Source organism: Mytilus galloprovincialis, chromosome 12, assembly GCF_965363235.1.
Source record: "Mytilus galloprovincialis chromosome 12, xbMytGall1.hap1.1, whole genome shotgun sequence".
Classification (NCBI taxonomy): Eukaryota; Metazoa; Mollusca; class Bivalvia; order Mytilida; family Mytilidae; genus Mytilus; species Mytilus galloprovincialis.
The window spans coordinates 8,202,000-8,273,187 of NC_134849.1; the positions used below are offsets into that span (position 1 = coordinate 8,202,000).

Here is a 71,188-nt window from a genome sequence, read left to right on the forward strand (position 1 = left end):
AATATTGTGTTGAGTGTTAAAAAGTTCACAGTGTACGATTCTTAAGTGACAAACAATTGCATTGCACAAGCTATGCATATTTGCTATACATACTGTATACATCTGGTACTGAATCTTCATTAGCAGTTTTAATTCATTTGAGTGTTTAATGTACCGGTAATCATCAGGTAAATGTAAAATTCTATATTCAGAACTTCCACTATTATTTATGAATTATAACTGACCACTTATGATATAATTAAAAGCTTTTTAATGACCCATTATGGGCATTATGTTTTCTGGTCTGTGCGTCCGTCTGTCCCGCTTCAGGTTTAAATTTTTGGTCGAAGTAGTTTTTAATGAAGTTGAAGTCCAATGAACTTGAAAATTGTTATACATGTTTCCTATGATGTGATCTTTCTAATATCATGTCAAATCAGAGATTTTCTCCCAATTTCACGGTTCACTGAACATATAAAATGATAGTGCGGGGCGGGGGGGGGGGGGGGGCATCCATGTACTGGGGACACAATCTTGCTTATTTTAATTATAAAGTTGTTAATGTTTATGCTTACTAATTATCATGTCACAATCTGATTTATATTTATGCATTTTTGTCGAATAAACCGACCAATTCCTTGATAGCTATATTTTATTTAATACTAAAATTGAGAATGAAAATGGGGAATGTGTCTAAGAGGCAACAACCCGACCATAGAGCAGACAACAACCGAAGGACACCAATGGGTCTTCAGTGCAGCGAGAGACTCCCGAAACCTGAGGCAACTTTCAGCTGGCCCCTAAACAAATATGAATACTACTTCAGTAATAATGGACGTCATACTAAACTCCGAATTATACACAATAAACTAAAATTAAAAATCATATAACACACAAAGGTCAGAGTATCCTGACTTGGGACAGGCACAAAAATGAGGAGGGGTTAACATGTTGTTTTGAGATCTCAGCCCTGTTTTGGGTAACAGCATATGATTGAATATTTACTTCATCAACATATGATAATAATGCCAAAATCCTACTTCGGTATACAAAAAAAAAAACTTATTTAACGGTTGCTAAACACTCTTTTGGTTGCAAATCATTTTATTAGCATGATATACAATTGGCTTACTTTCATTTCTTACTTTCATTTCTCACTGCTAGTTATTCTTGCCTGTATTAACCAATCTGACCTGATTTTACTCTAATTTGTACAATTAAAAATAAAAAAAAAAACTTTTTCGGCTGTTGTTAATCAACTTTTAGGTTGGTATGGTCAATATGATTTTCTTGAAAAAATAACGATGACTCAGACATCATAGATGAAAGAAAAATCATTTACGGTAGCTAAATCTTAAAAAATTGCTATATTTATACCTCATATGGCAGAAATTACAAATTTTTTAACCGTTGTTAGGCAATATTTTTGTTGCTAGGTTGTTGCTAAGCATTTTCTAAACTGAAAGTGAAGTGACTCCTCATTTGTAACCTTGTACAATTTTTAATTATGCTAATGTCGAATGAGAAAACCATGAATAAATGATAATTTGGCTATTTAATAAAACCGTTGCTAGGCAACCTTCCTTTGACCGGAACATAAAAAATCATAGTTTGGAATAGTTTCTATACTAAGGCTATCAATGATGTATAGCTAAACTTATTTGGGAAGGGAGCAAAAAACGCCTCTTATCATACCTTGTCCTTTCTTTCTCTCTTTATTTTTGCTCATCATCTAAATATCACCATGTTATCGTTAGTGTTCGCTTGATATTGGGGTAAAATGGCTTCTTATGCTTTTAGTTTGGTTAAAATTTTCTTTTCTTTTTCGAGTTATGAAAAAAAATGACTAAATTAAAAAAAAAAGATACAGTCACAATTCAAATGTGTTCCTTGTATGTCCATATACTAAAAATTGTGTCTTAATGATCCGATTAAGCATTTTAGTGTTTGTTCCGTCATTATTTCCATAAATCATTATGACATGTATATTACCCCCAACAATCTTGTATGATATGTACATTACATAAACATAAATATTAATGCAATTGTATTGACATCTTTTTTTTTGTGCTATTAAGGTTTTTTATTTAATTCTATATATCGTTGTCTTTTTATCTCTTATGATCTTATTACCTGTGAGTTTTCATTATGTTATCTTTTTAAAAGATTTTATAATTATTGAAGGCAAAAAAAATGAATTTATATAACAAATACTTATTTCGTATCTATTTTATTAACTTTTACCGTTTGTTATAAATTGATAGAGGTTTGTTTTTATTTGTAAATAACATAGATATAAACATGTTTGATTTGATTTCCTTGAAACGCTATTCGGGATTACAAATGATATATTCCAAATTTGATTAGATATACCTCTTTTATTATTATTTTCTATTTCTAATATCTCCAATTTCCGAATAACAGAACTCAAATTCTGATTGGTGTTTTCCATCTGTTTCTCAAGTCGTATGAAATCTATTATATCACTGTCATTGGTAATTGTTGCACTCATTAATTCATCAATCTCTGACTTTAAGTCTGGTGCAAGGTTTAGTATGGCCTGTCAGACAAAACAAAAGTACAGTTTATACTTTGTAAATTACAAGCACTACATAAACTAAGGCAAATACGCATGGTAATATAACAATGTGGTATTTTCCCTTAAAAAATGATTTAACATTATTTACAAATCGACGAAAACACCAACAAATGTAATATCCCATTTTTTCTTTAAATTAACGAGACTGGTAAATCATAACGGAAATGTACTGATTCTAATCTATAAGTTCGATCCCTCAATTTAATTTAATAGCATCCGTATAAGAAGAGCATAAAAGAAATGACTCTAGTATAGCATATCAACTAGGAGATGAAAATCATATTTAAGATGAAATATTGCTACACTTAATTGGTTTTATTTAAAAAGCTGAAATTTATTTCTTTTGCTGGTAAAGTTTTGTTTTCAACTAGCAATCAACGTCGATTTGAAGATGTAATTCAGGTAGCCTTTATTTTAATTGTACAATCAATGCATGGTATAAATAGTAAGTGTAGTTATAAGTTTATGGAGAATGAATGGTATAAATAGTTACAGTCGAAGTTTGGGTACCACAATTAACGGTATAAATAAATTAATGTAGAGTTTGGGAAGTTTGAAAGGTATAAAAAGTTATTATAGAGGTAGGTTTTTTCATCACTGATTGGAATACATAGTTATTGTTATTAGGTACGTTGATGATCATTGAATGGTGAAAAAAAATATTGTTGAATTAAATTAATACACTAATCTGAACAATGACAATTTATATCAGTCAGTGATCTAAAATTTACGTTAACATTATTTTACGTCATTTAGTTATATATGGTAGAGTTATATTTAGGATCATTGATAATTTATATACAATATTAGTTCAAATTCAGAAAAGTATGAGGCTGATTAAATGCGGAATGGCGAGGTTTGACATAGACTAAATACAGTTTTTATAATGCAGCTTAAATTATTATTTTCATAGCTAAAATGTATTAAATTGTTACACAAATTTAAATTTATGTTCATCCCTTAACGAACCCCTGATTGTTGGAAAAGTGTTCCATGTTGAAATTAATATTGAACACAACATATAGCTGTTTGCTATATTTAGGAAATAAGCACAACTTGTAGCAGTATAAAAATAATTATTGTAAAGGTACAAAAATGTACGTGAAGGAACATGAGTAGTATAAATAGTTATGTAGAGGTTATGGCATTGTATGGTATAATTGATATTGATTGTTTCTCTTTTTTTTAACTAATTTACTTAAAGTTAAAAATCAAACGTTCTTAACTTTCCAGTTTTATATCTTTAAATGGTAAACGTTTATCATGAAGGCTCTTTTATGTCTTCAAGCTTGTTAATCTAAAAATCTTAGTATGAACAAATATAATTTATCAGATTACCTTTACTGCACAGTTCCATATTTCTGAAAACCTGGTTTCAGTAACTTCGCCGGTCTCTGAATGAACAATGTAATTTCTGTAAAATTTAATCGTTGAAATATTTGCAGCTGCGGTATGAATCGTTTCCACTGGAAGACTATCTTGAATGTCAAGATCTGTAAAATGTCTTAGTAAAAATGTCATCAATGACACATCAAACATCTCTGATGACACTCCCGGCGACCCTGACAAAAAGATTGAAACACTTAGTAAGCTGAGTAAGGATCCTTTTGCTATAATATCTTAAACCTAGAGTGAATTAGGGAACAGTATTTGAAAGGATTATGTTTGCCAGTGATCATAACTATAAAAGTCCATTAACATGACGAAACTGCAATTCTTGGAACAGAATATTTTCGACTAGACGTTGCTGCGTATTTACAAATATTACAAACATTTACCGACAACCCCTTCGACAAGTGTTACTTTTCGGCAGAGCATCCTTATTTCTTTAGTCGACTCTTGATGTTAAAATGAAACCTAAAGTAACTATTTTTATGTTATGTTTCTTTTAGTCGATTTTTATTTATTCGCAAAGTGATTGAAATATATACAATGAAAATAGTATACTGTTATAAAACTAAATTGTGATGAAGACTAGATTTGTTTTAACGATGCCTCTATTTCGTTTTATATAAATTATCATGTAGACATATATTGTCAACACTTTACTTAACATTTCAGGATACTAGGACCATGTACTGAAATATAAATTGTTAAAAATAAACCCTCGAAACTAACCTGTAGGATATAATATGCCAAACTGTGTCTTGTTCGTAAGTTCATGGATCTTATTTCTATGTTTCCTCAGAAATAGTTGTATCTTTGTCGGATGGAATTCAGAGTCAAACGTTTTTCTGACAGCGCGTGTTGCTATTTTTAATAACAAACCAGCCAATCGTAGAAAATTGATATATTCCTGTGACAGCGATGTTGCCATTCTACAATATTAAACAGTTATTTTAGATATGGTGCAATACAAATGACTATTTAAGGTCAGTAAAGGAGCTATGTCACAGATTTTGCTAAAATGTTGCATATAGCTTGCGCCCGTTGAATAATATCTGAAAATCGGAAAAATAATTTATCTCTTTTATTTTTTTGAAATATTACTGATTGAATTCTATCAAAATAGGTTACTATTTGTATAGGAAGCACCACAGGACTTGTCTCAGAAAAAAATCCTTTTATCTTAATATAACACAATGTTCTCAACCGCATTTTTGAAAAATGTCAGTCGGCGCCAAATTTCGTTATATTTATGCCGTTTTCTCGAGTGTCAACCTAACCAAAGCTTGTGATGTCGTAAATCTTATTTGACCTATCTTTACAATGGTGTATAACACGCCTACTTTTGTTGACAGAATAATCCGTAGCAATCCTACCTAAGTATGTCAATCATAATTAATTCATCTACCGCAGCCAAATTGGAAACCGAAGTCTCGCAGTAAAAGGTATCTTCCCACCCTTTTTATATATCTCGGTTAACGATTGTGTAAATCATATTGGAAGGTATTAATGTTTCTTAGAGTTAACTGATCTTATTTCATTTCATACGTAATGTCAAAAGAGAGTCTGAATGACATTTATATATCGAAGAAATAAGTACGATTGACATATAGTAGGTAGGTCTGCTACGGATGATTCCGACAACAAAGGTAGACGTGTTATGCACCATTGTGTAGGAAATCAATTCAGATTTACGACATAATAAGTTGTAGTGGGGTTGACCACCGCAAAATTGGCATATAACGGAATTTCGCGAACGACTGAGATTTTTCAAAAATTCGAGTCAAGTACCTTTCGTTATATGCTTTTTTAAATGATTTAAAATAAGCATATGGTCACCGATTACGTTGTTGGTGTATTAACGTCAAAAATGGACTATTTAGTGTCTACAACGCGATGATGTTACGATTATTTCGATGTTTTTGTGTATTTTATCACTAAGTATACCACTTTACTTCATGTATATCATAAAAACGAAGTCGGTTTCCCTTTTATTATTTTACATCATTGAAATGAAAATTTTGTATCAACACTATATAGTTTTTCAAGAATTATCTTTAGAGTACACGTTGCATGTTTTATGATTTAAAGACAATTTTAAGACCGTTTTTCGTAGGTCGGTGATTTTATGTGCTTTCTATACAAATAGGTACCTATTTATAAAAAATTCAATCAGTAACATTTATTCATAAACAGTTCAACGAGCCAAAGGTTTATTCAAAATTTTAAGAAAATCTGTAAACATAGCCCATTTACTGTAACTTGACCTTAATGGATATACTTGGATCAACACTTTTATTTGATTTTGTAATATGGCAATAAAAGATACAGAAATTTTTTTACGCCTTATCAATAGTGAATGATGAACTCAGAAAGCAAAATGACAAAAAAGTATAGGTATCAAAAACAATGAAGGCTTATATAATTCAACCAGAATAAACAAAGAAGCAAATAACTGGTGCCAACTATAAAGAACAATAGAATGATCAAAATTTGCTCTTAATTTTCACAGAAACTGTAAAAAAAGGATTTGAATGTACATAGAAGAGAAGGATGTTGTTGCTACTCATCGCATAATATCAGACAAACCTGGACCAGAACTATTCATTATAAGACTCTTCGATAGTTAAACGAAAAGAAACATGCAACTAATTCAATAACAGAGAGGCATGAACTGTTTCGAATAAGTTCGGTTTACAACTCAAATTAAACAGATTTGGTAATATTACGACAATGTTATTATATAGAAAAGTGAAAAAAAATGCTTTGCAATTCTTCTATTTTACATGTGCAATTACAGTACACTCTTCACATATAAATTCTATGAAATATATATCTAGAATAAGCAATAGTTTTACTTCTTCTATTACAATTGACGTAATGTGTATGTTATCTCCCTTGAATAAATATTTTCAATTATTTCTGGCATTTAATATATTTATGCATTATAACTGAATGCTTAGAAATATTGATGACAAAAAACAATGCATAGATACTATTTGGTATCGATAAGACCACTCTATGATTTTGCTTGAATTAAAGTTTTACCCTATCATTAGGGGAAAAGGTTTATGGAAGATGGACTCTTTATTGTGTGATATGGAATACTAATACTTCAACTTAAGTCGCGACATATTCTTGATATTCTTAATTATTTCTGAATATGTATCGACACAATCTTGACAGTCTCAAAGATGTCTGAACATAACTTGACATAGTCTTGACAGTTATAACGATGTCTTGGTTTGTATCGACATTATCTCGACAGTATACATTTTGTCTGAATTGTGTATCAACAAAATTCCTGACATTCCAAACCATTTCTTATATAGATATAAGAAGATGTAGTATGAGTGCCAATTTGACAACTCTCAATCCAATGACAATTTTGTAAAAGTTAATCATTATAGGTAAACAGAAAAAGATCTTAAACACGGAGCTTTGGTTCACAACGATCAGCAAGTCATAAAGGACCCCAATATTTTCTAGTGTAAAACCAACAGTCTATTATCATATTCTATATGAAAAAAACAAGAAACGAGAAACACTTATTGACCGCATTTATAAATGACAACAACTGAACATCAGTTTCCGGACTCAGGATAGGTGCAAACAAATGCAGCAGGTTTATACGTGTAATTCTTACATGACGTGCTTCTTTCGCTTTGTGAACAAACCGATGCTCTAAATCCAATAAGATGTGTTTGCACATGCGTAATCTGAATACTGAAGAATAATTAATTTTATCAAATTGGCATGCATTTAATAATTTTCATTAATTTAAACACTTCAAAACTCTTAAATGATGCACATGGTGTCATTTATTATGACTGTCATGTGTTGCAATTGGAAATCGACATGTTCGACCTAAATACGACGACCGTTGATGCTGGCTGTTCAATTTCCTCCCTCTGCAAAATCACATTGCCAGTCGTTTGCTTGTTTACAAACAAAAAGGGATGTTCATGGAAAGGCCTACACAAACCCTCTTCACATATACACATCGGACATATAACTTACCTTAATTGTCCTAATCCAGATCGAAATAATTCATGCTAGCTAAACTTTATTGTAGTTTTACTATGCTCGGGCAAAAATAATCACGAATGTCTATCCATGTTAAAACTACAATAAAGTATAGCTTGCATCAATTATTTCTTCAAAAAGTATGTTGTGTTATTAGTCCAATTAATTATGACGTCTTGAGATGTTTTTCTATTTATTGTTTGGCTTCGACGCCTTACATCGACGTAATAACGCTGAAACTATTTTTGATTATTGATTAACTAATTATTACCTTTTATGTTTTTGTTTGTGTAAAATGTTTCCAGTAATCCCCTAAAGCAATGATAAAACAAATAACAATTCTTTCCGAGGCTGACGATTAACTACTGCCTTTTTAAAACGTGTATCTGATATATTTTTAGGAGAATATAAAATAAATTGCTGCACCCGACTTCTAATACGTTCAGATATTTCACATCCAATTTTTTATGGAAATGTTCTTTATACAGCACAAAAATGTCTGTACTCACCTCAGAAGCTAACAAAACCTTTAAATAAATTTATTAAGAAGGGATATAGCTACGATACTGTTGTCAGGTCATTAAAGATTGCATATTTTGGCGTTAATATTGATTCACTTACAGGGTCTTTTTATCGGAACTAAACACATTTATTTAAAAAACCAGTTGTTGGTATGGCACGGGTTATGTTCTTCTCATATATGTTATGATGGTATAATACTTTTATTTAAAAAAAAAAAGTTATTATCATGACACGGGTTATGTTCTTCTCATATATCTTATGATAGTATGATACTAAACGCATAACGGGAAGGATTGTGCCTGATATTCATATGATGAAGACATAATCTTTCAATCAGTTTATTTAAAGTCTGGAGCTGGCATGTCAGTTAACTGCTAGTAGTCTGTTGTTATTTGTGTATTATTGCCATTTTTTTTCTCTTTCTTTGGTTACATCTTCTGACATCAGACTCGAACTTTTCTTGAACTGAATTTAAATGTGCGAATTGTTATGCGTTTACTTTTCTACATTGGCTAGAGGTATAGGGGGGGTTGAGATTTCATAATTATGTTTAACCCCGCCGCTTTTTTTGCGCCTGTCTCAAGTCAGGAGCCTCTGGCCTTTGTTAGTCTTGTTTTATTTTTAATTTTAGTTTCTGGTGTACAATTTGGAGTTTAGTATGGCGTTCATTATCACTAAACTAGTATATATGTAGGACTCAAATCTATGGCGGGTTCCAAATCTATGGCAGATTCCTAATCTATGGTAAATGTGACGTTACAAAAGTCAAACGAATCAAATCTATGGCAGATTTAACACATAACGTCACAATTAAATAACACCTTATTTCATCGTCGCCGCCGCTAACGATGGCAGAACCCATAGATTTAAGCACCATTCCAGATGAAGATATGTCCCTCGAAAACAATTTGAAGAAGGTGTACAGGAAGGTGTGACCTATTATCCGGAAGAGGGACAGAATGTGCTGTACTTACCGAACCCCGCGATGAACAATGGCACCTCTTTTTCAGTACATGATATTTTTAGAAAAGAAGTTGTAGTTAACTTCTACGGCTTGCAAAGTTTAAAAAGTAAAAAAAAAATTACCTGATACCAATTTGATTAAATCGTCTTCGAATAGTAAAAAAGATGTAACAACAATGAAATTAATATTATTTGAAAACTAAAACTGTTATTTATCATTTTTGTTTTAGAAAAAACTTCCGTTTTGTTGGTTAAGGGACTTACTAGTTGGATTAATAAATAGGTTAAACAGGTACCATGCACAGATTGGAAAATGTTTATTTTTAGGGGACACACCATTTCAATCTCGAAGTCTGTATTAAGGTATATGAATTCATCTTTTACGAATTGTTCACGATTTGACCATTATGGAATGTTTATTTCACAAAGTTTATAGACATGCTCCCGTTGTCGTACTTTTTTAGGACAAATCATTAGTCGTATATGTACAGCATTGTTTCCCATTTGCACAACATCTGCCATAGATTTGGAAACATCAAAAATCCGCCATAGACTAGGAAACTACAAAACTTACCATAGATTAGGATTGTAAAAAATCTGCAATAGATTTGGGATGGCATGACGTCACATTTGCCATAGATTAAGGATCTGCAACAGATTTGGAACCTACCATAGAATTGAGTCCTTCATATATAATTTTTTAGGACGCCTCCGGGTGCGGAAATTTCTCGCTGCATTGAAGACCTGTTGGTGACTTTCTGCTGTTGTCTGTTCTATTGTCGGGTTGTTGTCTCTTTGACACACTCCCCATTTCCATTTTATTTGTACAATTTTACAGAACCAAATTTCAGGAACATTTGTTTTGTATTATCCTGAAATTCACGTCCGTCAAATTTTACCGAGTTTGGTGCAAAGATTTTTTTTACACTCCAAAGGTGATTCGTCTTAAGATGAATTAAGCTAAACGTGTCAAATAAACAGTCAAGGCCGTAACTGCCATTGAGGCAAGTGAGGTAGTTGCCTCACTTATATTTCGACTCTGACTTTTTTTTGTGTATTTGTTTATTGTAATTTAATACGAATGTAGTCATTTGTTGTTATATCTCAACCTTAAATTCTATTACTTGTCATTATTCCTTTTAAACTATTCTTCCCGAATATAACTTAGCATCTCAACGGGTGGTATTTCCATTATATTAACGTAGTAACGGTAATTATCATGGATCTGTTGTAAAACAGGTTCTTTCAAAAAAGGAAAGTGATACTGAATGTGAGGAAGGAATAATTCTAATAGTTTGTGAACATAACAGGGATAACGAAAAGTCGGTATTAAATAAAACTTCATTTGAACTAATTGAAAAAACTATCAGGGACTGACAAATTAAGTACTGGGGCATCGCACGGGAGCAGTCCTGTCTGCATATTTATTTCTCAATTTCACCAACTTTATTTAATCTCTCTACAGGTAAACAAAATACAACCCGGATGCGTAAGAAATTGATATCTGGCAGCAGAAGATCTTGAGATTAACAGCAATGTTTACAAATAAGAGATCAGTTCCTAATTCTCTCAGTTATCTCTAATATACGCACATCTGAATTTTTACCAAAACGCAAGACGTGCTTTAATTTACTCTCCTAGTGACACGCGTCTGTTGTTAATGTTCTTTTTCTGCCCTGAGACGACTGATAAGTTGAAAAAGATCATGCATGAGTGGAAGATATTGTGCAGCCTTTCTATGTCTCATGTTCGTAGCGATTGGAAAATCAGTAGACCACATATTCAGAAACAATTTAACGAAACCAGCCATAGAAAACCTTCAATTTGATAAACAATTTCTACTGAATCGACGTGTGTTCTGTGTTCTGGCGACAGCTTCAAATTGGTATCTGGTTGTTTATCTGGCAAATACATTTAAATAAAGTTTGGTGTAAAAAGTAAAATCCCAAAAATACTGAACCTAGAGGAAAATCAATTCGGAAAGTCCATAATCACATGGCAAAAACAATATGCATCAAAAACGAATGGACAAGAACTGTCGTATTCCTGACTTGGTACAGGCATTTTCAAATGTAGAAAATGGTGGATTAAACCTGGTTTTATAGCGCTAACCCTCTCACTTTAATGACAATCTCATCAAATTCCGTTATATTTACATTGATGCGTTAACTAAACAGACACAATAAATAAAATAGTCAAAATATGGGTACATCAGTCATCATGGTATAACAATTTTAAAAGGAACAATAAGTAAGTAAATGTAATTATATACCTATATGGAGTCATTTTCTTTCAGCACGATATGTCATTCTTTCGAAGAATCAACCCGGACGATACCATGTTTTAATCAAATAATGACCTGTGTGATGTCATTATTTTTCATAAAAATGCAAACTATTTATTTTCTAAATTATAATCGTCTGCTATTTTTTTTGTTACCTATTAGGGAATTATTTTTTTTAATTCAATCTTTCACATACGATAGTGACGTCCGGCAAAATTGAAGATTGAAAAAAAATTCGGCTTCACCTCAGTAGTAGTTTTTAGACGAAAAAAGTGTCCAGAGACAATATAAATAAGGGGGGTAAAGTTACAACAGGAAGGGTGATATATTCGCTTATTTCTGGTAGGGCATTTATTGAACTCTTAACTAATTTTCATAGACAAAAATGAATTGAACATAAATCACACAATTTGTATGGACTGCAGTATTTAGGAAAAGAACATCACAAATTAAATTTTAAACTGTTGCGTCGTTATGCCACACCAATTTAATTTCCTGTTCAATGATTTTTGGACTCCAAAATTTGGGGCGAGCGAGCGATTTGAAAATTTTAATAAAAAAATATTTCATTTGCAAATTTTTGAGGCGAAGCTTTGAAAGTAAAGGCGAGCGATTATACTTTTTTTTTATTAAACATAAAATAGTAGGTTTTGACAATATTAAAACTTGATTTATCACTTATACTTTGACATTTCTTTAATTTCTAAAGTATTTTTCCCTGTTCACCAAGAAATAATTAAATCTGGTCTATATATGTGTGACTGACAATGAGACAATTCTCCATCCAAGTCATAATCAGTTTGGGGGCAACCCCTTGATGTTATAAATATCCTCTTTTTTTGTAATATTTTTTGTATATGTGACGTCACCACGAGATTCAATATGGCCGAACAAAATAGGCGGAGAATGTATACAAATGGAAATAATTAGATAATAGTGTTAAGGAAATGAATATTCAAACATAAATAGGTACGTCATATCCTAGAAAAATATCTAACGAAACGAACTATATATATTGACAACTTTTGCATGGATTATAAACAATATTTTTTTGAGAAATAAGTGCGACCTGAACCTGGGTCGCAATTCCGAACGTTTTGAAATAGGAAAAATCCGTAGCTCTATGGTCCGCAAATAGTAAAAAAATAACATAAGGACCTAAGAGCTACGGTTCCGCAGCTATTGCCTTATATGAAATTTGTCCTAGACGAAATGTCGATATAGATATGAGTCATAGGATATTACACAGGGTTTCTACTGAACATAAGTTAAAAATCTTCAAACAAACATATGCATTTGTTTCCAGAGGCGGCGATCTCGTTTCTACTTATTATCACCGTGATGGCATACACCTTACTAATCAGGATACAATTCATTTAGAAACATAAACAGAGTTGTAAACATTTTAATCCGCACAAATAGTTCTCAGTCCAATAATGAAAGTAATGCACAGCAAGGTAAAAGACAAAGCATAGTAAATACATTCATTGGTATTTGCTTTAATTGTAACTTTTATGGTTAGCATTGTAAAGACTGTGACACACTTTAGGATAAAACTGATGTATTTCAATTTTTAGACAAATTATAAAATCATATAAAATCATAGTAAGTCATTACTACTTCATAACAATTTCGATATAGTTCTCAATTTATGTCCAAATTGTAATACATCAAGTGTATATGTACTCAAAAATCTATGTCTGTACCTGACAATTTAAAAAAACAAAAGTTCTAGAAAAAAATTGTCATAAATTGTCATAAATGAAAATTGTATGTGCGCTAATAGCTTTAGCTCACAACCTTAAAGCAATAGCAACACACATTATCAAAAAAATGTCTTAATCTAAAATGTAAAGGTTTCAATGCTGATGCCTTAATGTTAGACGTATTTTATCTATATTTGATGAGTTAAAAACTATAATTACTATAAACAACAAATATTTAGATTAATTTGGATTAGTTGAAACATTCTTTCAGTCAACAACACTTGACGATAGTAATTTAAAGTTTGAGTTAGCTTTTATGTATTTTCTTTTCGGTTATAAAACAATTCTGGACATTTAGGCTTTTAAACTGTAATATTCTTAAAATAAAATCTCCGTTTCCAAGGAAAAAATAGGTTGCTATGGTGATAAAACTAAAGACAATCCCACGCATTTTTCCATTTAATTTGGTAAAGTAGTATCCAAACTTCATAACTACAGTGCTAACTATTCTGTACACATTTGGACTTTTCTAATAAAAAAAAAAACACCAGAGAAAATTTGATAATTTCGCAAAAAAAAAACAATTTCAAAAAAGTTGAAAATATGCATTTTTTGGCAAAATGTTTCAAAAAATTTACAAACTCAGTTGACATGCAATCTTTACTAAAATGAAGCTTAAACCAATTTGTATCAATGTTACATATGAACATTAATGACAAATGCATGATTCTAATCATAATAGATTTAGCTGATTTTTTAATTTTACAACGCTTAACAACCAAAAAATAGAGTGTTCGTTACCATGGCAACCACTCATATTTTCCCACTCAAAATTATTCTTTGAGCAGTATTCATTTACTGCTTCTACTAGGTTAATTATAGATAAAATCTGGAAACCTTCATATATCGCACTCTGCCTGGTTCTTACAAAGAGCTGTACTTAAAACCTGATATTAACAATGAATAATGTAAAGTGCCAGGATACACAATTTTCAGAAAAGATCGCCAGAGTAAGGACGGTGTTAGTCTTTTGATTGGTTTATGTCAAAGATTCTATTGCAGTTAAAAATAGATCTAATTTATCCATAAACACATTAGAAACTTTATGGTTAGAGGTAGAATTTACAAAATCTAAACCTTTCTTCATTTGCACTTTTTATAGACCACCAAACCCCTCGGTCCTGGATAGATCTTTTTGAGAGAAATTTAATGCAGCTCTTTCAGAAAACAAAGAGATGATTTAAATGGGGGACTTTAGTTTTGACTTGATAAAAATAAAAAATAAAAAATGGATGAATTTCATAAACAATTTTATTCTTCAACAACAAATGTGCACTGCAACACATATTTGTGACAAATCTGAAACTCTAATTGATCATATTTACACTATTAATCCTGAAAATATTGCCCATTGTCATGTTCCTTCATATGCTTTAAGTGACCACAATCCTGTATGCTTAAGGTAGATGGGGTGTCTAAATTATAATCCATAGAATCTTTTAATAATTTGCCAAAATATAGTTCATATCCAGCTTGTTTAAAAACATTAATAAAAAGAATGGGTCACCGGACTTATTTTCACACTATAGGTTGTCCAAAATTGTCAAGATTTTGTATAGATTATGCATGAAAAACCCAATTTTCCGCCATAAAACGCAAACCAAACCATAGAATTTTGAGATAAAATATGAGAAGATAGCTCCAATGTTATGCTTTCAGATAAGAAAAAGAAAAAATGGGGTCACCGGACTCGTTTTCTTGCTACATGTTAAAATGGGTAAATTCCTAACACATTCTATTGTAAAAGTTACACTATCTGAATTATCTGCCCTTGCATTTGAGTTGCCTCCCCTTATTTGACAAAGTTGGGAAAAAATGAATCAAACAGAAGAATTCCTTTTTTTGTAAAATACAATCATAAATATGATCAAACATGGCATTTTCTATATTATAATGAACATTCTTACACATGAATTACCTACTATTATCAAAATTTGCACATTTCATCAAAGATCTAGACCTGGTTTTCTAGTATTTCAAAATCCAAGATGGAGGAAGACACCCTATCTACCTTAAATAGAAAAATCAATATAAAGATAAAGAAAGAAAATCACATCGAAATAAAGTATTGGTGTTTCAAAAAATTTAATGAAAACACCTTTTGTACAGACTTACTTCAAACCCTTTTTCATATTGTTGAAATGGAAGATGATATTGATATTGCTGTCGACAAATGGTATGAACTTTTTAATCAAGTTATTAACAAGCATGCACCAATGAAAACTAAAACAGTAAAGACATTTAAACAAGCCGAATGTTTCAATGAAGAAATTAAAAAATTCATTCAATACAGAAATATGTATCATTCAAAAACAGTTTGGGTAAACTTTAAAAAGTGGCGTAATAAAACAACGTCGTTAATATTTAATGCAAAAAAGGAATATTACCAAAACGCTATAACTAGTTCCAAAAATGTAAAGAACTTTGGAATCATATTAAAGAGTTAAATCCAAAAGAGGATAATATTTTTTCATCTGAAATGCAGTATGAAAATCAAACTGTATATAACAACCAAGATATTGAAATACTCTTAATGTTCATTTTTCATCCGTAGCTGAAAAACCATATTGGAAATGATAATTCAGATAAGAATTTTTCTATGCTACAAAATTTTACTAGTAACAAATTAAAGAAAACTGAAAATTTTAAATTCAAAAGCATTTCTGTTGGAGAGGTGTGTTCAAGCAAAACATCTTAATATTAATAAATCTGCAGGTTTAGATGGAATTGGTCCCAAATTTTAAAGCTAAGTGCAGACAAATACCGCCATCATTAACTTTTCTAATAAACAAAAGTATCCCTTCAAATCGTTTTCCGCAAAAAATAAAACTTGCAAGAGTAACTGCTTTACATAAAGTAGGATCAAGAGATATTCCCTCCAATTATGGTCCAACTTCTATTTTAAATACCATCTCTAAAAAAATTTCAGCGACATTTATGTACACAGTTATATGAATTCTTAAACAATAAAAAAAAACTGTTACATATCGCCTAGTCAGGTTTCAGACAAGGTCGTGCGTGTAAAACAGCGCTAACTAAACTTACTGATGAATGGTTAAAATATTTAGAAAATGAATAAATAGTTGGTACAGTGTTTTTCGATTTCAGTAAGGCTTTTGACCTGATTAATCATGCCATATTTTTAGAAAAGTTAAAATTTTATCATATCGGAGAACATATGATAGATTGGATAAAATCATATTTGTCTGAAAGACAACAAGAAGTCCAATACGCTAACATTAAATCTGATATATAGTTTGTAAAATATAGAGTGCCTCAAGGTTCTGTTATTATTAATATCTATAAATGATTTACCACTTCACGTTAATCAATTCAACATGGATTCATATGCTGATGATTGAACATTGCATTTTCATGATAAAAACATTGAAAAAATAAAACAGCATTTTTAAAATGATTGAAATGCTATACAATCTTGCTGTAACAATAACGGTATGAAAATTAATGCACAAAAAACTAAGTGTATGAAATTGGGTTCTAAACAAAAACTTACACAACTATCAGAATTATGTATTACCGTCAACGAAACATGTATTGAGAATATTCATTCTTTCAAATTACTTGCAGTTGACATTGATGAAAATTTAAGCTGAGAAGATCATGTTGATCGTATATGTAAAATTATCTCATCTAAAATATCACTTTTATATAAAATTAAAGTATATTTGCCAATACCCACAAGGCAACTATTTTATAATGTATACATTCTACCATATATAGACTATTGTAGTTCAGTTTTGGGAAATTTATTACAAAAAGTTTCAGATAGAATCATAAAACTTCAAAAAAGAATAGCAAGAATTATACTGAATCCGATATTTTTCTTCCGTCTAATTTCATGTTTTCATCTTTCAAATGGGTATCTTTTACCAAAAGAATAAAATACCAACAATCAATTCTAATGTATAAAATTGTAAATGGACTAACACCTGATTACTTAGCAATGCTAAATATTGATGGTGTGCAACACCACAACTTACGATCTGGCTCTAATAATAATCTATTTGTTCCAAGACCAAATACAAATTTAAAAAAAAACAATCATAGTATGGAATAATTTACCTCTAAAAAAAAAATGTCGTAATGTGGAAGTATTCAAAAAACATTTTTATAATCATTTTCCTGAAAATTATATGCAAGTCAAATATTTTTTTTATTTTTTTATTTTTTTGTAAAAATAAGAAAATTAAACAAAACTTTATCAAATATTGCCATTTATTGCCATTTGTATATTTGAATGATTGAAGTGTGTATGTACTAGTAATATATATTGTAATATATATTGTATTTTAATGTATGTATGCATGTTAGCTGTATGCATGTATTTTGTGTTACACTTTCATAACACTTTAAAAAACAAAAGCCACATTTAACATGTTCTTGTGTAATATTTTGGAAATCCTATTGATTCACACTGAATAGGAAATCATACTGTGAGCTTCATGTATTGGTATTCGTGTTGCATGTAAATGTATCTCGATTTCGTTCTCCCTTTCGTGTCAGTTCCGTTTCTATATCTATGTACATGATGTATACCTTTAACTCTATCAAATGATCAACTAATAAAATATTCTTATATTCTATTTAATAACATCCACGTTCCTCACGATGGGGTCAGGTTGGGGATTTATATCCTGATTTACTATTAAACAATGTATTGCTATTCAAGAGATAATCATTCTCAACATTTCATTAGATTCAATTAATTTTTTTGAAAACATCAATCACTTTCCGCGATAGAAATGTGCGAATAGAAAAAACAAGAGTGCACACGCTGAAATGTCTCGCCTTCTATACTAATCATTGATATTATGTTGATAGTCCTAAGTATAAAGCTTTATTACAACTGTCTCAAAAACTTAACATTAACCAAGATAACTAAACAAAGACCAACGAATCATGAAAATGAGGTCAAGGTCAGATGAACCATGCCAGGCAGAAATGTACAGCTAACAATGCTTCTATACAACATATATAGTTGACCTATTACTTGTAGTTTAAGAAAAATAGACCAAAACACAAAAACAACACTTTGCAATGAACCGTGAAAATGAGATCACGGTCAAAAGAAACCTGCGCTACTGACATAAAGATCATAAAATATTTCCATACACCAAATATAGTTGACCTATGGAATATAGTATAAGTTAAAAAGACCAAAACTTAAAAACTTAACTTTGACCACTGAACCATGAAAATCACGTCAAGGTCACATGACATCTGCCAGCTAAACATGTACACCTTACAATCATTCCATAGAACAAATATAGTAGACCTATTGCATATAGTATGAAAAAAAACAGACCAAAACACAAAAATTTAACTATAACCACTGAACCATGAAAATGAGGTCAAGGTCACATGACATCTGCCCGCTAGACATGTACACCTTACAATCATTCCATACAACAAATATAGTAGACCTATTGAATATAGTATGAAAAAAACAGACCAAAAGACAAAAATTTAACTATAACCACTGAACATGAAAATGAGGTCAAGGTCAGATGACACCTGCCAGTTGGACATGTACACCTTACAGTCCTTCCATACACCGAATATACTAGCCCTATTGCTTATAGTATCTGAGATATGGACTTGACCACCAAAACTTAACCTTCTTCGCTGATACATGAAATGAGGTCGAGGTCAAGTGAAAACTGTCTGACAGACATGAGGACCTTGCAAGGTACGCATATATCAAATATAGTTATCCTATTACTTATAATAAGAGAGAATTCAACATTACAAAAAATCTGAACTTTTTTTCAAGTGGTCACTGAACCATGAAAATGAGGTCAAGGACATTGGACATGTGACTGACGGAAACTTCGTAACATGAGGCATCTATATACAAAGTATGAAGCATCCAGGTCTTCCACCTTCTAAAATATAAAGCTTTTAAGAAGTTAGCTAACGCCGCCGCCGTAGCCGCCGCCGCCTGATCACTATCCCTATGTCGAGCTCTCTGCAACAAAAGTTGCAGGCTCGACAAAAACTACAAAGCACCCCCTTTCCATAAACTAAGTTGTTACAATAAATTATTTTCAAAGTGTTTTTTTCTTATTTTTCATACACCATTATCGGTTTGTAACAATTCATTTGTGTTTTAGTAGAGGTTTCTCCACAGCTTACGAACGAACGAAAATTGACTTAACTTGACGTAACTTGCCGTAACGAGAAAAGAGGGCGCATTCATTTATTAAATACTTATGGACTATCGGCTGTAATCTTTTTTCCTTTGAAATGTCTTTTATATCAAAAATATATACATTTTGGAATTTGTAAGACCTTTTTGAGTCGTAGACATATTATATTGGCTTTTTACGGTTTAATCAAAACAGTTAAAAATATAATTGATCAATGAATTATGGCGAAGAATATAAAATATTTAGACCCAGGACAGCAATCGTACAACAGATTTTGATAAACATGACATTATTTCGATTTTTTTAGTACAGATATGAAAAAGGTTAATTATAGAACTTTGGAATGGAAGAGCCGAATTTTATCAATGATCAGATCAATGGTAAGGGGTCTTTCAGAAACATGAGTTTAAACTAATCTAGGAGTGAACGCCTCTAATTTTGATTTGAAAAAGAAATTCTCGGATCCTGGGTAACTTTGATGCCCCAACTCCCAAATCCAAATGACCACTTCTTGACCTTAGATAATTATAACTGATTTGTATTCTAGCTAAACTGATAAATCCAAGAAGTTAAATAAAGGGAAACATTGAAATAAATATTTGAAAAAAAACCAGTCAACACTTTGAAAAAATGTTCTTTAATTTATTTAGTTTTTATTTTTTGGTTTGTTTTGATTTCATGGTAGTTCTTATTTTCTGTTTTAATATATACATAATTATCAAAAAAAAAATTCGTGGAGTTTTTATGGAATGCTGTACATTGTTTTTATTTTATTTTATTTATTTTTTATTTTTAATTGGGAATGGAATTTAAAGAAATTGCAACTTTTTAAAACTATGTTTTGTTGGTGCTGTAGAATTAACACTTGCAACAAGAATACACAAAACTCCATAACTCGCCTCCCCCCCCCCCAACCCCCACCCCCATCCCCCCTGGATTCTTCTATGGGATATAATAAATGAAAAATACTAAACTTGTGTCATATCAATCACTTTTCACTTCTTTTACAAACGCTTATCTCGTAGTGGAAAGCATGGGATACTTGCAACTGATCGCTAAACAACCAACAATCAATCAAATAAAATGCAAATCAGACGCGCCGATTGTTTTTAACTACATAAGGGAGATAAATTGAACGCATATATTCCACATGTGAACAATCAAAACTCAACGTAAGAATACATAACATAACATTCAGAACAACAGAAAATAAATTGGAACATCAATGTTTAACCACAAACATAAAATGCAAGGTTGCAAAAAGACTAGGGAATTGTTTACTGTTGACTTTTAACACACTGCAATATCGGTAGACATTTAACGTTTATTATAACAAAATTACTCCTCCCTAATTATACGTTCGTAAAGTTTCGTCCGTTTATAAGATGTTGAGAAACCTCTATTTCACTCAGTTACAGTAATATTTTGTATTGAGTATTGATAATAACTTCAAAAGTTATATCTTGATTAATTAGTGAGTTTAATTTAACATTCTATATGAGCCGAAGGAAGTACTAAAACCTGAACGCATTAGAAAGGAATTTCCCACTTTAGTGTGGTCGGTAAATAGGATGCTAAATTTTGCAAACCTTTATAAAAATAATATTATTTTGACGGTATATATACACAATAACAATCAAAACCAAGGAGTAAACAAAGACTCACAAAACCAAAAGACATTTACATCAACAGTTACAAATAATCATAAGCCGCCATAAGATTTTAGTACCTTTTTGTACATCATGATTGGTTGTATTCATAAAATATGCTTAATTTTAAGGAAAAGATACAAAATTTTTGTATGCGTTGACTAAAATGAGAATATTTCTTCTCATATTTGAAATAATTCAACTTCAATTGCAGTCAGTCGTTAGTAATTACTTTTGATTAGTAGTTTTGTATAAAATGTGAATATTTGAAGGATAAATATGCATAACCTTCGGTTTTTGTTAATCAAGACTGCAATGATTTCTTCATTTTAATTGAAATTATTGACATCCATTGGATTTTTGTACTTTTTATAGTTTAGGATTGGTTGTTTTTCATAGAATTAAGAGATTATGAAGGAAAATATACTAAAATGTTGGTCGCCTTGTTAAAAATTGCCAAAATTATACTTCTTTTAATAAAAAATGATACTTTTCTATTTGTGATAAGTTATTTCAGATCCTCAAATAAAGGTGTTTTTTTTTTAGATTTTAGATATAATAAGAATAAAAATACTTAAACAATTGTTTTTGTGCAATAAGAATGCAGTAATTTTCTTATTTTAATACAAATTATAAGCCACCATAAGATTTCAGTACCTTTTTGTACATCACCATTGGTTGTTTGTCATAAAATATGCTGAATTTTAAGGAACAGATACAAAATATTTGTACGCGTTGCCAAAAATGCAAATATTTCTTCTCATATTAAAATAATTCAGGATAAATTGCAATCAGTCTTTATAAATGTCTTTAGATAATTAATTTCGAATAAAATTGAAATAATTGAAGGATAAATATGCATATTTTATTGTTTTTGTTTAAACAGAATGCAGTTATAACTTTATTTGAAGGCAAATTATTGACCGCCATTAGATTTTTGTACTTTTTTTTTAGGGATTAGTTATTTTTCATTAAGGTAAAAGAATACAAGAAAAAATCATTTTAAAAAGTTGTTTGCATTGCTTAAAATTACCAAACTTTCTATTTTTTAAAAGATAATGTAGCAATTTTATTTGTAATTTGTTATTTCAATGGCCTCGATTGGGGAAAGTTTTATTTAAAGAATTTTAAGATTAAAAGGATACAAAACAAAATATTAAAAAATATAACAATAAAATTTTTAAGAACAGCTCATTTGATTTATTTTCAAGAGTATTTTTGGAAAATGACAAAACAAAATCGCGATATAAAGACTGTTTTAGAACTGCCCAGGGTTGAAAATATATAACCTAGATTAAAACGAAAATGACAATTCTTTAATGATAATGTTCAAATTAAGGTTTTATATAAATATTTCTTTTCATTTAAATTCACGAAAATTTGCATGCTGAATCTTTTAATAAAAAAAAGGTTGATCAGTTATACATGAATTTTTCGTATTTTTACATGTCGCCATCTGATTTTAATGAAACGAAACTAAGATTCCGTAATTTGTACAAATTTAACATGTGACGAAGTAGAGTTCAATCCATCAGAAAGGTCGATCGGTCCTATCCGTCCGATCCGTCCGATCAGTCAATGACTTTTCCTATAAGTCTAACGGATCGGTGACGTGAGTTTGGCGCGAACTTGACTGATCGGTGAGTGATCGATGATCGCTGATTGATCGCTAAAACAGTAAGGGCTAAGGTTGCAAGTACTCTAAGATCGTCAGGTAGGGAAAACTGAAACGAAAAATGTAGACAAAAACAAACAAATTTTAATGTGCGTATTGTTATGCGTTTACTTTCTACATTGGCTAGAGGTATAGGGGGAGGGTTGAGATCTCATAAACATGTTTAACCCCGCCGCATTTTTGCGCCTGTTCCAAGTCAGGAGCCTCTGGTTTTTGTTAGTCTTGTATTATTTTAATTTTAGTTTCTTGTGTACAATTTGGAAATTGGTATAGCGTTCATTATCACTGAACTAGTATATATTTGTTTAGGGGCCAGCTGAAGGACGCCTCTGGGTGCGGGAATTTCTCGATACATTGAAGACCTGTTGGTGACCTTCTGCTGTTGTTTTTTCTGTGGTCGAGTTGTTGTCTCTTTGACACATTCCCTATTTTCATTCTCAATTTTAAAGTTAAAATTAAACGTAAAAAATACAATGAGATATTGGTGGGACAAGCATTTCAAGCATGTGGGGTTTTATTTCAAAGCTGTCCGAGTTATCGTTTAATTGGTCCGAGTTGTTTTAGTCCGAATTTCTTTTAATCGGAGTTGGCATGATTCCGCCTTAAAAATGCTATTCTTTAAACGATATTTCTTTTAATCTATTTAAATGTTCAACTATCAGAAGAAAAAAATATCACAGGATTTGGTTTTTGTTTTGAACCGACGGTTTGAATTGGCACTTTGAAACGATCTTTAAGTGTAAATGTTCTCGTAATCGTAGTTGTGTCACGGTTTCCACAGATGTCTATTATGCATCAATTTACAAAATGTGATAACTCTAAGAAGGAAGAAACAAATGATAAAAGAGTCTTGATGATTGTTCATAAAAAACAATTATATTCTTCTCTTGATTTGATGTCATGAAAAAATCAATACTTGTCACATTCAGTATTAGGACATACTCCATAAAAATAGAAAGACATATGTGGTAGTATATAATCTAAAACTGCGAAACAAGAAGATATCGAGTTGAGACACAGATAAATTATATCAGTCAACCATTCGGGTCAGCAGTTTTCCTCATTACTCTGTTGCAGAACTCTTTAGGAACATACTATTTCTAAAGAAATCTATAAGGCATCGACATATTAGAACGTCTCGTATCAATTCAAATGTACACACGCTGCACGAATTTAATTGCTAGTCGAATTGTCAGTAGGTATTTGTGTAACAGGGAGAATTGTATTTGTAAAATTCATCTTTTAAAATTATAATTTCCATATTTTTCATATTAAATCTGAGTTGAAATTACTTCTTGCAAATACATTTTATGTATAGTTATAAACAACTTATACCTAAACTACATAAGTGTCCTTACAAACAACGGTATATTGCTGGGTCTTCCAAGTGCTCCACGAAACCTCTTTCTAAATTATTAACATCTATTTTATCAGCAATCAAAGACGGGCTTCAAAGTTATTGTGAAACTGCCTATTCTAGAGGTGGCGTGAATCAGATGTGGATACTTAAAAATTCCAAAGATCTTTTAGAGTACATACAGTCTAACTCTCTTTCATCTTGTAACAGTATTAAAACATTTGACTTTTCTACTCTGTACACAAGTATTCCACATTCCAAACTAACAGACAAATTGCAAGAGTTGGTATTACTTTGCTTCATAAAAAAGAATGACCAACGTAGATACAAGTATCTTGTCTTAGGGAGGGATAAATCATACTTTGTAAAGAATCACTCTGATTCAAACAAAAAATTCTCTGAAACCGATATTATCAAGATGCTTGATTTCTTGATTGACAACATATTTGTAACGTTTGGAGGACGTGTTTTTCAATAGACTGTCGGCATCCCAATGGGAACAAACTGTGCCCCTCTACTTGCCGACTTGTTTCTTTATTATTATGAGGCTGACTTCATGCAGGAACTTCTTAGGAAGAAAGATAAGAAGTTAGCAATATCCTTTAACTCTACTTTCCGCTATATAGATGACCTTCTTTCACTAAATAATTCAAAATTTGGTGACTATGTGGAACGCATCTATCCCATCGAATTGGAGATAAAGGATACTACAGATACAGTTAAGTCGGCTTCATATCTTGACTTACATCTAGAAATTGACAATGAGGGTCGGTTGAAAATAAACCTTTACGACAAAAGAGATGATTTCAGCTTTCCAATTGTGAACTTTCCATTTCTAAGTAGCAACATTCCAGCAGCACCTGCATACGGGGTATATATCTCCCAATTGATACGATCTTCCCGTGCTTGCATTTCCTATCATGATTTTCTTGATAGAGGGTTACTGCTCACAAGGAAGCTATTGAACCAAGAGTTCCAAATGGTGAAGTTGAAATCATCCCTTCGTAAATTTTACGGACGCCATCACGAGTTGGTTGACCGTTATTGAATAACCGTTTCACAAATGATATCGGATATGTTCCTTACGTCGTAACTACAATCCCCTTCCCTTTCATGAATGTGACCTACCGAATTAGACTATTTACCGGATTTGTAATCACATAAGCAACACGACGGGTGCCACATGTGGAGCAGGATCTGCTTACCCTTCCGGAGCACCTGAGATCACCCCTAGTTTTTGGTGGGGTTCGTGTTGTTTATTCTTTAGTTTTCTATGTTGTGTCATGTGTACTATTGTTTTTCTGTTTGTCTTTTTCATTTTTAGCCATGGCGTTGTCAGTTTGTTTTAGATTTATGAGTTTGACTGTCCCTTTGGTATCTTTCGTCCCTTTTATTTTCTATGGATATTATAGCAAATACTTTTTCTAAATAGTTATAAACAACTTATTGTCTATGGATATCATAATATCTATTGGGATCTCCGTCTGTCATTCGTAACAAACGAGTCAAATTATTTATGTATGCCTCGTATAAGTCATATGTCGACCCAATGAACAGACAGATCCCTACTTCATTATTTTGGCTCTTTCCAATTATGTGGAGGGAAACAATCTTTTTATCGTTCAGATAATGAATAATATACTAAGGATTACCCCAGGAGTAGATTACATTAGCTGTATTTGACAAAACCTTTCGTAATTTTCGGTCCTCAATGCTCTTAAACCGATTTTTTTAGCATCACTGATGCGTTTTTTGAAAACGAGACGCATGTCGAGATTTATTTCCCCGAGAGTATCACCAGGTTAGAAGTCAACACTTCTGTGTTGACTTGAGTTATCATTGATATGTTCCTGATGATAAATTAACTGTTAACAAAATTTTTTGAAATACCTGGTCTAAGGCTTTGCTATCTCAGGAATAGATTACCTTAGCTGTATTTGGCAAAACGTTTAGGACTTTTTGGTCCTCAATGCTCTTCAACTTCGTACTTTATTTGGCCTTTTAATTATTGTTTTATTCGAGCGTCACTGATGAGTCTTTTGTAGACGAAACGCGTGGCTGGCGTTAATATAAAATTTTAATCCTGGTATCTATGAAGTGTTTATTTACAACCACTGGGTCGATGCCACTGCTGGTGGAGATTTATTTCCTTGAGGGTATCACCAGCCCAGTAGTTAGCACTTATGTGTTGACTTGAATTATCATTGATATCTTCATAATAATAAATTAACTGATATCAAAACTTATTACACCTTATAGTGATATTTTAAAGGCTCAAACTCGATCAAATATGAAAAAAAATTAACGAAAAAAAAGCAGTCTAAATCAAATAAAGACCAATATGACTGACAGCAACTAATGACAATACTGAATGACCTGCTTTTGACTTATAACAGGCAGACATATGATGTTGAATGGTAAACGAAATTTAAGAACATTGCCAAATCAAACTGATCGTTCAAAGTATAGCAGTCCAACTCGACAGACATACGAAATTGTATTTGACGTAGAGAACGATGTGTGATCAATCGAAAATGTAGTTCCTGACAAAATTGGATCTATTTTTTTTCTATTGTCAATTCAATCACTATTGTGTTTTTATTGATCATCTTTATTTCTAGAGACCAATTAAAGTCAGTCCTTCACATTCAAGACTTGATCACATTGATAGGCAACTGATCGGAATTCCACATGTTTATGTTGTTGGTAAATTAAATTCGTTACACAGTGTGCTATTGACCTATTTCAGGCAATTCCATATGGGTCCCGAGCTTCGTTCTCGCACCATATGAAATTTAACTAATCCCTATATATCGGATAAGGCTACTTGCACTACTCTTCAAATTTTAAGATTTTACATTGTTGTTTTGATATTTACTTGTGTAATTATAGATATAATATGTGTCCCCTTCGTAGAGACGTCACTTTTTTAGAAGTATTTATTTCTGTGACTGCACCTTAAGATACTTTACGACAAATGTTTTATTACTGTAGATTCTACTGACAAGGAAAGGTTACACTATTCAACCAAAAGCTGAAGTTTCAGTTCAGTCTAAAAGGCAGAGTGGTCTATAGCGCTGGATACAGTAAAGGTGGTGTTGTCACGATATGCCAAACAGCATGAATTCGAATAAAGCTAGGGATGACCAAGATTTACCATTGTTGGGCAGATATTTAAAGAAACTATTATTGTTCCCGACTCTGAATCAACCATTGCATTGCAATCTTTGAAAAAGGGTTTAATGACAATTGTCGGATTATGGGGGGAAATGATTTGAATAACTTGATATAATCAAATATAAATTATTGGTTATCTATAATTTTTCCACTACTTCAATATTTTATCTTTCAACATTTCCCTGCCGGTACAAAATATTTACCCCTATTCGGGACTGTATGGATAATGTCGTGTGTAATATATCCATGCATTCATTATAAAGAATTTAAAATATAATTTCAATTCGTAAAATATAGTGTGACATGGAGATAGAAAACTACACGTTTAAAAATGTATATGATTTAACGCTTCATGTATCACGACAAATTATTAAAAGATTTAAGTGTCTGTATGCATAATTAAACACAAAACCCAGTTTGAGTTTGTGAATTTAAATATTGCTGAATACTTGGCGACAAAAGTATTCATATTCATGAAATCGGATTCTTTTACGTAAATCACGAAATAAAGTAGATTTAAACACGATCATGTTACTCTATCATTAGACAGAGACTCTATCAATACAATCATCTTTGTGAACTTTAGAAGTTTCGTATCAAGTTGTTTACTTTTTATAGGGTCATTCTGAATCGAATTTCATTATTTTCTCTTTGTTACTGATGATGAGGCATACCTGTTTATTTTTCAATAGATAAACTAGGCCAATGAAACGTTTATTGTATAGCATGAGGGGAGCTATGTGGACACAGAAAACATATTTAGAAAATTTAGATATTTAAAAAACAGCCAAACTCACATTTTCAAAACGTTCGAAAAAGTAAAATCACAAATATACTGAACTCAGAGGAAAATTTAAAAGGAAAGTCCCTCGTCAAATGACAAAATCGATAGCTCAAACAAATCAACCAAATGGATATTAAACAACTGTCATATTCCTGAATAGATCGCACAACCAAAAGAGTTATTTTGACAAACAATACAAACGAACATCAATACGCTAGCTATACAATCAAACAGGAGCATCGTCGAAATTGAAATTAGAAAAAACTAGAAATGTATATATATATGGACAACAAATCTCATGACAATTGAATCGGTTAATGTGCAAAATAAACGATAACCCAACCAAAGATCAGAAAACAGCCGTGAATCTGCAATACAGAAAGAAAATCACGCATCGCTTAAAGCAAAAAGTAAAATCACAACAATACTGAACTCAGAGGAAAATCAAATTGGAAAGTCTTTAATCACATGGCTAAATCAAACGACAAAACACACCAAAAACGAATGGACAAGAACTGTCATATTCTGGACTTGGTACAGGCATTTCTAATGTAAAAAATGGTGGATTACAACATACTTTTTTCAAAGAAGCTCTTATCAAGCTACCTAAAAATGCAACAACTTCTCAATGGCCTGTATGAATGAGAATAAAAATGTTAGTATTGGGAACACAGGAACTATTGAAAGATGAGTCTTAAGTTGCGTGAAATTGACATGAGCCTGATAACACATTTTTGGATGATATTTTTGTAGTTTCCTAGAAATAGGCAAGGACATCTTTGTTTATATGATAACATGAACTTGATGGGCAGCCCATATAAAACCCCAACCATACAAGCTTTTTGAAGATATTTGTTCATGAGAAAACTACGATTAACGTTCCATCAGATTGACGGACAAACAGTTGTAAAACGGTATCCTTCTTGAGCGAGGTTATCAAAATCAATGGAACAAACGGACACCTAAAAGAAACGACTACTCGATCTGTATATACATGTATTTTAAACCAAATTATCGAGACGAGTTAACACATCTTATATAAAAAGTAACATGTCAGAGCAAGTGCAACAAGACGTAAATCATCTCGTGTTATGAATATAGCATCTATATGATAGTAAGGGTAAATTTAATGAAGCTGTATAGACTTATCAAAAGCATACTGAACATAGATTTCACTTTTTTACATCTAGCAAACCATTAGAAAAGACGAAAGCTTTATCATGTTTAATTATTTATAACATACCCGATAATTCTTAAAAACAATTCCTTCTTTGTTGTTGAAAATTTCTATTGATGATTAACAAAATAGCGACGAGCTGTAAAAAAGTAATAAGATCGCTTCGATTCGAATTACCGTTAACTTCCTTATATATAGCGAATAATTTAGAAAAACAATTTTATCAATATGTTTTTGTAAAAGACTTGAAAGAGAATAGGCCCACAGAAGATAGACAGTGGTAAAGAGATAAATCTTACGATTAAATTGTTCAATTAAGCAGGTTCAAATCAAAAGAGATTAAGTTGTACGATATCATATACGAAATGTCTAAGCAACATTTATAATCAGAACAAAATAAAAAGTTCCTTTCACGGAATTTTGAAAGATCTCAAAATTCATATTTATAAAATCAGAAGGTCTTCAGTCAGATGGAAGAAAATGCCTAACAAAACAAATAATTAGACAATTGCGCTTACACATATTATTAAACCACTACCAATCGTCTTTGTTCATTAAGTTTGTCGTTGCGTAAAAGTTGTTTAAATGACAGTCTGAATTGTGTTTTTCTTCTGCAAAAATATTTAATAGATAGTCCGGTTTATTTGTCATAATAGCTATTGAATTCCATCAATAAATTAACTAACTTAAATCAAACATATAAATGTCTTTATATCAAATTCAGAAATAGAAGAAACAAAGCTTTCAGATTATTCAATATAGGACATTTAACATTCATATCACAGGTAAACAAACAAAAAATGGCAAATGTAGTGGTCGATACATTACAGTAAATTTAAGATTTTGTATTATCCAAATGTATTGGGACTATTTTTATTTCTGGAGAAAGTTAAATATGAATTATTATGTGCGTTCAGGTATTGGAAGTGCTTGACCCTCAATAACGCGTGATAACAGATATGCCTGTTATTAAATATTTCTTTCAATACCATCATTGTCATATTCCAGAATATAACTGTCATACTGTATGAGAATTTGCAATGCTGTGCAAACCACCATATTCGGGAATATATCACGTTCGGTACTGCAGACAGATGACGTAGATGTTAAACCACAATATAAGACAAGACTTCAGTATAGCACAGACACGTCGTATATAAATATCTATAATCGTGTCTTATTAGAGGTTTCTCTTGACGAACGAACGAAAATTGACATAACTTGACGTAACTTGCCGTAACGAGAAAAGAGGGAGCATTCATTTGTTCAATAATTTTGGACTATCGGTTGTGATCTTCTTGCCAACTTTTACATACAAAATATAATCATTTTGGAATTTTGTAAGACCATTTTGAGTCGGAAACATATTATATTGACTTGATATATATCAAAATGATATACAATTTACGGTTTAATCAAAACAGATGAAAATCTAAATAATCAATAAATTATGGCAAAGAACATGAAATATTTAGACCCATGATAGCTATCGTACAAAAGATTTTGATGAACATGACAACATCATTTCGAATTTTTTAGCACATATATGAAAAAGGGTAACTTTAGTACTTTAGTATTTTGGAATGGAAGAGGCTAGGAATCTTTTTTAATTTTATCAATGATCAGATCAATATAAGAAGGTCTTTCGCAAACATGATGTAAAACTAATCTAGGAGTGAACGCCTCTGGTCTTTAATTTAAAAAAAAAACATCATCGCATCCGTGGAACTTAGTTGCCCTAACTCTTAAAAACCAATGGATCACTTCTTGACCTTAAATAATTATAACTGATTTATATTCTAACTAAACTGATAAAGTAAACAAGATAACTAAAGGGAAACATTGAGATAAATATTTGAATAAAACAAAAAACAAAAACAGTTAACACTGTAACACTTTAACAAGATATTCTGTAATGTATTTAGGTTAATTTGGGTTTGTTTTGTTTTCATGCCAGTTCTTATTTTCTTTGTTAGTATATAAATAGATATTATTATATTTTTTGTGGAGTCTTTATGGAATGCTGTACATGTTTTCTTCGTTTTTTATTTTTCAAATGTTTTTCTTTATACTTTGAGAATGGAAAGCCCACTCCCCTTTGATCCTCCTATGGGATATCAAAAACGAAAAATACTAAACTTGTGCCATCTCTATCACTTTTCAATCAACTTGCAAATGCTAATCTCGTCGTGAAAAGCATGGAATACTTGCCATAGAACGTTTAACATCCAACAATCGATCAAATGAAATGCAAATCAGACGCACCCATTGTTTTTAACTACATAAGAGAGATTAATCGAACGCATATATTCGACATGTAAACAAGCATATTAGACAAAAATACAGTCATTGCATATATTGCTTCTTCAAAAAGATAAATTTCACTTCATTTATATGAGACTGGTCTTACTTATACAATGACAACGTGTACTTCAAGGAATTTATTGAAAAACAAACAACGATACAGTTCAGTAGTTTTTAATGGAGTCTTCTTTATTTAAATAATGAGTCACATTTGTATGACAAGCATTTTAAAACACGCATTTAACAGAGATTTATTCATACACACAAAATAATAATAGTGTGTATATTGTGGTTGATATTTCATTTTTGCAATTTCACCTCAGAGATGATCTATTGATATAAACTCATTATGCAATAATACCATATTATTTGAATTGAATAATTATACATATCTTGCAATTTTAAGAATATCTGTATTGTCGTTTATCACAATATGTAATAAAAAAAAAACCATAATACATATGATTTGTTGGTTTTTTTATTTAAAGAAAGAATAGATGATCAAGTCATGAATCATATAAAGAGTGACCAACCTGTTACTAATTTTGTCCCATATATTTTGTTAAAGAGTTTTTAAACTCGTTTTTATATGCCCGTCAAAATTTTGACGGGATGTATTATGGTATACGAATGTCCAGAGTCCGTCCGTCCGTACGACCGTCTGTCTTTCTGTCCGGCGTAAACATGTCGCATCGTAACTTGAGAACAACGTTCATGAAACTTAACATAGCTGTTTCTGATGATGGTCAAACCATCTGTATACATTTGGTGAAATTACGATTAAAACTTTTTGAGTTACGGAACTTTGTAACTTTTTGAACATGTCGCACCGTATCTCAATAACGATTTATAATTATTTCTTAAAACTTTACACATTTCTTAGTTATATTCATCATGTTAATCTTAAGATCTGTATACTTTTTGAAGATGTTTCAAAATTTCGTATTAGAGTTATTAAGTTTTTTGTAAAAAGGAGGGGGGTTCACATGTCGCCTTGAATCTCAAAAACCATTTATGCTTATTGCCTTAACCTTTACAGACTTCTTTGTTATATTAATCCAAAGATCTGTATACTTTTTGGTGATGATTCAAAAATCAAATTATTGAGTTATTGAGGGTTTTTTTCACATGTCGCAACGTATCTCAGAACCAAAATGCAAAATTTAGAACATACTTTGGCTATTGACATTGAATTCATTTTCCAAGTTATGACACAAGGTTCCCGGAAAAAAGACGTGATGATTTTATGGCTAACGTTTTATGAGTTCCCTAACATACTGGTTAATACAAAGTAGAAACGAGATGCGGTTAAACGTTTCCAGATCCCTTCGGTCCAATAAGCCACAGCTTCCTTCCTCGTGCATGTGTCATGGTATTGCGAACAATTTAGAAATATAATTTTTATAATTTTTTTTTGTAAAAGATAAATGCCTACAGTATATAAACAATGCAAACAGAGATAAACAAAAATTGATCAATTGAGCAGGTTAATATTAAAAGCGTTTAAACTGTACGATGTTATATACAAAATATCTAAGCAACATTTTGTGAAATATAAATTACACACATTTGTTGAGAGAGAAAAAGATAAAAATCAGCAAAATTATACAAACCAAAAGGTCTTTCCACGGAAACTTAGGAAAACATCATTACCAGGACAAAATCAGAATGTAGTTGGAAAGCCAAAAGGACCATGTGACCAAATCATTAGAAATAGAATAGTCATATTTATTTGTCATCATAGCCGTTGTTACGGCCGAAATCACCTTTACATTGTAGCCAACAAAAGACAAAAATCAATTATAAAATTTAACAAGATTTATTATACAAACGTTCACAAAAAGTATTACACAAATATTACTGTCAACTTAACTGTCAAAGTATAGCAGTGGCGGATTCAGAGGGGGCGTAGAGGGCGTACGCCCGCTCCCCTTGATCGGATTTTTTTTTATTGTAAAATGATTAATACACTCATCATAGATACCAGGACAAAATTTTGTATATACGCCAGACTCGCGTTTCATCTACAAAAGACTCATCAGTGACGCTCGAATCGAAAAAAATTAAAAAGGCTAAATAAAGTACGAAGTTGAAGAGCAAACTTGACTTCGTGAATTTTGCCATTTCCATTGTATTTAATTTTTATACGACAATTCTTTACTTATACAGATATTTTCGCTGGTATTTACTGATTGTCAAAGTCATGTGGTTTGCTACGGTGGAGTTGACCAGTGCGTTGAAAAAACGTCACTCGGTCATTTTGAAATTCAAATTACAGTAACACATTGGTTAGGCTGAGGATGTCATGACAATCATGAAACCTTCAAAGCGACACAGGATTGAGCAAGAACGTATTTACTTCTATTTCACTATTCCACCAAACAGAAAGTAGTAGTAAATACTCTATAGACTATTACACTCTCATGAAAAAAAATTCCACCATATTATTTACCTACGAAAACATGTTTAACCCCAAATGCCCCTTCCTATTTCATAAATAACAAAGTTGAATAATGATCCCCAGTCAGTATTTATAAGCTCTAAAAAGATATCAAGTCTCAGGTACGAACCATTTGATTTGAGGTGGCAGTCTGGGATGTTTGAGAGAAAAAAAATTGACCCTGATTCTTGCCTTAAACAAAACTCAGTTCTGGCCGTATCTGGATTGAAAACAATAGTCTTGTCAACCTTTTTGCTATTAGAAACTAAAATTTCCAACAAAATTATTTAGCATTAAACGAACATGATGAATAAAAACGGGTGTATTTTTTTTATTTTTTTTTTTTGTGACCGGGGTTTGCATGTCTTACCGGAATGTCTGTTTCGCCGGACTTATATGTTGAATACTTTTTTCAAGACCAGACTGTAACCTGCCTGTTGGGTGTGGCCTTTATGTCACCATTTGTCGACCGTCATTCATAAGTTCGTTGTAATTTCAGACTCTTTCGTAGCATTTGGTTGATTTGGAACCCCTCATTTCCCTTAGATTTGTTGGATGCAATATATCTACCAAACATTTGGATAAAAACTGCATGTTTGTCTTTTTAACTCGTGTCGATCGTATTGTAAATTTCATCGAATAGCCCGGCGTACATCTTGTTTACAACAAGAAATCTGTGAGGTTATAATAACTTAACTTGCAACTGGCGAGAATTTCCATGTCTATTTTTTACTGACAAGTCCCACATCAAATATATCAGTACATAGCTTTGGATCCATACTATCATTATATAATAGACAAATAGGGAGAATACATGATCAAAAATGTCCAACCCTTACACTTTACAGCAACTATAAAATATACATGCCCCACGCCAGGAACCGTTTAAATAGTACATATTACACTTATTTTATGTTTTTTTAGCCCAAAAAGGTCCCAAAATTTTTACGCATCGCTCCGCTCGGCGAACTTTAAAATCTCCCCCCCCCCCCTTTCCAAAATCCTGGATCCGCCCCTAGTGCTATGAGTCCAATATTTTATCTTTATCTGTATCCGGAAATCTTCTCGGAATCCAATCTGAATATTACGTCAATCCAAATGCTGTGAATACTAACAGTCCGGAATGCGGTTCGATAAAATTGCTCCCCTTGTTTATTTCGCTCTCCTGTCAAATCATGTAATTTCGCTACCTCCAATGGTAGACGCTACAACGATGGGTGTCGTCAAAAAAGGTACGATTAAAGGAATCGGCTAGGAATTAGACGATCACCATTGGTATAGGTGAGTTGTTTAATAGTTGTTGCTTTGTGATAAATGCATGTTTTGGATTAATTGATAATCAGAAATAGCTGGAAAGGAAAGAAACGTGTTGCTACGTGAACCCGGAAAGGCCGGGACGAATTTAAAAAAAATAATCTAGAGACGATCGTTCTGAGTGTGCCACCTACACATTCAAACGTTTACACAAGCACAATATTCCCTATCTATGTAATGTGTTTTCATAATTATGTGATATAGAGCAAAAAAAGGTAGCAGTTTTTTGTGTCTTGTTGTTAAGCATATCTAGGGGAGATAATGTTATTTTTCACGGTGTGTTTGATAGTTTTGTCACATTGTAACATTATATAATACACACTCAGAAAGTGGATTAAAATAGCCTCCCACACTAAATTAACTGAATTTCAATTATTCTATTTACCGTAATGCTATTATATAAACTTCGGAGGTTCATATCACTTATATTCAACGTTTTTATATCGGATTTTTTTTTTACTATTGATGTTGAACGGTTCATAGTAAAAAAAAAAATCCGATAAAACCATTGAATGTAAATGATATGAACCTCAAAAGTGCTATATATTGTCCTTTAATATAAGACCGGAGGTTCATATCAATTACATTCAACATTTTTTATCGAATTTTTGTTTTTAACTATCAACGGTTCAACATTGGTAGTTAAAAAAATACGATAAAAATTAACGGTTCAACATTGATAGTAAAAAAACAATCCGATAAACATGTTGAATCTTAAAGATTTGAAACTCTGAAGCCTTACATTATAAGACTATCGTTTATTAGTTCTTTATCCTAACTAAATGTTGGTGGTTTTTTTTGCGGTGTATATTACAAAAAAGGGGGAGGGGCTTTTAACACCAAAATACCTTAACAATCCTACAATATTTGTTTACAGAATGAGAATTGAATTCCGATCCGTTTGTACGGGGAACATGTGGTTGCAACCCCCTCTTTAATTGCCTGTTCGATTTTTTTTTTGCAGTGTCGAAAAGGGAGAGAGACGGCAGTTTTATCAAGAAGTTATGTACGTTCTGATATACATTTGACAGTCAGTAATTATTATGAAGTACACATGTCGACCAGAGGCATGGAACAGAGAGGAGAGGATTTAAAGTACCAGATGCTTATCTGTGATTCCAATTTGAACTAAAGAAAGCAATATATAAAGATATGTAGGAGAAATCATCTATATGAATAAAGTTATGTCACAAAAGTAACTTGTTTTTTTTATGTACAGAATTTGTCAAACGTCTTCATAACAGAAGAGATGTGAATGCATTCTTCATAGTCTTGTAATACTAATGGTAAATTATAATTTATATAATTTCTGAGATGATATAGCACTGCTATTGGTTTCCCCTTTCTCTTTCTTCAAAGGACCTGATCATCTTAACTCTTTCTTTTTATGCCCCACCTACGATAGTAGAGGGGCATTATGTTTTCTGGTCTGTGGCTCCGTTCGTCTGTGCGTCCGTCCGTTCAGGTTAAAGTTTTTGGTCAAGGTAGTTTTTGATGAAGCTGAAGTCCAATCAACTTGAAACTTAGTAGACGTGTTGCTTATGATATGATCTTTCTAATTTTAAAGCCAAATTAGACTTTTGACCCCAATTTAACGGTCCACTGAACATAGAAAGTAAAAGTGGGAGTTTCAGGTTAAAGTTTTTGGTCAAGGTAGTTTTTGGTGAAGCTGAAGTCCAATCAACTTGAAACTTAATAAACTTGTTGCTTATGATATAATCTTTTTAATATTGAAGCCAAATTAGACTTTTGACCCCAATTTCACGGTCCACTAAACGTAGAAAATGAAAGTGGGAGTTTCAGGTTAAAGTTTTTGGTCAAGGTAGTTTTTGATAAAATTGAAGTCCAATCAACTTGAAACTTAGTACATATGTTCCTTATAGTATAATCTTTCTAATTTTAATACCAAATTAGATTATTACCCAATTTCACGGTCCATGGAACATGGAAAAGGATAGTGCGAGTGGGGCATCCGTGTACTTTGGACACATTCTTGTTTTGTTTTTTTTTAATTGGAGCCCTGTTCAAGAACAGTTAAAAGAGCACATGCTTAATTTTCGTTATCTTTTAGAATCTTCATTTTTTTTTTAAATAAAACAGGTTGTAAATTCTACATAATATGCCAGTCAACCGTAAATGTTAACACCCAAAAAAGGTCTTTAGTATATTCATTTTTCAACTTACAAAATATGCCAAAGGTTTAAGCATCCCAAACATTACTCTTGTACAAAACTGTAACAGATTATCAAAGACTGTCTAGTAAGTACAATTTTAACCCAAGTCGCTGCTCTTTTAAGCACCGTCTTAGCAATGACTTGGTTGATTGTAAGAGTTCGGTGCAGAGACTGAAGACTAGAGACAATAACATGGAGATAAGTATGTATAAGAACATCGTTTTCAAGAATATAGGCCTGGGGCGGGGGGGGGGGGATGCACCGGTGTACTTCTATAGTACTTGACTTGTAATAGTGAGCAAGTATGAAAAAATAGAGTGAGCCACCGTATACGGTAAAAATTAATATATTGGAAATTTGATATTTTTGAATCTGTTTCTGAGTTGTGAAGAACTAACATACAACTAACAGTGGGACGGTTATTCAAGTAAAGTACTATAATACAATCGAGTCTTAATGTGATAAACTATAATAAAATTGAGTCTAATGTAAAACGGTTAAATAAGTAAAGACTCTTAATGTCTTGCAAATTTTCGACTGTAGGTAAACTAATAAGAAAAGAAAAAGATATAAATAGTAAATTCAAATCGACTCGTATGAATAATATTGGCGAACAAAAAAAGTATCACATTATGTCGCCGGACAATTGTAAGATGCTATAAGATAGACTAAAAATGTATCGAAAATATAGCACAAAAGAAATCATGAAATAACTCGGTGCAATCCCAATTTAAGATGCAAACACATCAAAAGAAAAACAAAATCACACCATATCTCCACATGACACAAAACAAAAAACCAATTGCAATCAACAAATAAGACGCAAAGAAGAAAAAAATCCGTTCGCGGGCAACTACCGACTTATTATACTGTATGATCGAACACAAACATAGATTCTGCTAACATGTTTAACCCCGCCACATTATTTATGTACGTGCCTGTCCCAAGTCAGGAGCCTGTTATTCAGTGGTTGTTGTTTGTTTATGTGCTACATAGATTTTCGTTCATTTTTTTTTTATATAGATAAGGCCGTTAGTTTTCTCGTTTGAATTGTTTTACTTTGTTTTATCAGGGCCTTTCATAGCTGACTATGCGGTATGGGCTTTGCTCATTGTTGAAGCTGTACGGTGAATATGACACCAAAGAAATAAGACGCAAACTAAATTACAAGAAATTGCAAGATAAATAAATGACGTATAAAAAATAATTCCGAATGACACTTTACTGAACACAAACAAAAGGAATACAACTATATAAATATCTGCTACCCCAAAAACTCAACTTCACAATGGTCAACCAATCCGGGTTACTGTTTATAACTAAGGTGTAACAAAATGTGTAACAAAACTTTTTTAAATAATACAGAAATTATGACTGTCGGTGTAATTGTAATTGTTAAAGAAAAAAACATGTCAAACATGCAAATATTATTTAAAAAAAAATAGTTTTTTTAAAATTACTTAAATGTCATGTGATGTTACATATATAGGACGGGTGTGTTCGATTCGTAAATCAATTAACAAAACCCCGTCATATAACATCCAACTTTGAAATTGCGTCCAAATGTCAAATTTAGGTGTGCCACTTTGGGAATGGTCTTAAACGATTGGCAATTCATTTCTCAATTTTTGTAATTTTCCCCAGATTTTTTCTATGTCCAGCAAAAAAAAGTAGCAGTTTATAAGGAGACCCCCTAAATGACGTAACAGCTTGACTTATGGTGGTTTTAAAAACGATTGTTTGCAAGTTGCATTGTCAACAATTGTACAATATGAAAATTAAACAACGTGAATGCAAATATTTATAATGACTTTACGGAAAGTAACTTTTGTGACATCTTGACAACCGTAAACAAAGTTCATTTTACTTTTCTACCTTCTAAACACAAGAGGTCGAATTCTTTTGTTCTATTTAAACCGCATATCGGACTGTAAGGTCTATCGATGTCTAAGTCTGAAAGTTTAACTTTAGTGTCTGTATATATAAAGTTGTCAAGGAAATTTCTAGAACACTCTAGAAATGGAACGTCCCAGAAAGTAACAACGGAAGTTTCTGGTAAAATGTAGAAGTCTAAAGGGGCACTAGCTACGAGATATATAAAAAATCTAAAGTTTGATTTTTTTCTGTTCAATCAATAATGAAAGTGAAATAGTGAAAAACAATTCGCTTTTTGCAGCCAAAAAGGTTCAATTTTGTCAAATTATGCTAAGAAACATTGATAATTAGTAATTCACTTGCAAAATCTTTAAATCCGTATTCATGTGAACTTCAATTTAACCCCTAGCTAGAGGTTGAAAACGAATGCATTGTACGTGTACTGGTTATTTAAGGAAAAAGAATGTCAACAATGAAAGTGAAACTACGGTAAATCATTTGATTACTAATTCGATGCACATAAAATCATTCTTATACGGTTAAAAACAATGAGAAACATCTATTTTCAATTTATAAAATAAAATCAAACAGACCTATAAAAATCCAATTACACGTGTTTAATCTATTCATATCTTTATTTATGTTTACATCGCTTATATGGTCATCTGAGGTCAAATCGATAGTTAATTAGATGGCGTCTGGACTAAAAAACACACTAAACGAACCTATATATTGTTTAGGGGCCAGCTGAAGGACGCCTCCGGGTGCGGGAATTTCTCGCTACATTGAAGACCTGTTGGTGACCCTCTGCTGTTGTTTTTTATTTGGTCGGGTTGTTGTCTCTTTGACACATTCCCCATTTCCATTCTCAATTTTATTATCTACCCCATGCTCTGTAAATTGTTTATTTTAGACTTTTGATAGTTTGGATAAATGTTTTACATTGTTATAAATCAAATATGAGAATTTGAGTCAAATCGGTCACCATGAATTTGACAGCTAGTGCCCCTTTAAATAACGCATCTTTTATTAGGATCATTCTGGAATCATTATGTAAGTCAAATGGAAAGTTTCAATCATTCGTCAGTATCTGTGATTGTTCCAGTGATTTCTAAACTGCACAGTTATAAGATTATTTTGTAAACAACTATCAGGCCACACAACACAAATTAGGCCAACATAAATAAATATAATAATTACAATATCATAACACCGTTGAATCCCACAACAAAATGTATACGTATTTCACTGGTAAATTTGTACATAAATATATGCATTTGAATTTAACTGATAATGGTATATTCGTCAAATTCAGAAATTAAAAAAAATCAATGATCACCGATATTACAACAATTTGAAAATTGAGTTATTTGACCATACACATGTCAAGGGGAAATCTCTTGCAAAGCATTATTATATACTGTTTCATTGCATTTACTAGATAAAGGAGACTTTATGGCAAATACACCAAGTTTTTTCTAGAAAATCCACAGCATTTAATACAGAGATGTTTCTTATAAAATTTTAAACATAGATTACTCGAAATGTGCAACTGATACACTAAAATGATTACCGTTTATGCTATCATTCATAAAATATAAAAAGTTGCAAAAGATACAAAAGATACAAAAGAGACAAAAAAATCAAGCATAGAGGAAGATCAATATATACATCTAGAAATAATACAATAATACACGATACAAGCAAAACATACCAAAGAAAACGAATTACCATGTACAGACAAACCAGACAGTCCAAATTCAATATTCAATATACCGCAAAACTAATTCTGACTTGACCATTTGGTTTGCCGAAAAAGAGCCATATTGACAAACAAAAACAAGTAAGCTATACTAACAAACAAAAAAAGAAACAAATCAATTGAAACAAGGAAGTTTCACGGACAAACAGATAGTCAATAAAACCTCACAAACAAATCCAGGGATCTATACCACAACACAAACATACGGGTATTAGATCAGTCAATAATTATGATTTAAACCTTTTGACGCATTCCCTCATTAAACATAAAAAGTAATACGTAAGATCAACACCAAGGAGTAAATTTTTTTTTTCTTACTGTTCGTCAGTCATAAACACCTTGTCAATAGTATGGGTCAATTTCAGGAGTCTGGTAAAATAAATAAAATAAAGTTATTGCACTAAAAATACAATACAGTGATTGGGTATATGAGACGACGAAAGCTTTATCGTGATTAATTATTTGTAACGTACCCGATAATTTTAAAATAAAATTTTATCTTTAACAAGATATATTTCATTTTAATATTCGAGACGTTCTTACTTATACAATGTCAAGGTGTAGTTAAAAGAAATTATTACGATGCAGTTCAGTAGTATTGTATGGATTTTTCTTTATTTGAAAAATGAGACACTTATATTGACAAGAATTTTAGAAAAGGATATAGTGTTGATTCATTCATATTCACACAAAAAAATGGTGTTTAAATTGTGTCTGTTATCTTATTTTTACCATTCCACCTATTATTCTTATTTTAAGATTATATGTTTGGTCGTTAATGAAAACATGTAAATAATACAAATAGTTTGTAGTTCCTTACAATTTAAGAGATTAGATGGCTAACTATCATTTATCTAAAGCCATATACTATATAAAGAGAGGACAACCTGTTACTAATGTTTTCCCATGTATTTTTGTTTAAGGGTTTCAAGCTAGCTTTCACAGTTTAAAAGAAGTTGCAAAGAGAACCAAAGGACAAAATGTAGAAGATAACCTTGGCACTTGACATTGACATCATTTTCGAAATTATGTCACAAGAGTCTTGAAAAAAAAGACCCAATGATTTTTTGGCTAATGTTTAATGAGTTTCCCTAACATTCTGATGATTAAAATAGTGTCGAGCTATAAAACGTCACCAAATCCCTCCGGTTTAAATTCACCAAAGCGTCCACATGATATTGCGAACAATTTAGAAAAAACTATATTTTATCAGTATGTTTATTTAATAGATGAGATGCCTAAATATGGAAAAAAGCAGGGCTAAAATCAAAATTAACTGTACAATATCGTATACAAAATATCGAAGCCACATTTTTGGAAACATAAATGCAAGAATTAATTTTGATGGCAGAAACACATTAATATTCAGATCAAAATCAAGAAGATCATGAGATCATTCCATGGAATGGTTGAAAGATCTTGTTATTAGATTGAAATCAAAAGATTTTCCTCGCAACATAACATGATATTAGTTGTAGAAACATGCATTGTGTGCACTACGATTGAAACAATTAATGTATTTATAGGGTCAATTGTCACGTTATACGAGACAAGACAAGCCATACATAAAGCAAAACCATCGAGGATAAAACTGACCAACCAGATGTAATGAGAAACTATATGCAAAAACAAAACAACAAAAAAGTCACAAGTTTCAGGGAAACAGACAGACAAGACATGTCAAAATTGACGAATAAGCAACAAATGAGACACCTTAATATGAACGAAAAAACTACACCTATAAATACAAAAGATCAAATAAAGCATACAAGTCAACAATAATAACAGATATATATGAGAAAAAATGACACACATCAAATTACACTAGAGAGCTATATGGACAAACAACAGTAACAAAACGTAACTAGATGTGTTGATACAAACAAGACATGTAAAACTCGCGGAGAAGGTTGTACGGACATATAACACACCCAATATAAAAAGAAAACACTACACATATAGAAACAAAGACAGTGCTACATGATAAAAACAAAACATTTAAATAAAAACGAAAAACAGATACGGACAAAAGAGACACGGCTTAATCTACATATCTACAATTCTAAATTGACCTTTTGAAATAGAAATAACCATATTGACAAACAAAAAAAACAAAAACAAACGAAGCGACGAATCAACATGTATGATGCAATTAAATGAAACGAAGTAGCTACAAACACAAACAAATAAACTTCAAAACCTCACAAACAAATCAAGAGAAGAATACCACAACAAAAGAACACGGGTATAAGATCGATAGAAGCTTATAATCAAAACCTTTAGACGTATTCACTCATTAAACATAAAAGGTAACACGTGTGATCAAAGGCACCAAGATGCAGATCATCTCTTGTTATGCATATCAGAACTGTTCGTCAGTTATAAACACCTGGTCAATTAAATGTGTCATTTTAGGATGCTGTCAAAACTAATAAAAACATATTAGACCATTTTTACATCAGAAAAATATAAGAAACGACGAAAGCTTTATCGTGTTTAATTATTTGTAACTTACCCGATAATTCTTAAAACAGCTTCGTTTTCACAAGATATATATCACTTTATTATAAGAGACTGTTCTTACTAATACAATATCAAGGTATAGGTAAAGGAAATTATTGCATGACAAACAGCGATGCAGTTCAGTAATTCTGAATGGATTTGTATTTATTTAAAAAAAAAAATCATATGTGTATGTCAAGGATTTAAAAAAAAACATACAGTATTGATTCATTTATATGCACAAAAAATAATAGTATGACAATTATGTTTGCCGGTAATTTTCACATTTGCACTTTCACCTTAGAGATGATCTATATACTTTTACAAACTCACCATGCAATAATACTATATTACTACAAAAGAATAGTTATTCATGTCTTGCAATTTTAAGGTTCATCATAACCTTTTGTCAATATGGCATACATTTTACACGGAGTACAGACGAACCTGTGAACCTGGACAAGTTTAAAGGCATGGCAGATAATTAAATTGTAAATGCATTTTATGTTTCCAAAAAGTATAAACGATTCATTTTTTGTTTTTCCTACAGAAGGTGGAAAGATAAACTAAGTTCGGGATGAATTTGAAAAGCTCTCCCCAAAATTTAAATCAAAGTTGTGAGAGAATTGATTTAAACGGACAAAAGCTGGACAATATAGACTTCTGCAAATAATAGGTGTTCTAAACTGTGTAACTGAGTGGACCGTATTATATAACCTCGTGTGGTTGTTGGTTTTCCATTTTTTTTTCAAACTTCAAAAAAATGCACAACAAAATCCAGGTAATTTTTTTTATTTTCTGAACATAGACTACATATATCTAGGTCCTGTCATAACTTAACTTGTCATCACTGAAGAGACATGCTTTGTCGGAATGCGCATCTGGTGCAGAAAAATTGGTACCGTTAATGTTATTACAACCACTGGGTCGATGCCTCTACTGGTGGACTGTTAGTCCCCGAGGGTATCACCAGCCCAGTAGCCAGTACTTCGGTACTGGCATGAAAATACAGATTGTTTGTGTTATTAAAATTTGCTGTTACAAATTATTAAAAATTATTATAAATTAAGGAATGTATCTCCCTCATGCAAAGCTCTGATTCCTTTCACTGATTTGGCTATACTTTTTGGACCGTTTGAATTATAGCTCTTCCTCCTTTTTATAAACTTTAGATTTCAAATATTTTGGCCACGAGCATCACTGAAGAGACATGTTTTGTCAAAATGCGCATCTGGTGCAGAAAAATTGGTACCGTTAATGTTATTAAAACGTTCTTAGATGCATCAATGTGTCTGTACTCATAGTAGACTTTGTGGTGTGAACACGACCATATTTGAAAATTCCTATCGATGAGCCTTAAGAATATCTGTATTGTCGTTAATAAAATATAACACAACCCGTGAGACATTCAATTTGTATTTCTTATAAATAAACAGATTAGATGGTAACTTATCAATAACCTATAGTCATGTATTATATAAAGATTATTAATACAAGACCTGATAATCCTTTTGTTCCATATAATTTGTTGATGGAATGTGTGTGTCAAACTTTAACAGAAGGTGCAAATAGAACAAAAGGGTAAATTTTAAACATAACCTTGGCTAATATTTTCCAACTTATATGTTGAATTAAAAGACACAAACACGTTATGATAAACGTATTATGAGTTACTCTAAATTAATATGGTGACGAGCTGTAAAATGTCACCAGATTCCTTCGATTCAAATTAGCGAGAGACTACTCAGGATATACATATATTGTATGGATCCTTGAAATTCTAAAAGGTTACCAATTCAACAATGTAATAAGGTGTTTGAAAATTGTTTTATTAGTATTGATACTGATTTTGTTATCAGTAAATTAAAAGCAAACTTAATATTATTGTTATATGCATATTCCATTCAAGGCGCAGCAACCTGTCATACATGTATCTTGGCATTGCACAAGGTCAGGTTTTTCTCTGACTATTGATGACGTCTAAATCTATTGCAGTCAGAATTCTACTTCGTCAGAATTATCTCCCCATTACGCCAGTTCATTTTCACAACTGTAGAAATGGAAGCCATTGTAGGAATGACGCGCTGCCAATTTTGCTCTTGAAAACCGATAAATTTATCCACATAGCACCATCACGATCTTTATATGTCAGTTGTATTTTAAAGGACAAATGTATAAACTAGCTAATGAGCATCAATTTAATGTTAATGATCTTGTCTGCATTGATTTAACTTTAAACTATTGGCTGATCGGTTGTCAGGTAGAATTTTCAAAAATTCATAAACATTTAAAAAAAAATTATTAAATATTTCATGGAAGGGAAGATTAGTATATTTTAGTGATTGAAGACGCTTTGTACAATTTTAAGACAAAATATTTAACTCAAACACGCCCTAACATAAAAAGGTGCACTCAATTTTCTCTTTTCGATACGATTGTTACTCATTTTTTGGATTTTTTTCTTGAGTCACATAATGGAAGGGCAAACACAAAAATTACTGAACTTATAGATTGATATGTTCTCCTTCCGTGATATTATTTCTTTTTAAATAGGGGGTTATGCATTTTCGTCATCCAACTTGATAGATACCCATGTCTTCGACTTGATATCGAGTTGTTCTGCTTAACTGTGTAATAGATAAATTGAAAACTTATGCAAATGGTGTTTTTAAAATAAAACACTTCGTAATTGAGAACAAATTGTCATTTTATTTGTTTCTATTAAGTTTTAAAATTTTTGTTACCATAGTAAACATGACAATAAGCATTTTTCGCCTTCTCTAACAAAGAGCTTCGATTCTTTTGTTCTATTTCAACCAGGTTTCCGCCTGTATTTGATGTTGGATGTGTACTGATTAATATTTGTTATTTTATTTGGACTAGCTGTCGGTAACCGTGGTTACTCACAAATCTGTACTTGTCTTTTTGTTGTCGGGATGTATAAGTACCCTACCCACGTCCACTCTTGGTTTTTGTGGGATGCATTTTGATTTGCGTTTATCTGAAGAGTTTTTGAATTCTTATGCATATCGATATAAGACAATGTGGCTTGAGTGCCAATGAGACAACTCTCAATCCAAGTCACAATGTGTACAAGTAAACTATTATCGACCAAAGTACAGCCTTCAACACGAAGCCTTGGCTCACACCGAATATCAAGCTATAAAGGGCACAAAAATGACTAATGTAAAACAACAAAACATGCAAAATATATCAAGAAAGGGATACAGACAAACGAAGAAAACTGTAACCAATGAAAATGATATAAGGCTTAAAAAGACAAACTATTATCAAAAAAAAAATATAGACAAATGAGACTAACCGATATTTGTTCAGATAACTTACACCATTTGCAGTTCTCAATAGTACATTTGACATATATTCTAAAGAAATGATGAAGAACGTCTTCATAGAACGAAATCTTTATCTAAAACTACATGTAGGAATACAATAACGTCGCTAAGTAGCGACGTCGAATATACAGTTACGTAATTACCGCGGTAAACGACGTTAAGACGTTTACCAATTAAACGAAAATGTCTATAATAAAAGAATGTAAAAGTATTTTACAACATTCTGGGGGCCTCAAAATGAGTTTACTGTTCATATTTCAAGAGGGACTAGTTTAACTATTGGCCGTGTAGTAATCAGTCCACTTGATGTACGAATCTTTGCAGCACGAACAAGTCCATCTAGTCCTGTAATAACATCTTCTATTACACCTAATTTCCACATTGTTCTTGGTGAATTGTCCATAATCAATACAACAGAACCAATTTTCACATGTGTATGAATTTTTCCTGTCACATGGTGAAACTCTCTCAGTCCGGTGAGATATTCGGATCTCCATCGATTAGTGAAATGTTCTATTAAAGTTATTTTCCGTTGTACTAGTTTATTAGCTTCTTCGTGTGTCTTCTTATTGTCCTCTGTATGTATATAATTGTCTGTAGATAGTCTTCTCCCGTGCAATAAGTGTGACGGCGTCAACGGCTGTGGGTCTCGGATATCCTGTGAAATGTACGTTATCGGGCGATCATTCATAACACTTTCAATCTCCGTAATAACTGTTCGTAAACTATCCGCATTAACTTGGGATCTTCCCAGAACTTTTTTCAGCGTTGTCTTGGTTATTCCGACCAGTCTCTCCCACCATCCACCATACCACGGTGCTGCTCTTGGGATGAACTTCCAGTTGATTTGTATGTTTAGCTCTCGAGGAATTTGGCTTGCCGCTGAAACAAATGTTGGGGCGTTATCTGAATACACTGTACTAGGGTGTCCTTTCCTACTGACGAAGCGTCTAAATGCTAACATGAAAGCGTTAAGTGTCATATCTGGAACGAGTTCTAAATGTACAGCTCGAACACATGCACACGTAAATAAACAAATGTACATCTTTTTCAAAATTCCGGTTTCCTTAACATAAAGCGGTCCGGCAAAATCCACACCTGTTGTTGTAAACGGAATCGTATCCGTCACTCTATCTTTAGGAAGTGGGGGTGAATCTTGCTGCATAAACGATTTTCCCATGACTTTACGACATTGTATGCATTTCTGTATTATATTGTTCACGCACTGACGAATAGACGGTATCCAATACGACTGTCGGATTTGAGTAACTGTTTGTCCAGATCCTGAATGTAACATTTTCAAGTGTGCATCCAGTATAATAAGATCAGTAAACTTATGTTTCTTTGGCAAAAGTATTGGAAACTTTGTACAGCTATCCAAAGAGGAATTGTGTATGCGCCCACCGCATCTTATGATACTTTCATCGTCAATGAATAGGCGTAGTTGTTTCAATAAAGGCAATTCCTTGCTTCCTAAATTATTCGAAATTTTCTCCTTTTCGTCCATGAATCGTTCGTTTTGTACGTCCTTAATCCACAGGTGTACTGCATATTGAATTTCTTCGTTAGTAATGTTTTCTTGTGTGTGTATATGTTTTCTTCTAAGCTGGTATGGTTTGCTGTCTCTGCAATTTCTCACAAATTTTAAAACATAACTTGTAACTCGCAATAATTTCTTCAATGAAGAAAACCTAGATAATTTGATAATTTCTGAAATTCCGGACATTGATGTAGAACCTAATGTCTCTGTGTTATCGATGTCACATGCTGTCATCAAAAGGGTGGTCTCCTGTTTCGGCTGTTGTGTCCATGTAGGCCAACGATTTTCATCTGAGATCCAAGATGGACCATGCATCCATAATTTTGATTCTTTGAACTGTGTTGCTGATATACCACGAGTCTGCAGATCGGCTGGGTTCGATTCAGTTGGCACGTATTTCCATTCGCTGTTACGTGTTGATTGTTTAATCTCCTTTGTACGGTTATTTACGAATTTGCCGAATGATTTTGAAGAAGCTATCCAATGAAGAACGATTTGACTATCACTCCATAACACGGTGCGCTCTATTTCTAAGTTATCTGTTAACTGCCTTGCTATACGGACTCCAATGACGGCGGCCATTAACTCTAGTTTTGGTAACGTAATTCCTTTAAGTGGCGCAATACGGTTTTTAGCAATGACTAAAGAAGACAAGTTTCCGTTACATAAATATGCGGTAGCTCCATACGCTCTCTGACTAGCATCTACAAAAATATGTAATATCACTCCTCCGTTGTCTTTTCCTGTGAAATAATGACGTGAAATCTGTGTGTTTGAAGTAACATCCTGAATGTCATCTCTGATTTCAATCAATGTTTTAATTAAGTTGCTAGGCAACACTTCGTCCCAGTTATAATTATCTTTCCATAGATTTTGTATCAAAAGCTTTGCCCTCATAGTAACTAGTCCGAGAATTCCGAGAGGGTCATAAATTGACGAAGATTGTCGTAATATTTCTCGCTTTGTTATTTTTGAATTGTCAATCTGATTGTTCTTCTGTTGAGCAAATGTAAGGATGTCCGACTTCGAATTCCAACGCATACCTAGAATTTTAGTTTCGGTGTCCAAATCTAATATGTTTTCGTGAGCTGCCATATCGCTGAGTTTCTGACTGTTTGATTTCCATGTTCTGAGATTGAAACCGCCGCTACTTAAAAGTTGTCTCGAGTTGTTATACAATTTCAATGCAGCCTCTTCTGTACCTACACTTGTCAACACGTTGTCGACATACAAATCTCGTTCAAGTATTTTAGATGTAGTACTTGGGTGGATCGATAAATGCTTTAGTAAAGTTGCATTTAAGATAAAAGGTGAGCAAGTAGCACCGAATAAAATTACCTTAAATCTGTATGTAGTTAGTTCGCTATAAGGGTTGCTAGGATCACTCAGCCAGAAAAATCGTGTCGCATCTCGGTCCTTCTCGTCGAGTCCAATTTGCAGAAAGGCCTTTTCAATGTCAGTAGTAATGGCGTATCTTTCGAAACGGAATCTTGATAAAATATCAGTAAGTTTATTCAACTGTGGAGGCAATGAAGATAAACAGTCATTCAAGCTAGGTGAATCCGAATTTTGTCGACAACTACAGTCGTAAACTATGCGTATAGGAGTGGTTAGCGAATCTTTTTTCACTGGGTGGTGTGGTATGTAATGGATACGGCTTGTAGTATTGTTTTCCGATGTCTTAATTTTCTCAATAAATCCTCTTTCTTCTTGTTCTTTTATGATTTCTCCATACAGTTTTAACAATTCGGGTTCTTTGGCGAGACGATTTATAACACTAAAAGTTCTTTTCCGGGCTATCATTTCGTTGCTAGGCAACTCTGGGTGTTCAGGTTTCCATGGGAATTTTGCAATATACTTGTTCCCTTCGAGATAGATACTAGATTCTTGGTAACTGATCATTTCGTCTTGTGCAGATTTTTTGGTTATTTCATAGTTGTCTTCTGTTCCACTGGACTCAATTTCCCAAAACTTGTGTATTTCACATTCTTCATGCCTGTGTGGAGTTAAAATATTCAAGATGGATGAAGATGACGGAGTGTTATTTGGTGAATTCTGATATATAGGTCCAGATAAAAGGTACCCGACTTTTGATTTCACTGCGGTTGGTCCAGGTCCCCGAATGACTTTGTCCTCTACAATATCCCAAAAGTAATCAGCCCCGATTAAGATAGAAACTTCAAAGTCCTCGTCACGTGATACCGGGTGTGCTAATTTGAATCCATTTAAGTACGGAAAATGTGACTGATTTCTTGAGTATGTTTGTATAGGGTGAGCAATCTTTGGAACGATAAGTACATTAATTGGTATTAATTCTTTAGTCTCGGCTCGTAAATAAACAGTAGCCACTTGAAGATGTCTTACCTTCGTATTTGTTTCACCGAATCCGGAAACTGTTATAACTTCATTTCTCACGGGTTTCAAGTTTAATTTATCTGCCATATCCTTGGTAATAAAACTGCGCTGTGCACCTTCGTCAAATAGGATGTTTGCTTGACTTGAATGGTTTTCGTTGGACGATACTGTAGATATGGCGGTTTTTAAAAGTACTTGAGCTCTTATTGATGTCGCTAATGCTACTGTGTGATTGCTGTCTGGTTTTACTATTTTACAATTATCCATTTCTGTTTTTGCTTTGTCTTGCGTATGCTGCTCATTTAAGTTGCAAATACTCGTGTGGTGTCGTTTACTGCAATTTTTACAGGTTTTCTTGGATTTGCAGTGTGCAATTCTGTGACTTCCTAAACAATTAAAGCATAATTGTTTCTCCTTAATTGTGCGCTTTCTGTCATCAAGATTTTTAACTTTCATGCATGCAGATGGAGCGTGAATGTCGTTACAATAAATACAGGGTTTGCTGGTTAAATTTCTGTTTTTTGAATCGTAATTTCGATTTGTACTCGCTATAAATGCCGACGTAGGTGTATATTCTGATTCTGATTCGTAACAATTTACTGACTGACCTGCTTCTTGGATTGTAATTTCATGCTGGATTGCGTCACGTAGCAACTGTAAATTCCATCTGTCATTTCCGTGAACGCGTACCATATTTTGTCGGATGTTTCCGGGAATTTTATTTAAGATAATTGGTACTAGAAGGCTCCCGTACGATTCATGTGTTTGTCCCATTCCCTCAAGACCTCGAATGTAATTCTCCATACTGTCGTAAAAGTTCTTTAACTCTCTAATATTCGCGGATGGACTGGGTAAACTAATAAGGCTTTGCATATAGGCATTCACAATTTTGTGAGGTTGACCAAATCTCTGTTTCAATACATTTAGGGCTTGAGCGTAATTTGTGTTTGTAATTTGTAATCCTGAAATGCACTGGCTTGCTTCTCCGTACAACTGAGACCTTAAATAATTAAATTTCTGAACGTCGTTTAAGGACAAATTTTCATGAACTGCTGCACAAAAGGAATCCCAAAATGGCTGCCATTCTAGTATATTTCCTCCGAACGTGGGTAGGGTAAGCTTTGGTAATTTATGGTACATACTAGAGTTTGAAAATGTAGAATTATTTGCTGGCGTGAAACTTACTGGAGTCGGGTTCATTTGGTTGTTTGAAAGTGTAAATTCTGTGGCGTGCGGGTTTAATTGTTGTTGTTTCATAGATGTTGTGTTATCTGCTTCCCGGATTACTTTTGCTAATTTCGTTAAAGTAATTTGAATATCAAATTCATACCTGTCGGCTTCTTCTATCTCTTCTTGAATATCCTCTTCCGAAATTTCTTCCACAATTTTGTCGTTGAGTTCCGAGATAACTGTTTCCTTTTTCCGTATCATTTCCCTGATTGAAATTATTTCATTGACATCGTATTCCTTCAATAACTCCTCCACATTTCCGCTCACTCGCTTCAGTAGTTTCGTGACTGCACCACGATGTCCAGCTCTAATAGCTTTGAGTTTAGAACTCATCGTTCTTTTTGTCACGGCACCAATTTGACATATATTCTAAAGAAATGATGAAGAACGTCTTCATAGAACGAAATCTTTATCTAAAACTACATGTAGGAATACAATAACGTCGCTAAGTAGCGACGTCGAATATACAGTTACGTAATTACCGCGGTAAACGACGTTAAGACGTTTACCAATTAAACGAAAATGTCTATAATAAAAGAATGTAAAAGTATTTTACAACAGTACACTTTTGCATTTTACTTGCCATTATAGGTTTGAAGTGCTTACTGCACAGCTTTTAGTTCTTATCAATTGAAATTGCTTCCGTTAGTATAACTTGCCACCTCTACTCTGACGAAAAGACAAAGCCTTTCGTTCAACTTATGCGAAATTTTAATATTTTATATATTTTAAATTTATGTAGACACAATCCAATAATTTCCAATGTCTATGCCGGGAATCGTACTCAAGACTTTAAGCACATAATGACACGATTCATACTCCGACACAAGGACGACTTGATACCAACTCAATGATACTTAAACATGTATCCGGGTCTAATGATAAGTAAAATCGCTAAAATACTGAGTTCAGAGGAAAATTCAAAACGGAAAGTCCCTTATCAAATGGCAAAATCAGAAGCCCAAACACATCAAACGAAAAGATAACAAAAATTTGTACTAGTATATTGTAATTATTGTACGGCATTCTGAACTAGATGCTATGGAACGTAAATGTTGTTTCGTACAGTATATAAGGAAGAGCACTCGGTGTGTCAATGTAAATTCACCTCCGGCTATTGACATGATATCAAATTGACACCACGTATCTAAATCTACAAATCCCATTTGTTTTATAGAAAAGGCTCTGTTTAATCAATTCAGCAAGGGCAACAGTAGTGTAAAGCGTAGAAAAATCAAAGGTTGCTATTGCTACATATTTCAGAGATTGTCATATGAGATTTACCAGTAGATCTTTAAAATCTAAATAACAAATATTCTTGACCATGGCAAGAGAACATGAGTAGTTTTAGGAACAAAATACAGGAAATAGTTGTGTACAAATGTGAGGGGGAAAACATGCGCAGTATCTGCTAAAAATTAAACAAATATAATACTTATTCTCATAAATTATCTTGGGCACACCTAGTCTAAATAATTATGATTACGCGTCAAAGTAAACAAATTAAAATGGCCACGTCCGGAATATTATTTAGTGTTGGTTTTACTAACGATTTAGAACATTTTAAAATTGTATGGTACAATCGTGATTTTAAAGTAAACAAAACAGTCTACTGACCTTCTTTTTGGGTCTGGTATCAGTTTACATACAATCTTCGATTTGATTCACGAACTGCTACTTTTTGTCGGTTTATAACAATTTTCCACTTTCGTTTCATTAAAGGAAGAAAGATAACTCTAGATGTTTCAAGGTTTCAAATGGACTGCACTGTTGGGGTAAATTCAGTAAATAAATATACGTCATCAGGGAACGCCCATTTGGGGGAGAGCTTTCTGTCTAAAAGTGAAGTCATGTGCTCTTCTGATTGGTAGATAATGTTTGTAATAAATATTTTATGGTAGATGGATCAAAACTAGAGTTGAAAAAATAAAATAAATAAATGCTGAATGTACTATTTTCCCCCCTACAGGGTTGAAAAGTAATGGGGGTCAGTACAGGAATTCAGTGCGAATCTACATTGTTTGTAAACAAGGCCATGTGGATGCCCAAAAATGCCGCATGACCCTATGTTTTTATTGTTGCAAAAGATAGGGCTACATTTGTACTTTCATGCATGATATATGAAAGTTTTTAATTTCTAAAGGTAAATCAGGTATAAATTTATTTCCACACATAGATTAGCATTAAAGTCAATGGGAGATTTTTTACTGAATTTACCCCTGTTGTCATGTGTATATGTTGTGATTTCTTTTTACGGGGCTTTATCAATTTTATGGTTATTTTTATAAATTTACTCTTCGCAAAAGTATGAATTATTCGAAATACCAAGGATTAACTTATCCAAGGCATATACTACATGAGTCGTATTTTGCACAACTTTTCGGCATTTTTAGGTCCTCAATGCTCTACAGCTTTGTACTTGATTTGGCTTTTTAAATATTTTGATTTGAGCGTATTTGATGAGTTTTATGTAGACGGAACGCGCGTCTAGTATCAAATTATAAGCATAGTATTAAGATCGTCAAATATGACAGTTATATATCAACATCATTATTCGACTGAAAATAGAAAATCTTTTTTTTAATTTTTGAAATGAAAGGGTTAAACATGTTTCAGTCGAACAAATGTTGCTCCTTGATTGTTTTAAGAAAAATGCAAGAATACGTTTTTATATAATTGAAAGTCTGACAAGAAAGAATAGGCAAAACGGAATAAAAAGCACAACTGCATAAAATAGAATCCAGAAATGAAGACCCTGCTCATACTTCATAAAGGGTCTCATTGGGGGGTTCTGATCCCGGATCCCGCTAACTGTTATGTCAGATTCCCGTATCCGCTTACAATATACATGTACGTAAGCAGTTCTCAGTTTTTTTTGGTAAATTCCTGTGTCCCGCTAGACTTCATTTACCGTTTTCACGGCACAATAATTTGACTTTCACATGTCACGCTTACAAAAAATCGTCAATCACGCGTCACACGACCCACTTGATAACTAGGTCATCAATTTGCTATATGCATGCAAGACGATACTAACGAATATTTATGTTCATTCGCCGTAATTTGTTCTGTCTGTGTAATGGCAGCAAAAACAATCCAATATTTTTTAAAAACATGTTGTTTTATATGAATTATGCATCAAAAACATTACAAGTGACCAAGTCTTATATTAATCCACTCTAATTTATTCAATACCACAAGTGACGTAAAGTAATCGTTTTGAAAACATATGGTTCTATGAAATTATATGTATTAGAATTATCACAAAAGAGAGGCGAAAGATACCAAAGGGACATTCAAACTCATAAGTCGAAATTAAACTGACAAGGCAATGGCTAAATATGAGCAATGAACAACAGACAACTATAAAACACAAAACACAACATGTCATGTGAAGAAAACTTATGTTTATTCACTGTAATTTGTTCGGTCTCGCCAGTGGTATTGAAATCCGATATTTTTTTCAAAAACATGTGTTTTTTTTCAAATATGTACTGAAAATAAAGAGTGACAAATTCTTCTGTCCATCAACTGTAATATGTTCCTTTTAGACAGTGGTACTGGTCGTGTTGTTCTTGGCAATTAAACTGTGATGCGTCAATAACGATATTTAAGTGCATCGTAATCCATAGTTCAAAATAAAACACGCAAATGTTAACGGAGAACTGATAATTTTGAGATGATCTTGATTGATTTTCTCAAGGAAAAGAGGGTGTGATCGGTAAATGTATTTATAGTTATATATATTCCCTGCTGGTATCTCGCCTCATTTTTTGAATAATCTAAGAATAATCTAAGAAGTTGTAAGTTAATAATAAAATTGATTAACTTCATGTTATATCAGTATTTTTATCAACTTGTTGTAGAATGTTTGATTTAGTTAACAACGTATGAAATATATCATATGGTAATGATATACATCGATAGGTCTGTGAAATACCAAATGGGAAGCAAAAACCGTTAAACGTAATAAATTAGCATCGGGGATTAACAAACTATTCATGCAAATGTTTATTCATCTTGTTGTAAGTCTGGCATTTTTTAGGAGTTTTTACAGCCGTTGTTATTGTTAGTGGACGTTTTGTCTACGAATGTTTTACTAGCCCCGTAAGTGAGTTTAGTTATTCAGGTTTTCTGTTTAATCATACAGCTCTTTAGACAGCGGCAAGAGACACCTTGACCAAAACCCAAATTAAAAGTACAAACGTCATGCCGTGTCCAGATAACGTCATCATCAATAATATATGGCTTAATAAAGGCAACAGTGGTATACCACTGTTCAAAACTCGTAAATCTATGGACAAAAACAAAATTGGGGTATTAAACTAAAACGGAGGGAAACGGATTAAATATAAGAGGAGAACAACGACATTAAATGTAACATACACAGAAACGGACTAAGCATTAGACAAAATCCGATGAGAATAACAAATATAACATCAAAACCAAATACATGAATTTGGGATAGAAAAGTACCGTGTCACGTCTTATATTAATGTGAATTTACACTCAAATATAAGAGAAAACAAACGACACAACGGAAACACAACGTTAAAATGTTACACACACAGAAACGAACTATAATATAACAATGGCCATTTTCCTGACTTGGTACAGGACATTTTTAAAGATAAAAATGGTGGGTTGAACCTGGTTTTGTGGCATGCCAAACCTCGCACTTTAACGGCAATGTTAAATATAACATTGAAATGACAACATAATATTACAGGACTACAATACAAATAAATAGGAGAACGTATTAGACAAAGAAACACATGATTAAAAGATAACAAAAGGCATCAGGTTTAAAATTCAATACGCCAAAAACGCGCCTCGTCCACACAAGACTCACCAGTGACGCCCAGATATAAATGATCGAAAGTGAAAAAAAGTACAAAGTTGTACAGCACTGAAGATCAAAAGTGTCAAATGCGGCTATGTTTTTATGCTTGGGTTAAGAACATCCTTATTATTTAGAACAATTTATGCTATGCAAACAGTAAATTTTATCAAATGAATATAAAAGATATACATAAAGTATTAACTAATTACAGAAAACAAAACCCGAATACATAATGCAAAGACCAACACAGAAAAATATACACACCCGACTTAGTCCAGGCCTCAACGCAAAAAATCATAAAAATGACGTCACATACGAAGTGGTGAAAAGGCACAAAAATTACGTCACATTTGAATTTCGGAAACATCACAAAAACGTAACATTTGAAAAACTGTATCTCAAAAGTAAGATAGAATTAGGATTTTTTTAAGATTATAATAGAACTAAATACTGATTTTACATTTAAACACAATGCACATTGCAATACTTATTAATAGCAATTAACTATAATATATATATATATGTCCAGTTTGTTTTGAATCCAACTTCAAACGTACATTATCGTAGATTACGTTGAACAAAATCAAATCTAATAAATGAAGGAGGTGATTAATTTTCATTACCATAACCCATGAATAATAATAGAAAAGACGTCAACAAATTTGACAAAATCCGACGAGAACCACAAATACAACATCAAACTAAACACATGAATTTGGGGTAGACAAGTACCGTAACACGTCTTATAGTGATGCGAATTCACACTCAGCAAAACAGTCACAATCGGGAATAAGTCACGTTCGGTAATTAAAAGATAAGACGACATAATAACAAACCACAATCTACCATGTGGTAAAAATGTCTTTAGCTAGTTTGATCAAAGACACATCGTATGGATCAACTAATTCGTGATGGTGTCCATAAAATTTACGGAGTGTCAATTTTAATCTGTCCTTCTCATAACTTTGTTGAAGCAGTTTCTGTGTAAGGAGCACACTCCTGTATATGAAGTCCGTATAGTGTGAACAAGCACGAGAATAACGTATCAATTGTGATATGTAAACACCATACGAAGGGACAGAGGGTATGTTACTGCTGACAAATGGGAAATTGATAATTGGGCAGTTGAAATCGTCCCGTTTATCATAGATTTTCGTGTGAAGTCGTCCATCTGCGTCAATCTTGAGGAAAAGATCAAGGTATGAAGCAGTCCTTCTAGTATCAGTAGTATCCTTAATTTCATGTTCGCTGGGATATATGAGATGTAAGTAATGGCTGAAATATGGGTTATTCAATGATAGAATATCACCATTATATTGGAAAGTAAAAGTAAAGAATTTCGCAAGGTGCTTTTTCTTTTTGTCTTTTAGAAGGTTCTAAATGAATTCTACTTCATACGAGTACAAAAACAAATCGGCCAGCAAGGGTGCACAATTAGTACCCATTGGAATACTGACTGTCTGTTTAAATATAAATCCTCCAAACTCAACAAATATATTGTCGATCAAAAAGTCCAGCATTTTGATAATATCATCTTCAGTATATTTTTTGGAGGATTCAGTGTGATTCATCACAAAATATGAATTACTGTAACCCAAAACAAGAAATTTGTATCTATGATTCCCATTTTTATAAAAAAAAAAAAAAAAAAAAAAAAAAAGCTCTGTTTTATGAGATGGTGAAGTCGATCTTTCAACTGATCATGAGGAATAGTAGTGAATAGCGTAGAAAAATCTGGCCTAATATGACCGTTGTTTTGTTTCTATGTATGTTGTAGTTTGTTTTATTGCACTTCAGTGTTCCTGTTGTTTTCCTCTTATAGCTGATATGTTTCCCTCGGTTTAGGTTTCAGAGCCGGACTTGTTTTCGCTTTATCGATTAACTAGTTTTGAACAGCGGTATACTAATATTGCCTTTATTTCACAATAGGACGAGCATACGATCAGACAAGGATTGGTACATTTCATACATATCGCTTCAACTTGTAACTCAGTAAACAATTAGGGCAATTGTGGTATTATTTGAATGCCTAAGGACTCGTGGATCACTGTTAAAGAATTGTTGAAGGTTTATTTTGAATAATTAGAAAATAACAGAAATTCTTATAAAGCATATTTCGCCTGGTGTTAAGATCAGAATTTCCTGTTATCGTATTTTCCAATTTCCAGGAAGCAGTGCGCTCTTCAATGTAATGATCTTTTAACTTTTTGTTGCATCACATAAGACATAATATCAAATAATATATATAGTATTGACATTAATATCTATGAATGCTTCAATTTGTAGAATTGAACATATAAAGCAATTAGTTTTAATCAGTTTAATTGAAATCTGGACCTGGCATGTCAGTTTACTGCTAGTAGTCTGTTGTTATTTATGTATTATTGTCATTTTGTTTAGTTTCTTTTGTTACATCTTCTGACATCAGACTCGGACTTCTCTTGAACTGAGTTTTAATGTGCGTATTGTTATGCGTTTACTTTTCTACATTGGCTAGAGGTATAGGGGGTTGAGATCTTATAAACATGTTTAACCCCGCCGCATTTTTGCGCCTGTCCTAAGTCAGGAGCCTCTGGCCTTTGTTAGTCTTGTATTATTTTTAATTTTAGATTTATTGTGTATAATTTGGAGTTTAGTATGGCGTTCATTATTACTGAACTAGTATAATATATATTTGTTTAAGAACGCGGTCGGGTGCGGGAATTTCTCGCTGCATTGAAGACCTATTGGTGATATTCTGCTGTCATCTGTTTTATGGTCGGGTTGTTGTCTCTTTGACACATTCCCAAATTCCATTCGCAATTTTATTTTTTACAGAGTTTGTCTTTAATGCCGTGTGGAGACAATAGAGTGCCTCCCCGTGCTTAAGGTTTATGCTCTTATAATATACTAGATTATGGAGTGTGAGTCCGAGCTAGAACTTCTCTAGTTAGTTACTTTTAAAATAATCAGCCCCATTCTACTATTAAGTCAGACGTCAGTCGCTACCCTGATATACCCTATATTTTGTTTTATTTTTCGGGTAATTAATATGGGTATCGTTTGACATCTTTAATATCAATAATGTTGTCATTTTTATAAATTTCCTGTATACAAACTTTGAATTGTTCGAAAAACTAAGGATTTTCTTATCCCAGGCATAGATTACCTTAGCTGAATTTGGCACAACTTTTTGGAGTTTTGGATCCTCAATGCTCCTCAACTTTGTACTTGTTTGGCTTTATAAATATGTTGATATGACTGAGCGTCATTAAGACGAAACGCGCGTCTGGCGTACTAAATTATAATCCTGGTACCTTTGATAACTATTTACACCACTGGGTCGATGCCACTGCTGGTAGACGTTTCGTCCCCGAGGGTATCACCAGCCCAGTAGTCACGATTCGACATGAATATCATTAATGTGGTCATTTTTATAAATTGTCTGTTTACAAAACTTTGAATTGTTCGAAAAACTAAGGATTTTCTTATCCCAGGCATAGATTACCTTAGCTGTATTTGGCACAATTTTTGGAATTTTGGATCCTCAATGCTCTTCAACTTTGTACTTGTTTGGCTTTCTACATATTTTGATATGAGCGTCACTGATGATTCTTATGTAGACGAAACGCGTGTCTGGCGTACTAAATTATAATCCTGGTACCTTTGATAACTACTTCAGCCGAACATATTGATCATTTTAACATAACTTAATTTATTGTATGTTGGTTCATATTCTTGACGCCAGTCTTTGCTCCTTTCTAATCAAATCCACAACCAATAAACAAATATAAAGCTTAGAAATGGAATATATTAAATACTAAACTCGTTCAAAGGGTATCTACACGTCTCAATCTTCAAAATCGCTAATCTAAAATTACTACCATCGCTAACATTTTTAACAATAAAAATCGTGGTTACCCTTCTATTTATAAGTGTCATGCCAAAAAATGACTTACATGTTCCCGTCTTTTTACTAACAATACGGAAAGGTCCACGTTTAATGGTCGCACTTTTTCTTTAAATTATGAAACTGATATAACTTGAAAAACAAACAGTATTATTTATTTACTCACATGAAACAAACCGGGATGTGGTATTCAGTACGTAGGTGAAACTGGACGATATTTATCTAAACGCACGCAAGAACAGACCCAATAAATTCAAAAGTATCATTTATCAACACCTTAAAAAGCACAATCATCCTATTAAATATTTAACAGTTCAACCTTTAGAAGTAGTAAAAAAGCAGGCTGACGAATCTCATTTAATGTTTGTACGATCACGGAAAATAATTGAATTGAATTGGATTAAAAAATTACAGACAGTCTACCCTCTCGGTCTTAATGATAATATCATTGAAATTGTTAATAAATTAAGAACCAGTTCTGTTAACATTTTGGATATAGTTTCTCAAACTGTTCGTAAAAAACGTTCTCATGGTCGTAGAAAAAATCGCAATCAAAGAAAATTTCGGACCAATCATACCACAATATTTTAAACCTAATCTCTATTTCAAAAAACAACGGCAGACATTTTCTGTTAACAAAGCTCTGTTCACTAACGGTTAATAAGTTAAATAAAATTTTAGAGGATTGCAACATAATTTCATATAACACTTCTAAGTATGAAATCGTTCAAATTATAATGGAATATTGTTATTCTAAACTGTTTCCCAAAACTGATCGCCCTGAAGATACTTAAAAACATTTTATCAAAATAAAGTATGTCAATAAAGTTTTTGATTTTGTAAATATTGCCAGTATTTTTAACGACCATTCTGTTAAAGAACAAATTCCTGGATATTTTGATAATACTGAGTTCCCTCTTATTTGTTATATTTACAAGAAATCTACCAGGAAATATGTGTTTAATTATGGCCAATTGTGTAAAGATGTTAATATCAGTGAAAATATACCTACTTCATGTAATTGCAGTAATTCCGAATATATTTATGGACCCATTTCCCATGTTATAACAGGAGATCTTAACATCGTTCAAGACCGAGAGTTAAAATCATTCCTCAGTAAAGGACCTTAAAATCGTCCCCCGTCAATTATTAATTGGAATGAGTGTCGTAATATCATCCACGACTCACTCCGTACTTACTGTTTGAATAGGATAAAACGGGAAAAGCTGACAAAAAATCTTTGGACTCTTATTTTAATTCAGTAATGAACATAGTTGATATACGTATTCAACATTTTACTCTGAACAACAACCACAATAAACCTATTTCTCGTATCAAACATAAACTAAAAGAACTAGCCAAGGAATTTGTTTTTGTCCCGGCTGATAAAGCTGCTAATAATATTATTATTGTTTGTCGTAAATTTTGCATTGAGGTTCTGAAAAAAAATATCACCAATTCACCAACTGTTAACTGACTACATTTTCAGAAAACGACATCTGTAACAAACATAAACTTTTAGCTACCTCTTTACAAGCAGAACCAATTACAATGAAAGTCTCATCTATGTATTGGCTTCCGGCGCTACACAAAATACATTACAAATATATATTTATTCCGTCTTCAAGCCATTGTTCCACTACTAAATTGTCTATTTTTCTTACCAGTACACTTGGTACAATCAAAAACCTGATAATAAATTGTTCAAATAAGGCCTTTGAAAATAATGGAATTAATTACTTTTGGAGTGTCAAAATCTCGTTGGACGTTGCATGCTTATATGGGTGATTTTGAATCGGTTCAAAGTTTTGATTTTCTACCCTATATACCACATTGCCTCACATTCTCATTAAGAAAAAATTCCCACACCTAATTAAATGGGCATTTCAAAAGTCAGAATGTGAATACAGTGGGATTTCCAGTGACACTAGAACAATAGAAAAATCACTCTTCTTATGAAAGAGATAGAAACGGTAGAAAAAAAGGAGAGACAATCTACGCATAAAAACCGATATGCATAGGGATGAATATCTCTTAAAACACAAAACTATTATATAACTTTTATACAACCATTATAAATAAAGTATATGCTAAAGCTAAATTTGTTAATATGTGAATTTTTAATTGCCAAACATGCTGTTAATTGAACAATCTATTGTTCAACATAGGGGTGTGTAAAAAACTGCCAGATTTGACTGCATATTTTTCTTTTTTTTTTTTAAATATATATCAAACCTTAATAATGCAGCTTTCTGAGTATCCAATTTTTAACGTGTTCCGAATTGTAGTTTCTTCACAAGAATTTTTCAAAGTTGGGTCATTTTGTCTATATGAATGTCGGTAAATTCGTATGATCGAGCACACCGACAAGTGTATCGTTGGGACAACTCGATATAATGTAATCAATATACGTGACAAATAACCTAATGTGAAGTTTATTAAAATCATCATAACATAATTGATCAACACATTATATTTGAAAAACATGAGTCCTATAATATAAGACTTTAAAGGTTCATATCATTTACATTCAACGTTTGTATTGGATTTTTTTTTTTTACTACAATGTAACCTCGAGGTTAAACGTTGGTAGTAAAAAAAAATCCCAGAAAAATGTTGATTGATATTGTAAATGATATGAACCTTTGAATTCTTATAATATCGGAATAGAAGATATGTGATCCGAATTAACCATGCACGTGTATTGAAGAAGACTTTGCACTTTTATGGAGTACAGGGGGTAAGGTGTCTTTCTTAAACAATATTATGATCCCAAATTTGAGGAATTTTGTTGGCAATACTTTTAAAGAAACACTACATATAGGAAAGTATATGTTAAATCTCAATGTATTATTATTATGAAAAAACCTTCCCCCTCCCCCGATTTAGCATGTAATGGTTGAAACCTAAGGTGATTCGCACTAACTGCATAAAAGGGGGGCCCGCTTCAGTCTCGCGTCAGTGATTTAGTATATACTAGTGATAAACAAAATATTGTCTCATACTGAAAGGGGCGGCCGAGCAACCTGCACAGCCAAGCTTGTCTTGCATAACAGCCAAGATTTACAAAACATTTCCAACAAAAACCTTCAGTTGGGCAATCTGACTGGAATGTAATTATCGCTACTGATAAATAATGCAACACCAATGACACATTTAAGTTTTAGAAAGATTTTATTCACAAAAAATGTTTCTCATTGATGTACATTTCTATGCTCTTGTCTTTTCGGAGTTTAAATTGGCAATTAAATTGTTCCACGAAAGAGTCTAGCTCCACATTCCTATGCATATGATTGTCACATGTACGTGAAAATCATTCCATAAAACATCCGTTTGATATCCTTTCAATGCCAGACACTGTATGTACATAGTGTGGAAAATCTGGCTAAACTTGTGCTGGATCACCAGTCGTTATTGATGTTAAGTAATTAGTTTAACGAGCCATCCGGAACTGTTAGATTTTATGACAGTCTTCCTTCCATATAGAACATCACTGCAAAATAATTTGAACATTCAATTAGGTGATTATAATATTATTTGGCAATCCAAAGAGAACCTGAAAATATTAGACCAACGTACGTTTGAACAGAGATGCTAACCCCCCTCCCCCCCCAAAAAAAAAAACCAGCCATTTTACTTTACAATCAAATTAAAAAAGTAGTTAGTTGCATGTCCCATCATCCTTTGGTTGTAGACCACAGATAAATATAATCTAAATTTCGTAGCATTTTCACCACCCGCCCCCCTTTTTTTTAACTGAATTTGTTCAAGGTATAGTGGTTTTACCCCTTTTCAGATTTCAGTATGTCATGTTGTATATATTTTATAAATTAGATGAATTTCTAGTAAGTTTCTACGATATTCTTTATCATTTGACAAAATACTATGCATCTGAATTAAATTGTTTACTATTTGAAAAAGCGCGCCTTCTTATACTTGAATTTACCTCCCATTATTTCACATAGCAACACAAATTAAAATCTTTGCGGCATATCAATTTTTTTCCCCGATAAAAATATATATCATGCAACATAATCAACTTCACAAATTGGGAGAAAATCAAGGTGTTCCGACCATTGGATAGTATTTAAAAAAAATAATGAAAGGATGGCATGATTACATGTTTGATCCCTGACGACACTGAAAATCGAAAATTCACGCATTTACCTATCATATGATGATACGATGAGGTGATAAACTTAACAAGAAATAATTTACATGATTCGTTATCATATTCACATTATGTTGACACGTCTTAGTTCGTTTATGCTAGCTCATTTTAAACAAGCTAAACAATTACAGCATCATCCGTTTTTTTTTACCGATTACCTCTAGTCAGAAGAGCGCACTGTTTACAGGGGAGGTAATATTTTGTCACCAGTTTGCCCACTGAATATATATGTTCAAACTTAGGTTATTTTTTAATAGCAATAAACAAAAGAACTATGTCAATTGGACATGCTTTGATACTATATCTGCCCTTGAATTTTTTACTAGATAACATGTTTGTTCGCTTTGGAGATTCCGTATATCGTCAGGTTATCGGAATTCCAATGGGGACTAACTGTGCACCACTTATTGCGGACCTTTTTTTTGTATTGCTATGAGTTACAATTCATGACAAAAATCAGCAAAGACCCATCGAAACATCATCTGATACAAAAATTTAATAATACTTTTAGATATTTGGATAATAAATAATGACGACTTCAGTATGTATACTAAAGAAATTCGGTGTTGACATGAATATCAATTATGTGGTCATTTTTATAAATTTTCTGTTTACTAAACTTTGAATTTTTCGAAAAACTAAGGATTTTCTAAACCCAGGAACAGATAACCTTAGCCGTATTTGGCACAACATTTTGGAATTTTGGGTGATCAATGCTCTTCAACTTTGTATTAGTTTGGCTTTATACTTTTTTTTTTATCTGAGCGTCACTGATGAGTCTTATGTAGACAAAACGCGCGTCTGGCGTATAAAATTATAATCCTGGTACCTTTGATAACTTTTTTTTAATCCTGTTGAACTTACTTTAAATAAAGTTAATACTAACAATGACCACTACCTTTTCCTCGATCTTGATATCTTTATCATTAACGGAAAGCTTGATACTGAAATTTATGATAAAAGAGATGATTTTTCCTTTCCTATCGTTAAAGGGGCACTAGCTACGAGATATATAAATAATCTAAAGTTTGTTTCTGTTCAATCAATAATGAAAGTGAAATAGTGAAATAATAATTCGCTTTTTGCAGCCAAAAAGGTTAAATTTTGTCAAATTACGCTAAGAAACATTGATAATTGGTAATGCACTTGCAAGTGAATGAGTCGACCTCTTTAAATCTGTATTCATGTGAACTTCAATTTAACCCCTAGCTAGAGATTGACAACGCATGCATTGTACGTGTACTGGTTATTTAAAGAAAAAGAATGTCAACAATGAAAGTGAAACTACGGTAATTCTTTTGATTACTAATTCGATGCACATAAAATCATTCGTATACGGTTTAAAACAATGAGAAACATCTATTTTTAATCTATAAAATAAAATTAAACAGACCTATAAAAATCAAATTGCACGTGCTGGTTTAATCTATTCGTATCTTTATTTGTGTTTACATCGCTTAAATGGTCATCTGAGGTCAAATCGATAGTTAATTAGATGGCGTCTGGACTAAAATACACACGAAACGAACCTATATATTATCTACCCCATGCTCTGTAAATTGTTTATTTTAGACTTGATAGTTTGGATAAATGTTTTACATTGTTATAAATCAAATATAAGAATTTGAGTCAAATCGGTGACCATGAATTTGACAGCTAGTGCCCCTTTAATTCATTTTTAGATGGTGACGTTCTCTTATCACCATCTTACGGTGTTAATATATCTCAACTGGTACGATTTGCTCATGTAGGTAACAACGTTTTAGATTTTAACGAGCGAAATTTATGTATTACTGAAAAATCATTACACCAGTGTTTTCGATATCACAAACTACACAAAACATTTACTAAATTTTATCATCGGTACAAGGACATAATTCGTAAATATAGCTCAACATGCAGACTTCTTATACGTTCAGGTATTTCACATCCAATCTTTTATGGTAATATTCTTTATAAAGCACAAACATGTCAGTATTCACCTCAGAAGCAAAACCTTTAAATAGACTTATTAAGAAAGGATATATTTATGACACTGTTGTCAGGTCATTAAAGATTGTATATTTTGGCTTTAATATTGATTCACTTATAGGGTTTTGCATCGGAACTAAACATATTTATTTAAAAACCAGTTGTTGGCATGCACGGGTTATGTTCTTCTTATATATGTTATGATGGTATGATACTTAACCCCTAACGTGATGGATTGTGCCTGATATTCATATGATGTAGACATAATCTTTCAATCAGTTTAATTGACGTCTGGAGCTGGCATGTCAGTTAACTGCTAGTAGTCTGTTGTTATGTATTTGTTAATGTCATTTTGTTGAGTTTCTTTTATTACATCTTTTGACATCAGACTCGGACTTCTTTTGAACTGAATTTTAATTTGAGTATTGTTATGCGTTTACTTTTCTACATTGGCTAGAGGTAAAGGGGGGTTGACATCTCATAAACATGCTTAACTCCGCCGCATTTTTGCGCCTGTCCCAAGTCAGGAGCCTCTAGCCTTTGTTAGTCTTGAACTATTTTTAATTTTTGATTTATTGTGTATAATTTTGAGTTTAGTATGGCGTTCATTATCACTGAAACAGTATATATATTTGTTTAGGGGCCAGCTGAAGGACGCCTCCGGGTGCGGAAATTTCTCGCTGCATTGAAGACCTATTAGTGACCTGTTGTCATCTGTTCTATAGTCGGGTTGTTGTCTCTTCGACACATTCCCCATTTCCATTCTCAATTTTACTTGAATTAATAATGTTATTCCTTGAGAAGTAGCAAAATGAGGTAGTTTTCAGAGAAAAATTAATAAACATATGAGTGGCACTTTTCAAACTATTCATGTTTCAATTACTTGTTAAAAACTTTGTGTCAGACACCATGATATTAAAGACAGAACAATAGTGTGTTCTTTTTAAACAACGTAGAGTAATTAAGTCACAACAAATGTAAACGTCCAATCAATCTAAATTCTACACCTAGAAAAAGTTTAACATTGGGTTAAATCTAATTCTATATAGTAAGCTTTACCTTGATGTGTGACAATCCGCATGCACACGATCTCAATGCTCTTCAACTTTGTACTTTATTTGGCTTTTTTAACTTTTTTGGATTCGAGCGTCACTGATGAGTCTTTTGTAGACGAAACGCGAGTCTGCCGTATATATAAAATTTAGTCCTGGTATCTATGATGAGTTTATTTATACACAAAATCAATTTGAATACGGTATAGTTTAACTAAAAACTAATTATACACTAGTTGACATGTGATTTCTAGCAGGCATATGTCAAGTAGTGTTGTCATTTTAAAAAATTTTTTACATTGTCATAAAGAGGGAGGTTTGGCTAGCCATAAAACAAAGTTCAACCCACCATTAGTTTCTACCAAGTTGGGGGGAATATGGCAGTTGTTATCAAATAATTCTGGGTTTTTTTCTGTTTTTGTTGCACAGTGTTTATGCTGTTCTTTTGTTTTTCATCTAAAAACAAAACTTGATGTTTCTTGGTTTTAGTTTGTAATGCGAATTTATTTCTCTCAATCCATGTATGACCTTTGAACATTGGTATACTACTGTTGTATTTATATGTATGTATAATAGAATAGAACATGTTTTGTATAAAAGCTTTTATTATTTTATCAAGACAATCCAGAAAATGAGAAGGAACATATCAAGTTCATTTGCTTACAACTTTACAAATGTAAAAATAAAACATTAAGATAATGCTACATATAGAATTACTTCCATCTCAAGAACATTTAATATTTCTTTCACATGTTTAAAATGGCTGGTTCAGCCTTCTATAATGTAAAACTCTCTGCAGTCAAACTACTGGTAAACAGACATGTTCAACTTAAACATCCATATCAAACAGTTCCTTCCCTTTCTGAACTAGTCCATGTGCAATATTAACGTAGGAATAAGGTTTAAAATAACACAATTCATGTATTAGATATCGTATTACAGTTCTTTTCTGTAGCATATAATTTTAAACATAAACAGAAATACTGGCGCTAATTACAATCATTGTAAGTTAGGAGTTTGGAATGTCTTTCCATTTTTTCTTCAAAAAAAAATATTTTTATAAAAATCTACTTCAAAATATATATATATATATAAACAATACCTGCTGTCCTTGACCCAAGGACTGTGGTCACATGACTGACCTAGCAAATCAGGAAATTACTGTAAAGCAGAAGATCTGGACCCATAAGGTTCACTAAAGGGAAACCATTTGTTGCAATTAACAGACAAGGAAAAAACAATGTATTTTCCAAGTTATCTTTGCAATATAAAATCAAACTGAAAAAGTGACATTTATTTAAATTTAAAGATAACTTTATTTTTATACCTCACATTTGATAAACCTTTAGATTACCTTACTTTGTGTCACATTGTTGAAAATTGATTCCTTATTAAACAGATTTGTAAAGCTATGACATAAAAATTTCAATGTGACAAAACCTTCTGGTCTACATAGTAATTAAGAACTAAATAGGGCACTGTTGTCATAGCAACCACAGACTCTCCAGTCACATGACTGACCTAGCAAACCAGCAAAAGTCACTGGTTAGGGCACTATTGTCATAGCGACTAGAGACACTCTCGCATGACTGTCCTAGCAAATCTGACAACCTGATTGGATATTTAATGTTGTCATAACAACCCTCACCATGACCATTCCTGTAGCTGACCTGGCAAGCCAGAAATAACAAATAACAAACTGGCTGGGCACTAATGCTGAAGGAATGGACATCTTGAAGGTGGCAGAGCAGCATAAAATGCCCATCAGACATCAGATTAGGGCACTTTTGCCATGGTAATAGTGATTAGATCAGAGACAGCGTAGAACTATTTTGTATAAAAATATAACAATACTTTGCCTTGGCAATAACAAATTGCACAGACTGGACACATTCAATGTTCACAAAAAATAAAGAGTAAAAAGAAAACAATATATTATGTAGACTTTTTCAAAGTCATACGACCATATGGACCACCTTTCACACGTGTACAAATAAAAATAATATGAGAGCATACACGCAGGGCATATAATGTCACATATGGCCCTACTTCTATTTTTCAAAAGGAAAGTTTCAAACTACATCTCTACTAATAACTACACAACCTACATTTACACTTTGACACCTACCCACTACTTTCATTAAAAATATAAAAGCAAAGAGATGAAAAAAATAAGATATTCTAGCTTAATTCTATATCATCTTTCACAAAGCAATATACATATTGTATGTAGTATTTCAAAATAGGAAAGAACAGAAATTAGTTTTGGTTATATGAAACTGCTACAACTAAACATTTTAAGGACAATTGATAAGAATTATTTCTATTTCATGGGAATATATAATAATAATCAAAGATTCTACTTTAAATGCATATACAACAATGTTTCTAAGAATAAAAATGCTTATTAATTAATCAAAAAGAAACTTTATCTTTTTCAACTTTTACAATAATTACTTTCAAAACCAATATTGTGCTATCAAATGGTAAATCATTGTTTTTCTATCAGAATGGATTGCATGAAGTATTTTATGCAATTAATCACTTTAGCGCAAGATACAATATTCAACGTTTGATGGTACAAATAAAGATAACCATATCTAATTGGTAAAGAAGGCAACACATATACCTTTGAAAACTTGCTGAAAAAAATCTTCTCACTTGCAACAAGAAAAGAAGATCCTTGCTTCAGAAAAACAATAAGGTAAATGGAATTTTGGAATAACATAAGTTGACTTAAACAATCACATATCTGATTACAGAAAATAAACTTATAACAGTAAAATAATCGAACATATATCTGAGAATGTAAAGAAGCACAACCTTTTTAAATAACTTAATGTGTATATAGAACATGTGTGTTATTTGTGCAATATTATGGATTTATACTGAAGAAAAG

At 32.3% G+C, this 71,188-nt stretch overlaps 1 long non-coding RNA gene across 1 annotated transcript; it reads right to left on the bottom strand.

Annotated features, from left to right (window-relative positions):
- Positions 1 to 3,921: 3,921 nt before the first annotated feature.
- Positions 3,922 to 54,090, bottom strand: LOC143055068 (uncharacterized). The gene is made up of 3 exons (XR_012971934.1): positions 53,981 to 54,090; positions 4,697 to 4,896; positions 3,922 to 4,140 (listed from the first exon to the last, which is right to left on the bottom strand). It is a non-coding gene; the product is annotated as an uncharacterized LOC143055068 (long non-coding RNA).
- Positions 54,091 to 71,188: the final 17,098 nt, after the last annotated feature.